Source organism: Cololabis saira, chromosome 5, assembly GCF_033807715.1.
Source record: "Cololabis saira isolate AMF1-May2022 chromosome 5, fColSai1.1, whole genome shotgun sequence".
NCBI classification, from domain to species: domain Eukaryota; kingdom Metazoa; phylum Chordata; class Actinopteri; order Beloniformes; family Belonidae; genus Cololabis; species Cololabis saira.
This window is the reverse complement of record NC_084591.1, coordinates 36,523,496-36,595,584: the sequence shown is the minus strand read 5'-3', so window position 1 is coordinate 36,595,584 and position 72,089 is coordinate 36,523,496. Positions and strand designations below refer to the sequence as shown.

Genomic DNA, 72,089 nt, shown 5'->3' with positions numbered 1-72,089 from the left:
TTGATCCGACGCCCGTCCGTGTTGGTGTTGGTGTTTGTTTGTTTACTGAGGAACGTTATGTTTGGTCGGACTCGTTACAGCCGCGATCCAACCGAGCCGACGACTCTTTTACTCTTTTAATTTGTTATCTCAGATAATTGGCCGGCCTCCGTGGTTCTGCCTCCGAGCAGGAAACCGGTGAAAAGTTAAACCATTAGCGATCTTTTCCCCACGTCTGTTGTGTGGAGCTGCTGCAGCCGCAACACTCCAACGGGTTACCAGCTTCTGCGGAGCTGCGCTCCACGCCCCGCCCATTTTCGTCTCGACTACGAATCGGGAAGGAGGGGGAAGTGACGTATGCCGTAAAGCAGTCAAAGCCGTAAAGATTTGTAGTTTTTTAGTGTGGCAGGGTTCCTACCATGCTCCTCAAAGTTACATAGTGCTAGTGAAGGTGATACAGACCCCTCAGACCATGACAGAGGTGTCATTAAACCTGTTGGAAGTTGATGTACCATCACAATGACTCTGGAAATATGATATTAAGGTGGAAAAGTTACATAGTGTCGCTTTAAATAAAATCAGATTTTCACTAAGTCTTCTGTAAATACACCTTAGATATATAACATTATGGGACATTACACTGATATTATTTATCTCACCAAAAATAAGGCATTAGCTTGTATGATGTAAAGGTATATTAACATTGTTAGTGACAACGCCCCACCTGCTCATTCTCATCTGTTATTAGGATGTTCAGTCAGAGGAAAGAATAAATCATAAATTTGACATATGTTTGATATTTACAACTAGGTTTTATGAAGACTCCAACCAAGGGGCTACATCAGGCCCTCCGGCTTGATGCAAACCTGATAGTGAACTGCAGTTCCTTGACTAACCACCAGGGGCTGCCTTTGAGAGCACATTATGAAGACTTTTCATGGATGACTGGCTATGGTTTATAGCCGTTATCAATTTAGACACTTAGCGATAAGCACTCTCTTGATAAGACGTAATAGTGTCGTAACGTTTTTAAAGAGAGTGGTTTTGCTGTGTTTTTAAATACATTAACAGACTGCTATGACCAGCTGCAGGTTGGCACGGGAAAGGTCCGATAACAGATCTTAACTAAGCAGCTAAGCAATCGGAGCCCCTCATGTCCTTGTTTAAGCTCTAAGACAAAAGAACCAAGGGTGGACGGGTTAATTTGATCAGAATGGGCAAAAAATCCTGTGGAAGAATGTAAATGACTGACAGAACAATTTCAATAGCATTTGAGGCCCAGATAAGTTTTATTTACATCCTGATCACATAAAATATTATAATTAAAACGGGGTGCTCTTTCTTTTCCTCATGAATGCAGTTTAATTAGTCTTTTGGTGTGCTAACTATAGCCTCATTATCATTTGCAGCATATTTTCAAATGTGCCGCGGATTGCACAGCAACAACACAGACAGACAGTCTTGTTATTTTTATTCTCACCGCTTCACAAAATCTTAAATCCTCCTTTTTTCTGGATTTAAGCCTGAGGCAAACAGAAGATTGAAATAGTCTGATAATACGTGTCAAATATCAAAATAACCACGGTTCAAAAGTGGATTTGAACTTTCAGACGCCTAGAAAAAGTTATTCTCATCACTCTTGATTGCCTTTCTGCTCACACAATGCATTGCTGTTTGTTTCCACCAAGCTGCTGATGAATTTGAGCGCAGATAGACGCATGGTTGAGGCTTTGTATTAGTGCAACATCTGATGGCGTGAGCGTAAAAGGATTAATGGCTATAGGGAAAACAAAGTAGCGTGAAGACTGAATGAAAAGTGAAAAGTTGACTTACAATAGCTCCATGTTTTTCCCCACAGACTCACTAAAGAAATGCCCAGTACGTCTGGAGTGCTGTCTGAACAAACAGAGATGAAACCATGGCATCACATGTGCTCTGATGTCGGTCACACCACTAACTGAATCTGTCATTCAACATTTCTTGCTCTCGGCTTTCTGAAAAAAAAAGAAAAATCCTTTCTACATTTTGAGACAATTACGCATCTGGTGAAAGAGTTGTAATTAGGAAAGAAAACCAACATGATTTCATTGAACGGATGAACCACGCACATGCAACGATAAAGGCAACCAGAAACATCCACAAACGTGGACGACGATACAAGGCTCAGACGTATGGACATAGCAATTTGTTATGTTGAACATTAAAACAAAAACAACAACTAAGGTTTACAGATGCAGACAGCATGGATGCACCTGTTGGCATCCCTGAAGCTGAGGTTGTGTGTTGATGGTTGCTATGGTTTCCTCTTGTTTTTGTTGTGCGACTGAGCACATACTTCCTCCCAAGACAGAAGAAACAATTAACGTAGGAGGCCCTTAAACGTGGCTCTGGATGCTTTGTGTTTACGCAGGTAAAAGAATATGGCAACATCTGGTCCAGGCCACCTACGAAAGCTGTTTCAGTGAACAGATCTCAGTGCCTACTCAAGTGCATCCTGAGTGTGATTACATCTGTGCTGAAGCCTGCCCGCTGGTGACTGCATCACTCAGGCGGGATGTTAACACTAGGAGGTGTAAACGGTGCATCGAGCCACTGTGCTGACAATATGCCACTTAAACCCTCTGCCGATAAGTGGGACTGGGATCGATAAGACTTGTAACACCAGTTTCCCCACTAGAGGCACTATGAATCTTTGTAGCAGTCATGTAATGAAACGAAGAAGAGGCCGTTAGAGTGGTTGACGGCGATGAGCTTTTTGATTGTGCACTGGAGCACCGCAGGCAATGGAACTGCGTCAACAAAAATTGCTATTTTAAGCCTCTGACAAGGCTCAAAAATGTCATTTCACTTAACTGATAGGAGGGGTAAGGTCCCTAGAGACAAACTCTAGGGCTTGTCTGAACTCTTTTCCATCTGTGTCTATCGAAGGTAGTTTTTGCTACACTGATACTCAATTTATAGACTTATAACAGCAGAGGGCTGATGGAATCGCATGTACAAACAGTCCTTTTTATACACTTTTTGAACACACACAGAGTTCAGTTTTCCTTGTTTTGATTGCATATATATATATATATATATATATATATATATATATATATATATATATATATATATATATATATATATATATATATATATACTTTTACCTCTGGGATGATCTTAGGGCAGAGTGGCTGTGGCCACAGGCGTAAATATCGGCGGTGCAACTGGTGCAGCTGCACTGGGGCCCAGACGCTGAGTTTTCAGCAAGAAAGTACACAAAAGAAAAATAGCATAGCATCATGTTTAGCTAGCCCAAACAAAAAAAGCAGCACATAAAAGAGAAAAGAAAAAAAGAGCCACGACGATGCTAAAGCAAAAATTACAAAGTTAGATGCATTTTTTACTGCAATTGAGGAAAAAGCCAGCGCCCCGCCGGAGGAGCTTACAATCTACCTCCATAAATGAAACGGCATTGACCCTTTTCCTGCCTTGCAGGGTGAGTGTGGCCAGTTACAACATTAGCCTAGATGGGGACAATAGCAGTTCTCTATAGCGGCTATGCATGTGTGTGTGCAGGAGGTGTGTGTTTTTGTTGGGGGCAAAAAAACATATTGCACCGGGGCCTATCACCATGATGTTAGACCACTGGCTGTGGCCCAGAACATGGAGGGGTTGTCCAACAGCCTGCTTTTTGCATAAGAAGTGAAATAAAGATTTCTCTTACTGGAGTAAGAGGGATAATTGTTGCAAATGTGCATGTAAGTTCATTTTTAATGCCATCGAGACTATAAACAGATTCACAAGGAGCGAAAACAAACTGCATTCATTGATTTCCCTTGCTGAAATTCAAATTACACCCGTAATGTGAAGCATATTGTGGATCAATCTGGCAAAGACTCGAATCAGTCAAAAGTACCAATATTTACTTATAAACTATTTACACAAATCAGCGGTTCAAACTAATTCTTTTAACTCAAACATATCCTGATCCTTTCCGTATGAAATAATGACATCTTTGCCATCATTTTAAACTAAATTCTGTCACAGAGTTAAGAGGCAGAGTTTGAGAAACTGATGGTGGTCAGGTTTAAAAGGACTGGTGGTCTAATCAACAATAGGCAGCCCGTGTGGATGCTCAATCACACCCCGGTTGTTTCCGAAAACCTCGGAGAGATATCACTTATAGACACATAATCAAATGATGATGAAGAGACTAATATGATCCCTGAGATTATAGTTTTCATTTCGATGAGCATAAGTGATGATCCGTTGCTCTGGTGGTCTCTCTTTGCAGGATTTGCAATGATCTGCAGTTTTCCCCTGTGCATGCATGGGTTTTACGTGGGGCATGCATGTTAGTCTGATTGGTGATTCTCTTATTATGTAAACTTAACTCTGGGTTCACACTGGCTGAAGTGACCTACAACACTGATCCCTTATCTGATTGTTTTTCCAGGTCTGTGGATGTAAACGTTTGTTAGTCAGAACTTCAGAATGAGATCCTGGATTAAATATACTGTGATATTCTTCCATATTTTTAAGGATTTGAAGTCCATCAATTACAAAAATTTAGAAAAAGAATGTACTTGATCAGTTTATTTTGGACAAGTGCTTTACATTTCTGCAATGATGCTTCAACATCCCGTTATTTCTTTGCAATCTGAGTTCCTGCAGGGGGAGCGTTGTGTTTCAAAGAAGGCATTCACAACTGGGCAACAAAAATCAATCTTCTCCTCCTTCATCTTTTCATATGTATCCACGAAAGCCTTCCCCAGCTATATATGAAGCTGAATTAATTTAGATTTTTACATTTCATGTACTTTTTTCTTTTCCTGTGTGCTGGCATGAATCTATCAACACGCGGCTTCCTCATAGGGACAAGAGGCAACATCAAATGATCTATGTTTATTACTTTCTCATTGCTGAACCATAATAAACCACATTCATTATAGGGATGGTGTAAGCTCAAGCTTCACCTTAACACCAATCAGATGGAAGGAGATGGTGACAGATTTCCACAAGGAGATGTCCCTGTCTACACCATCAATATCAGAGATTTGATAGTAAGAAGCATACAAAGACATTCTGTGGTACATGAATATTAAACCATATTGAAGGATTATGTTAGTCAAGCTTATTTTATTGCTGTCTCTATAACTACCTTCATCTAATTGTGCAAATTATTTATTAAGTTATGCCTGTGTGATGTGATCGCCAACATAATTAATAACATTTTTGTACAGAAATTAGCACGAAGAGCTAATTCTGTTTCAATGAGACGAAGGTGGAACAGGTTCAAAACGGGTGCAGGTTAGCGTGTTAGTGTTTTAGTGAAGTTAGAAGAAGTCTCCAATATAAAAGGTTAATCCTTCTCTGACAGCTTTTTGTAGCTTGTTTTTCCAACAGAATGAAAACAGACTGAGGTTACTTTCTCCGGCAAGATGGCAGCTGCAGCGCAGACCGCGCTGAACATTAGTGAATTAAGAAATGCCAGCCACGGCTAACCAATAGAGGTTAATAAATATTTTTCTTTGTAAGTCATTAAGGAAACAACATTACAATAGTTTCTAAAACTCAGAAGCTGATAACTTCTTTCATAGAGGACTGTATGTGTTCATATCTTAACACTGTACTGGCGATATCCACGTTTCCCATTGGCCGGGCTGGTGACATCACGACTTGGAGTCAGAAGCAGTCCTTTTCAAGGATGTGGACCGCCTCAAAGTTTAAGGTAGAATCTGAACAATCAATGCAATCATCACTTTAGTGCAGGTAGTAAAACTTACGCAATAAAGTCCGGCACTGGAGAGTCCGCGAGTCTTGTAAACAACCTTTATTTTGCATGGAAAAGCATTCCATGTCCAATTTAAGTTATCTAATTATTTCTTCAGCAAATAATTTAATTTATCTATATAAAATGTATAGCTAGCGTGGTTTTAAAGTCCAACAGTCTACGCTGCTAATGTTAACGTTTCAAAATATTGAGTGACTGACCTATGCAGAGGTGATAAAATTAAATCAATCTATCTCGCATCTTTGACTCTGCAACTGCAGATGTTGCAGTTTGAAGCTCAATAACCTTTTTTACAAATATTTTATTCATACATTTTGCAAACAGTGTAAATACAAATAAACACAAATGAACTCAAATGTGAATGAAATACCCACCCCCTCCCTCAAAGAGAAACAAAAATAGTATATTATCAGCTAAAGATGAAGCGATAAATGAAACATAAAGAAGTGTAAAGTTTGCTTGTGGATATTGAAAGAGTTCATGAAAATACATTTCTTGGTGTAATAATAGATGATAAAATAAACTGGAAATCCCACTCAAAACATGTGCAAAACAAACTATCAAGAAGCATCTCAGTAATCAATAAGGCAAAATATATTCTGGACCACTCCACATTCTCTATTGTTCACTGGTTTTACCATATTTAAATTACTGTGTGGAGGTTTGGGGCAATACTTATAAATGTACACTACAATCACTATCAATGCTGCAAGAACGAGCCATAATCATTCATAATGCCGGTTTACAAGGATCACACAAATTCACTCTTCTTAAAATCCAAAACATTAAAATGTACTTATCTGGTTCACTTTCAAACAGCACAAACTATGTACAAAGCAAAAAACAACATGCTTCCTGGAACTTTTCAAAAATTGTTTTTTAACAGAGATGGGGATTATAATTTGAGAGGGGAGAACAATTTAAAACATCTTTGTGTCCGCACAACACTAAAGACATTTACCATTTCCATTTGTGGAGTGAAGTTGTGGAACAGTTTGGGTGCGGAGCTCAAGCAATGTCCAAGCATGAGCCAGTTCAAACAGCGGTACAAAAAGATGGTTTTCACAGATACAGGGAGAGGATGAAGGGCTTTTACAATCACCAGGTGTTTCCACACATCATTTAGTCACTTGTTTACTTACATTATTTATTTTCTTTGATTGTAAATATGTACATATGTAATGTAAATATGTAACTATGTATATTCATGAGGTGTTGGTACACAATATATGCAGTAGTTGTGAATATGTGTTAAGACAGGATATTGAAATCAACTGAGGATTGTGATTACTGAGAAGGGAGAAGGGGTAGATTAAATAAGCACATGCTTCTTTCTACTCCTTTTCGGTCATTGGTAACATTGTTTTATTTTTTTTTTTGTTTTGACTATTTTGACTTGTGTGTTGTTTTTATGTTTTATCATGTTTGGAGTAAAGCTTACATTTATTCATTCATTCATTCATTCATGCTCAAGAGTCATACAAAGCTCTGCTATTAACAGAGCAATCAGCACCAGTCAAAACATGTACATGGCGAGTATTGTACCCATAATCCACACATCTAAATTCACAGGACACACAAGATTATCATCTCCACAAATCTCCACATTTGATCAAAGATCGCCGAAGTCGAACAAGCATTATGTCGAATCCTCTCTAGGTGCAATAAATGAGTGATTTCTATCAGCCAGCTCTTGAAAGACTGCACATTTAAATTATTCCACTGAGTCAAGATGTTTCTTTTTGCAACCATCATGCTTTGTTGTATTGTTTAGATAAAGAGAGTAGTTTAGTACAGGAATAGTGGAGTTCAGATATTTGTTATCATTGCCTTACTGGTTTCCATTTTGTTTCAGATATTTATAGTTTCAGCTGTAGTCCTGCAGTGGTATTTCCAATGAAGAAGACCTTTTCTCATTTGGTCTCTCCGTTGCGTGATGCTATGAACTTGTGGCTCCTTATTTCCTGTTGCACACGTGTCCAGAAAGCTCCAGTATTCTGGAAATCTCAAAATATATAAGAGAAGTCATCCACTGCCCCACAGTTCCTCCAACATAAATAAGACTCATGAGTATATTATGAAGTGATAGATGGGGTGTTAAAATACATCTTTATCAATACTGGATTGTAATACCATATATAGTTTTGACCCGACTCCTATTTTTTCCTTTTACACTCTGATGTGAACAATTTCTCCTCATATATTTCATCCCTCTCGCTGATTCTGGAGGTAGCGTCTCAACGCAACCGTAGTGCCTCATATTAGATACCGAGGATTGTTTGTGGCTTTAAGATAACAAATCCAAGTCGAGACTCCAATCTTTTGAAGACTAATCCAAGTCAAATCTCAGGATGCTAGTGTGCGCAGCTTAAGTACAAGTTGAGCCTTGGTTGTATATCTGAGTGGGTGTTCAGGGGCGCAGGAGCGCTGCAGGGGGTCCGTCTCTACAGCCTACACACCTCAGACTTCCTCTTCAAATACTCAATACCTCTGCTTTTGTGGAGCGTTTCACTGAAGGACGGGATGCTGAATGCAGAAGACTGATGGATCATTTTGTGGGAACAATCCCCTTATCATAGCTCCATCCTAGAAGAACATGCTGGGAGAGCTCCAGTGCCTCAAGTGTGGATCAAAGAAACTTAAGAGACTGATTACTTGCTCTTTGTTTTGGTTGGTTCTGTAGCCCCTGGAAGTGATTGTTTAATGTTAAAATATTTCACAAGATACAAAACTAAAATAAAATCACAGAACATCCTGTATACAACACAGTGATCAAAAGATGGAGTATCTTCAGTCAGAAACTTTTTCATGTTTGCTGAAACAGTCTCAATCTTGCCTGAAGCTTTAACCTTTACAATAATTCTGTAGTGTTTTTTTTTTGTTTTAACCCTGACTGAATTAGTCATTGTCACACTAATTTTCCTTCAGATGTGATTAAAGTATTAATTGAATTGAACTGATGCTGTACTTTGACACAGACTAAACTGTACATGATTAAAATGGCTCAGAATGTATACAAGCTTTGTGGCGGCATTCAAAGAAACAGACCGGCATCTCTAATTATTTGTAGTAAGCGTCGTTAAAATGCTTCACCGTAGGTTTGGGTTCAGTCAGTCAACAAACGCTGAGAGAGTTTATAAGTCAAGGTGTTTGGATGTCTGAAAGGAAAACATAACCGAGCAATAATTTTTGCAGGTCCACGTCCAGGCGTCGGATTTGTTAAATTTCAGTGATGTGATGTTTATTGCGGGGCTGATCTCATGCTGAGAGACGATAATGAGTTACCAACTGAGATGAAAAGGAATAAACAGGCTTTTGAAGAGTGCTGATCACCCTCAAGCTTTGGATTTTTTAAATTAGAAAATGTCTTGACTGGTTTTCTTTGTCACCAAGTCAGATTGTGCATTCAGACACAATCGTTTATTTTCATATATGCGTGCACATATATTGTTTTTACTCCACTTTTTAAGCCTCTATAACCTTTTGCTCACGTTTTCTCATTTTGTTTTCCCATAATATATTTACTTTTAACATTTGCAAAATCAGTGGATGTTCTGTCTGTTCTCAGAGGACCTTAGGTGGGCAAATGGCCATCAACAGCATATCAGCTCCAAACTCTTCAGTCAAGACAGACTGCCAAAGACTTCTTGAGCGAAGGTGAAGCGCCTTCTCGAACAAAGTCAGGGAAGTACAGTTGCCTTGACTCAAGCCTTTGAGAACTACTATGACCTGTATGACTGAGAGTCTACAACAATGACATGGCATCATCCTTTTTTTTGAGGTCATTCGCTTTACTTTTTGTACAACTGCCTTATAAACATCTATATAAATCTCTCTTGGATATTTTTTCTAGGGGCTTTAGAAACTCAAATCTTTATCTGACTGTCCAACTGGAATCAATGTAAGCTTTTCGATAGCTTATTCAGTAATTGTCATATTGACGGTGGAGAAATCCCAAGCGGCTGTGTCAATATTTATGCAGCCGAGCAAAAAAGCCTCACAGTTGAGTTGAAATAAAAAAAATGTAATCTTGTTGTATTTGCTCATGTTTCTCATGTCTTCGTTAAGGTAACTGACTAAAGTATTACTCATTTAAAAAAAAAAAAAAACATTTACTATAAAATCACCAAATGTATTTTAACAAGACTGGCCAAGTCGCTGAAATTCAATTACAAACTCATCTACGAAATCGCCTCTACATTTCTATCTGTGAAGACCTGAGCCGTGGCGGTGGCAGCCTTGTCATTGCTCCAAAATGAGCTAAATTACCATGTTAATGCTGATAGCCATGTAACATGGCTGGTATGCAAAAATGAAATCAGTTTTGTATGGGTTTAAACCAGTGAAATGTGTCCTATGTGGTGATTGAAATAAACCTTGACATTGCTGTTGGGAACACACAGATGTAATAGCAGCAGGTGGAAAATAATCTTATCAAGAAAAAAACTGTTAAACGGCTGCTTAAAATCAGCTCCTTGGGAAGTTAATAGGTATATTGGCTTATTTAATTAGCTAGTTCACCTCAGGGACTTTTATAGGATATGTGTGATTGGTAAAATGACTGCATTTTCTGCAGTCATTGCAAATAAAATATGAGTGGATTTTCTCATATGCTTTTTAAAAAACATTTTCCATATATTCCATAATTTTGTGAATTAAGTTTAGTGTTATTACATGTCTTCTTATGAGATCATGATGTTGGGATAGCTATGGGGTAGTGGGTAGAGCCAGTCGCCATCCAACCAGAATGTTGCTGGATTGATCTCCAGGACCATCTTGCATCAAACTGTAGCAAAAGTTGCTTTTTAGATCATCCTTTGTTAAGATCATCATCTACGTATCTTCAGGTGAAAGCTGGGAGTGTACCCGGTACAGGTCACCAGACCATAGCAAGGATTCTGTTATGACTTATACATGACCATCCAGGAGCCTCTTTTTTAAAACAGTTTCTCCAGAATTGTTAATAATGCCTTGGATCTAAAGGTTTTTACTGCAAAACCAAACTGACAACAGTCAATCACCGCCATTCCTTCTCTGCTGTACACCACTTTGGATCTCTTTCATTGATACTTGATGATAATGATAATTGAGTCTCCTGTCCCAATACCCTGGCTGCACCATGCACACCTCTACGAAGTGTGCTCTTGTTTGAAGTGCAATTAAGTGTTCGAGTGCGCAGGTTGCAAGTATGCAAAAATTGCAGAATTGGTAAAATGCAGTTTACGTCATCGACTTGAGTTGAGGCATTCCTGTGTCCAGTGAAGAGATGGTAGTTTTCAGACCTAAACTAACAAAGTAATTTCATCTGACACTTTTGGAAAAAAAAGTAGTAGTTAATGAGTTGATCCACACACACGTTAAAATAAATGTATATTGGTTATCAGTAATTTATATAAAGTCAGCTGTATAATTTTAATTTGAAATGTAAATGTAGAGTGGGTAACTGGTACCTGGTAAGTTTTATGTTTTTATACTTTAGTTTTTATACATTCTAAATGAATTGTACAAGTGAACATTTTAAATGTGATGTCATATGAATGATGTTTTAAAAAGTTATGAAGTTGTTAGCATAGAATGTCCGTAAATACCACTGCACAAATTACGGTAATGTTTCATCAGATATTTATGCTTCTTCCCAAGTAACATAGCAAACCTTGATTGTATTTACACATATGGGGCGTGAATAAAGTGAATAAAGACTGCTCCGGAGAAATGGGACACCCTACAAATTCACACCCATCATTGGGAATACACAAATGAGGGGCACAAGGGTGAAAGTGCAAGTATTGGGCCAGGTTTCTCTGATTGGTTGTTTGCCTGTCCAATGGTATCTGGATACCAATGGTATCTTTTATATTTTTAGCCGGGGGACTGCCAATGGAAACTAGCTCTGTAGCTAAAATTGGGTGCATTTGCATTTTTAATTCTAAATGTATATGAATGTACACTGTCCCTTCCCAAATAAACTGAATTGAATTGAATTGGATACATTTTCCTCTGCGTTTGTTGGTACTGTTAGGAAGGCTGGTCAGGCGAACAGTGCTGAAGTTCTTCCACTTTCATATCAATGTATTGCTTGGGCCAAATCTGTTAGCAATTCAGAGCAGCAGCTGGGGTCTATATCCCAGAAAATCTGAGGCCTTCAGAAGCTGTTGACCAAGGAGGAAACACAAGAGATGTAAAACATGGTGGCAGCATGTTTTATTTAACATCATGGATAAAGTGTCATATGATAATAGAAAGGTGACTGCAAGCCGATAAGCATGTCTACACAGTAAACTGTTGCATAATAGATGTAAGTTTGTTTTACTATTAGTTATGGCAAGTATTTAAAACTGACTATTTGGACTTTGGACTACTTGTTTTCTTTTTAGACAATAAAGCATAAAACCTCTTTTTTAATGTTTGAAACAGCTACTATGTTAGTCTTGATAACAGGTCTCTCAAAATATATTTCCGTATGACAAAAAAATGACAATCGATTTAAATTCAAAATGTGTCTATTGATTTGCTCTCATGCAATTGGAAATGTGACCTTTTGCATGCAGTACTGAATGAAAACCTGCCATGTGTGTGCTTGGCTTTGGTGTAGTCAGTAAAGTTAAATAAAATAAGATAAGATTTTGACTGCTTGCAGCTGGGTAATTCCTTATTGTTCAGCAGCTTCTGAAGCCCACCTATCTGGTTTGTTGTGATGTTGACACAAGCTGGTGGGCTGACACCGTATAAGACCCAAATCCTCTGTATTTCTGTAAAATTACCCCAGTGCTGTCGCAGTGAGCTCAAATGTTCATCTTTTATTTATTGGAAAAGGATTCAGCTCCAGGATCTGCTATTTTTCAGCAAAGCAGTCTGTGGAATTATGTGTTTTATACATTGCATTTCTTCAACAATAAGCCTTCAGATATTTATTCTTTCATTTTCATTTTCCTTCCAGTTTTTCATTGTTTTTGCATCATCTAAATACAACCAACGAGCAATAATACTGCTGAAATTAGCTTCCCACTGGCACTGATTGCTCAGACACACGTTATCTTAATTACTTGATTGCTTGAGGCGCTGATTTCAAGCAGGGTTGGACCAGTGTTCTTGCTCTACAGCATTTCCCCTTCTTGATCCTGTCAAGTATGGTCTTTCAACGCAATGGCAACGTTTTCTGCACCAGATGTGCAGCGAAACTTCTGATTTGCCCTTTGCGTCTTTCTAATTATATTTCATTTTAAATTGTTTTAACCTGTGCAAGGTTATGACACAAATGTGACAGAAAGACTGCTTTATTGGCCACTTGTATGAAATGTGTGAATTATCTTTGTCTCAAAAATGAGAAGGCTGCTCTTGATGACAGGTATCTATAGCAGAGTATGAAAAGTAATTTCATTTATCATGTGTGTCCCTGATGAATGTCAGCACCTTGCCTAGTCTTATCTATAAAATTTTGGTCATGCAAATAATGCAGAGCTTGAAAAGCATTGCATGTCTTTTCTCATCAAAACTCAAATAATTTAATTGGAACCGCAAAAACCATATACCGTACTTGGCCAAAACTATCACACATACTAGCATTTTCTGCAGCATCACATATGCATCAAACTATTAATCCACAACCAAAAAACACTTTAGATAATAAGATAATTGCTGTACATATCCCCATCAAGGTATATGAGCAGAGTTTTGGGAGCCATGTTATATACAATGTTGACCGTTTTGTTGCAATTGATTTTTTTTTTTCCAGGAATTGTGCCACAAGGCGTGCTTCCAGATCAACTATTTCCCACAGTGTTCTCCTTGGCACCCTATCATACATCGAAATAAGTGACAAATGTCTCAACTGGTCCCAATTACACCTGTCTGGCTGCACTCAGCTCATACAGATCAAAGGTTTCACATCATACTCTTTTCCAGTTAATCACAGGTGTTCCTCAAGGTTCTGACTTCATCTTGGTCATATCTTCTGTAAATCCAACATCAAATTCCACCGTTAATTTGATGTCACTCAGCTCTGTCCACCAAATCCCCCTCATCCCTTCCACCAACCTCTCTCACAGACTGACTTGTGGAAGTTCAAATCCATTTCCCCAAAACACTTGCTGATAACCACACACCTCCCTATTTTTCAACGCCTTTCTGGCTATAAGTCTTGTGAAGTTGATGTAAAATTGTCATGTGCTTTCTGTGCCAAGGTGTTTTTTTGCACTTTCTCACTGTGTACTTATACACAGTGTGAAGATGCCTTTTTTTTCCCTCCTCCCCCCCCCACCCCCAATGTCACCCTTTCTCTGCTTTGTTCCGGTTTCGGGTCGCTGCTCGTTGTGGTCGACCGTCCGGCAGCTGAGCGGATTTACTGTCTTGTATTGCTGCTCTGTTGTCCTGAATTGCCCCTCGGGGATGAATAAAGTTTCTTGAATCTGAATCTGAATCTGAAATCTCACCTGTAAATCACGTTGTTGTTAAATTGTGCTATACAAATTAAGCCTTGCCTTGCCTTACACATCAACGGACCATCTTGGAGTCTCAGGTCGTCATCCTCCGTCCAGCTATATCTACTCATTTGGTCACCGTGATCCTTTAGCTGCTCAGCCCAGCATCTCATAGAACATAGAATCATCTCAGGAAGGTATAGAATTTTGATTCTCATATTTTAAAACCCTACTGATGACACATCTTCTTAAAATAGTTTATTCTTTGTAGTTCAATGTCTATTTTACTGTTTCAGTGTTTAAGTATGTTGCATTGTCCTATTTCATTGTCGTTGTATCCTTTCTTATATTATGACCTTAGGTACCTTAAGGCACACACACCTAGTTGTTTCTGTGATTCTGCAGAAACAACTACATGATACAGCAGATTGTAAGAGACAAATGTAGTGTCTTTTAGACCATTTGTCTCACAAGTGAAGACAAGTGGTTTAAAATCCAATACCACTATTTCGAGTACCATTATACCATTAACCATCTGATGCACAACTTGTACACACCTCTTTTATCCATGATGAATGGACCCAGTCTCAAGGTAATGTTACAGGTACCAGCTGGCACCTTATAAACAGCTTATTCCTGAAAAACAGGAGAAATAAACGAGACACGGCAACTCCACGTCTGTCCACTTGTCTCGCTCAGCAGAAAGAGGGAGACTGTATTTATTAAAGCAATGCAATAACCCCTCTTGTTTTACATGGCCAATACTTTCATCATCACCATTTGTTTTCTGACAAAAAACAACTTCAAAATGATCCTGACTTCTCACATATCAACATTCAGCATCTACACTGTTTTTAACTGCTGGTTCAGGTACCACAAATAAAATAGCATTTCTTTCAGTCTCTTAACTGAGTTATAAATTGGACAGATTAAATAAATCAAATGAAATAACCACTGTTACACTTATCAGTTTTATAACCATACAAATAAAATGTAGCTCCAGCTACCATTTAACTGTGGCTCTTAATAGCTTTATCTTTCAAATTATGTCTTTTTACCCTTTTGCCAAGAGATGTTACAAATCGTAAACCACGGTTGTTAACTTATTTTACTTTTTCACCAACCTGAAAAACAGGAGAAATAAATGACACACGGCAACTCCACGTCTGTCCACTAGTCTCGCTCAGCAGAAAGAGGGAGACTTGTCGTAATGACGGACCGAAAGCCAAGTGAGGCGCTGCACTGCCCCCTGCTGGCTACAAACATGAATTACGCCCGATGTGGAAACTACAATAATCTTATTGTAGCTATGGTGAAAACAGGCTGGTTACACATTGAAATAAAATTAAAACAAGAAAATATCAAATTCACATACTCCTCATAAATGTGATCACACTTTAGTGGGCATCACAGTGATGTAAACAAATATGTACAATTATCTTTCACAATTGTGATCAAGTATTTTCTGCTGAGCTCCGAAATATTGCCCGGGTGACTTTCAAACAACCAAACTTCAGTTTCCAGCCAAATGCTGTAGTAAATGCATGTGTATGGTTTTTCCCCATGTGTTTAAACTCGTAGAAATATAAGTTTCAAGTTTCAAAGTTTTATTGTCAGATGCTGTATGTTCAACATACAGCACAATGAAATTACAGTCCTCTCTGATCCACGGTGCAAAATATAAGTAATAAAAGCTGTGCTTGTTCATAAAATAAAAATGGGAAAATAAAAATGACGATTTGTGCTAAACAAAAACATGACATTTATTAAATACCTGGAACAGTAAAATTAACAAATACATTTATTTTAAAGATACACCATAGAAGCATATAAATTATTCTAAATAACTTAGAAAATGGATATGGGTTGTATTTGACCCATCAGACGGGCAGTGATAAAAAACAGATTTTTATTCACAAAGTAAAAAAGGAAAAAATAAGGATTCAAGCGGTTTTCACATAGAGGGGCCACAGCGGCAGCTGCCGCCGGCTTTCCCATTCATTGTGTATGTGCTCCAAGGGCCAAGTTTGGGCGGCGGCAAAGGGCGCAGTAGGGCGCATGCCGCTGAGCTGCTGCCGGGTTGCCGCGGCGGCAAGGTATGGCAAGCCATAGGGGCCATAAATCGAGCTTGATTTATGCCCCCATATGGCTTGCCATAGAAAGGGCGTAAGACGGCGCAAGACGGCGCAAGACGGCGCAAGACGGCGCAAGACGGCGCAAGATGGCGCAAGACGGCGCAAGACGGCGCAAGACGGCACAAGACGGCGCAAAGCGGCTTTCACATAGGACGCGGTTTGCACCGATGGGGGAGCAGAGCAGCGCGCGCCTGCGCGCATTGCGTACATATTTGTTGCAAGTTGCTTGGCGACCGAGAAAAAGTTTTTCCGGTCTAGCGCCTGTTTTCCCACTCGTTTGGACGTAGTAGTAGCTACAGTTCGGTTTGCAAAATGCATCTGTCTGTCCCTGCTTCAAAGAAAAGCCCTGGCTTGCTCTTTTAACCAGTGATTCTTAACCATAGGGCGCGGCCCACACTTGGGCCGCGAGCGCCATCTAGTGGGCCGCAAAAAAAATTCCTGTTTAGTACGTGTGGGCCGCGAGGGCCACGGGGGCCGCGGGACTGCATAGCAACTCCCGACCAAATGAGGAGAAGACACTCAGCTCGCTTTACGTGTAATAGTAAGAGAAATGGTGTGTATTTACAGAGAAAATCCTTCATTTTGCACAGAGTAGGTTTAGATCCGCCAGGATCAGGGATCGATTACTTGGGTCTGCGCCCAGATAGAGCGAGCGCAGCGTGATCATTTTCACACGTCCCCGCGGCCAGGGAGGTCGGCTGAGGCTGCCGCTCGGGCGGCGGCTCCGTCGTTATTGCTGAAGGATTGTACATGTAGATGCGTGGGCTGTCGTGTCTGCTGGGCTGGACTGTTCGGGCTTTCTCAAAAGCATCGGAAAGACTCGGCTGCTCCGCAGCCAGAGAGCTGCGGGCTCCTGCCCGTCTCAGCTGATCAGGCTCAGATGAAACCTGACGCGCTGAGTCCTCTGACAACTGATTAATGTAATATCTTAAATAAAGTACGATCAAACTAAGTTTTGTCCCCGCTCTATTTTTAAATATGCACACTTGTATGCTTGTGTGTGTGTGTTCAGGCGGTGCTCCGTGTGTGTTGACGGGGCCTTTCCACACGGCGCCTTTCCACACGGCGCACTGTGTGTGTGTTTTAAATACAGAAATGACACACAAAACTGAGGGTGCTTATGGTCGTCAAAATACGGTAATTAGCTTGACTGTATATACAGAGATGAGAAGCGTAACAGGTGGAAAGGAAAGTTCAACCCGGAATGGACCGATTCATCCTGTTCAGTCTTCCCACTGGGACAAAACCAGTGTCTCATACGTTCAGAGACCGTGGCGTTCAAAGTACGAAAGTGAAACGCCACTGAAACAAAACACAAAGTTTTTCCTCAAACATATCCACTCAAGTCTGAACTGAAGTCACAGAAAATAGGCTGACCATCTTAAAACATCTTGCCCATGTTTGGGTCCATATACAGCTGTGAAGCAGCTTTCTCCATAGTGAACATAATTAAAACTAAATATCGTTCCAGGCTCACCAATGTTTATATTAATTTATTATAAAAAATGTGTTGAGACAATTAACAAAGAAAAGGGGAAATTCAAACTGCTAGTAGAGAAATAAAATAAGATAGCATTTAAAAAATAAAATAAAATCTATTTTATTTTTAAGAGAAAAAAATATGTGTAATTCAAGTTACATGTTAAGTGGCAAATATGTACTTTTTTTAATATAACAGTCAGATGCAGATGTTGATACAACTATGAGGCTACTTGAATATATACATATATTATTATTATTATTATTATATTATTATACATACATATATGTATGTATATATATATATATATATATATATATATATATATATATATATATATATATATATATATATATATATATATATATAATGATGTTCTGGACCTTCGCTTGAGTAAATTTTCTCTAAATGGACCTCTTAAAGTTTTAGTTGAATACCCCTGCTATAAAGTGTTAATATTTAATGGGCCCCGGGCCACTCTGTACTGAAAGAATTGGGCCCCAAGGTCAGAAAGGTTAAAAACCCCTGCTTTTAACAATAAAATGTTAATTTAAAATAAAATATAGCATTTCCATGCCTCATATCAGGATCAATTGAATCATTTATCAATATATGGTTATGAAAAGACCACATGTCAATACTTTTGCAAACTGAAGCACTACATGTCCACTCAGTATAAAAATCTAACATGAGCTAAAAAACAACAACATAGTTCAGAAAGGTTTTTTAATCAAATATGTTTTTAACTATTTACAGTGGATGACTTGAAGAAAAAAATGGAAGAACTTGAGGGACAGATATATAAAGGAGAGGAAGGGAGGCCAGGCGTCCAGTTGCAGTGATGAAGCCTGAAGTTGGTTGATCCTGCTGAGGCTCCAACTCTCCCAACAGGCTGTCGAACTGCTCCCTGTTCAGCCTGAAGTAGACCTGGCCATCATGGAGCTGTAACTCCCGAACGAGCCTGTATTCCCCCAAATCCTGTCTTCTCATGAGGATTTTATGGACCCTCCTTGCTGCTGCTGCTCGTCTCCTCCTCCTCAGAAGAAGAACCAAAGGGCTTTTCTTTGAAGCAGGGACAGATGCATTTTCCAAACCGAGCTGTGGCTACTGTACGTCCAAACGAGTTTGGAAAACGTTGCCAGACCGGAAAAACTTTTTTTCGGTCGCCAAGCAACTTGCAACAAATATGCGCCTTGCTCTGCGCCGAGTCTGCACCCACTTGCGCCGACTCTGCGCCGAGTCTGCGCCCACCTCGGCAGTGTGCACGGCGCAAACCGCGTTCTATGTGAAAGTAGCGTCATGGTGTGTTACAACCAAAAACGTAATAATGGCCAATAACGTAATAACTGCCAATAACGTAATAATTTTGGCCATTTCAAATGTAATAAGGCCAATAGTGTAATAATGTGCCAATAATGTAATAAAACTTTTGAGCCAATAACGTAATAACTTTTTGCCGATAATGTAATAAGGCATTACATTATTGGCTGGTTATTACATTATTGGCCTGGTATTAAAAAATATTACATTATCGGCAAAAAGTTATTACATTATTGACTCAATAGTTTTATTACATTATTGGCACATTATTACACTATTGGCTTTATTACATTTGAAATGGCCAAAATTATTACATTATTGGCAGTTATTACGTTATTGGCCGTTATTACGTTTTTGGTTGTAACATGGTGAATAAAAACAAGTAATTTGCCCAGGGCTGTCACTTAGGTAGGAGCACTGGGTGATAAAATGGGGAAAAAATCGGGATAAAAAAAAAAAAACAAGTAATTTGAGGAATACCTGGAATGATGATGTTAATCTACTTCAAAGATATAAAAAATAAATACTCAGTCGGGTCACTTTCAATGCATGTTGTGCCTTAAAGGGTTAATCTGAGGTGTGTTTTCTTTAATTGTTTTGTGATAGCAGTCTCTGGTGTCAAAGGGCTAGCTCTCATCACGTTAGCTACTCAGCACTATCAGCGATGTCTAAACTTCAAATCAGGACTTAACAGAAGATAATCATTCAATCATTCATATCTTAAAGATATTATCGTACTATATATAATCGTACAGGCCGCCATGACAGACTGGGTAAGCCTGTTAGAGTCCAGGGGCGAAGACAGCTCAGTCGTGCACTTTGTTAAAATTCTCTCTTGTGAAATGGCCCATGTGCCCCTCCCATTCACAGCCATTCCCAGCAGTACAGAATGTACCGAAGCAATCACAAGAGGGTGTGGGTATGCTTTTTCTTTTTAAGGACTTCCACTGGAGCATCTAAGATTCACTATTCAAAACAACCAAGATGGCTGCAAAATTGCTCTTTCTTTAAGATGTCCTTTTGTTAGCAACATATGAATGAATATAAGGTAACATTATTTAGAATCATGGGTTAACTTGATAAAAAAGTGAAAACTGAAATAGCCATGCTTGTTTGTCCCATGCTTTGATCAATTTTAGATAAACCCGGAGTTGCACTACATCAATTTCTATATTCTATACATTTCAATAAAAAGCCTAAAAGATGTGTATTTGTGTCCAGCCATGTGTGAAATATAACCCTCAAGTCTCCTCTAATCCAAACATGGTCACTTCTAGCTCAGAAAAGACCAAGTCGCACACAAATACTGAGGTCAAGGCTTAAAAACAGCAGGTCACAAACCAATTGGAAATGTCACAGAACTGAGAGCGGTTAAAGCCTTTCAGCCACATGCCGGGGATGAACGGTGTTCAAAATTGATACCTCTCAGCTTACCTCCTCCTCTCACTCGCGGGCTCTGTGGAGAACAAGGCTCGCCTTACCAGTTTATGGACTTTTCCATCCTTTACAGATCTTGTGACCCAGCAGTTGCTTGCATTTCTGATTTGATGCTGCCACCCTACTATTTTTCCACAACAATTCACTGAGAAATTACACTCCATTTTATTTTTTACATCTAGTTGTGTGTGAATGATGACAAGAATGTTAAGAAGTACTCACACCCAAATCATAACTTTCCTGGGGGTCGCAGTTGTTTTACTTCACTGCACACCTGCATATCTAATCACTATAGAGCTTCATAGAGTAAAAACATTTATCATCGAAATAGTGCTTACTGTTGGCGAATGTGCAGTTTACGTGATATTTTGAGACATTTTCTGACTTAATTTCACTAATAAATCAAGCAAGCATCTAAAGGGGATCAAAGCAAACTTTCTTCAAATTTAGCGAGTGCACATAAAAAATCTAGGCGCAAGGAGAAGACATCAAACTAGAGAGCAGGACGTTTGTAGGTGCAACAGTAAGGCAGAACTTATTTGCTCACAAGTAGGTGACAAGCAATGCATTTACTTGAATCAGGAGCATTCACATTCTTGAATGTTTCTATAAATCTATGTGTGTTGCTTCTCAAACATATTGAATATATTTTCAGAAAATTAGTTCTCTAATTAGTCTATTTACTGTTTGCAACTATTTAAATCTGGGTACAGTGACCGAAACAATCAAAGTCAAATTCCCTGTCTGGCATGTTCATACTTGGCCAATAAAACTTATTCTATTCTATTCTATTCTATTCTATTCTATTCTATTCTATTCTATTCTATTCTATTCTATTCTATTCTATTCTTATAGAGCTTATTACTTAAGCATACTATCATACCGAGCAGTATTTAAAATAGTCAGAAGGGATTGGGCTATCATCATATGACTTTTTAACATCTTGTGTTGCTTTGAGGAATTGTCAGTTCAGGTTTTAGGGACCTTTTTTTAACACCTTCTAACAGGTCAGAGCTTAGACTGCGAGTCCCAAGAGACATGCAAGGATTTGACCCCCCTGAACCTTTCAAAATCTTCTCAGTTCAGTGCTTCTTACTCCCACAACGTTTACTCTCAAAAACTATAATTTATGCATAAAATATAGACAAATGTATTGCCTTTCACACAACAGCCATACCAGACGGCTATGATTTGCAGAATTTGAACTGTCACAGGAGATCCTTCAGTTCTGTTCTTGCTAAAAAAAAAAAAAAAAAAGTGACAACAGATCACACAAAACACCTTTAAAAAAAAAGTGTTTTCCTTTTTTTGCTCTTTCCAAACTTTTAACAGCAGTAAAAAAAAATCTAATGAATTTCTTTGTCTGTACTTTGCCATTCTAACGGTGGAGAAACTTTGTTGAACGGTGTCTGTTAAAGCGAGGTTTCCTGTGGAACTGAGAAGCAGATAAGAATGCATTCTTGTATCCCCTGTAGAGGCAGAAACCATAGCCACAACAACCATAATAAGAACAGCTCTTACAGACATTGCTCATTAAGGGTTGTATGAGCATATACTGACACTGCTACGACATGAACAGAAACCCAGCTTGCTGCTACTCTTGTTATCGGCCTTAAACTATGAATACCACATTCCAATGTCCCCATAATCACAACCAGCTCAGCTCACATCCAGGGGCCCGTTTCACAAAGCAGGTTTAGTGAGAACTCTGAGTCTGTTAACCCTGAAATGAGGGAAACTCTGAGTTTTCCGTTTCACAAAGGGAGGTAACTCAAACCAGAGAAAGAGAGGTAACTCTAGCCTGTTTCACAAAGAGAGGTAACTTAAGCTCTGGGTCAGTTACCGTAGTAACAGACGCTCTGAACCTAACCTGGTCGGGACCAGGTTTATTTCAGCGAACCTGGAGTTTCTCTCCGTCTCCTCCCTCAGTGGCGTCAATTCAGCCAATGGGTCTTTACGCAATACACATCCGTTTTCTGCACCACGGACAGCAAGCGGCAGAGTTAGAGAGCAGAAAAGGCGTATCTGACAAACGCAACGTATTTTATTCACGTCAGTGCAACAATATCACAGGGACATCCCAGTTTAACTTCAACAGTTAAAGTCCAAATGCAGAAAGGAGAGGGAGAGTAAAAAAAAGTCAAATATTTCCCTTAAACAGATGTATAAGAGGATTTATATCTTACTTTGAGATGAACTTGCATAATTAATCCATCAGTGGCTAACAGCCTCGTTAATATATTCTGGACCCATCACTTGCCTTCTTTCTTTTTTTTTATTGCGTGGTTGTCTGCTTCATTTTAATTTTTGTAAGTTAGTAACACTGCAGAGCGCACTTTTTTTTAACTTTATTTAAAACTTTATTTAAAAGTTCCAATTCAGTCAGAACATTGACCGTGGACAGTCAGGCATCAAGGAATTAAATAAACAAATACAGTATGAGACATAAAGTGGATGAAGTGCATAAGTCATTACATAAGTAACATAAATATAATAAAATAAATCAATTTAAATAAAAAGAAAGAAAATGGCAGGACATATATTATATCTGCAGAGCGCACTAAAAACGAGATTGATAGCGACCACTGTCGTCAGGGACGCTGGGACATTTCAAGATATGAGGGGTGTATACAAGTGTTGGGATAGATAATACCTACTGAAATCCATCATGTTGTTCTGATATGCATTTGTAGTTATTTTATATGTATGAAGTAATAGAATACATTAATACAAATAGATACAGAGTAATTCCATAAATGTATTTAAAAAAAAAACATTACATTTTCCCCTGAAGCCGAGGTGTGGCAGCTGCCGTACCCAATTGACGGCCCTGATCTAATTGACAATAAAATTTCATTTTTTTTTTTCAAAATATGCTCTCATACTCGCCATATGCACTATTAACACTTCTAACTCCAGTGGCGTGAAGTATGTGGATCTTCAGATGCAAACTAACGTTTCCTCAAAGGGATTTTGTAAATTGAAAAGATAAATAAAGTTAAAAAGAAAAAAAAGAAAATGTATGTCGCTCTTTTGTGTCGCCGGTTGCCATGGTGAATCCTTGTATCAGCGATCTACTGATGCTGGCTTTTTATTTCCCTCACGCTCGCGCTTAACTCCCGGTGAAACTACTTAGAGTTGAGTAAATTACCTCAAATCCGCTGTTCTGGAACCGAAAACTCAGAGTTTCCGATCTCAGAGTAGATCAACTAAGAGTTCAGGATTAGACTCAGTGTTTGTTGAACCTGCTTTGTGAAACGGACCCCAGAAATCTGAGCCCAATGTCCACTTGGCCTTAACCTTATGTGTAAACTTTGTCCTATGAGTCCTTACCTTGTAAGTTAACTTACAAGGTAATTACCTTGTAAGTTACCTTGTGATTCTGCATAAATTGATGCATGTCACCTGTTTTCCGATGTCTTCCACAAATAGAATCACCAACTGCAATTTATATATTCTTTCCTACCTAAAAGATCATTTAATCCACGTTTGAGAACAATTGGAAGTTGAATCGGAAGCTAACTTTGCCGTCTCTTTGCTGGACCATTGAGACCGGGGGTCCGTTTCACAAAGCAGGTTTAGTGAAAACTCTGTTAACACTGTAATGAGGGAAACTCTGAGTTTTCCGTTTCACAAAGGGAGGTAACTCAAACCAGAGAAAGAGAGGTAACTCTAGCCTGTTTCACAAAGAGAGGTAACTTAAGCTCTCGGTCGGTTACCGTAGTAACAGACGCTCTGAACCTAACCTGCTCGCTAGCAGGTTTATTTCAGCGAACCTGGAGTTTCTCTCTGTCTCCTCCCTCAGTGGCGTCAATTCCGCCAATGGGCCTTTACGCAATACGCATCTGTTTTCTGCACCACGGACAGCAAGCGGCAGAGTTAGAGAGCAGAAAAAGCGTATCTGACAAACGCAATTTAAAGGGGACCTATTATGTGCCTTCTTTCTTTTTTTTTTAAATTGCGTGGTTGTCTGCTTCCTTTTCATTTTTGTAAGTTAGTAACACTGCAGAGCGCACTAAAAACGAGATTGATACCAACCGACCACTGTCGTCAGGGACGCTGGGACATCACATTTCAAGATATGAGGGGGGTACAAGTGTTGGGAAAGATAATACCTAGTGAAATCCATCATGTTGTTCTGATATGCATTTGTAGTTATTTTATATGTATTAAGTAATAGGATTAATCAATAAAAATAGACACAGAGTAATTCCATAAATGTATTTAAAAGAAAAACATTTACATTTTCCCCTGAAGCCGAGGTGTGGCAGCTGCCGTACCCAATTGACGGCCCTGATCTAAATGACAATAAAATTTCATTCAATACAATTCCACCACTGTTTTCATCTGTAATATTATAAGACAGTGTGCTTAAATGTTAAATGAATGCTGCATTCAAACTTACACATTGACTGCAGCAACTTTCTCCCACGCCAATTGTCTGTCCTTTGCCGCTGCAGTTGTGGTTTTTTTTTTCCGAAATCTGCTCTCATACTCGCCATACGCACGTATTAACACTTCTAACTCCAGTGGCGTGAAGTATGTGGATCTTCAGATGCAAACTAATGTTTCCTCAAAGGGATTTTGTAAATTGAAATGTTAAATAAAGTTTAAAAAAAAAAAGAAAAAGTATGTGGATCTTTTGTTGTCGCCGGTTGCCATGGTGACTCGTCGAATCGGGGCTCAATGCTGGCTTTTTATAGTTGTGGCGCACGTGCTTAACTCCAGGTGAAACTACTTAGAGTTGAGTAAATTAACTCAAATCCGCTGTTCCCAAAACTCAGAGTTTCCGATCTCAGAGTAGATCAACTAAGAGTTCAGGATTAGACTCAGAGTTTGTTGAACCTGTTTTGTGAAACGGACCCCTGGCATGTTTGATGAAGAAAACAGTCCACAGGCTCCCTCTCACAACCATGAAAGAAGTTTAAGCTACAATACTTCCTGCATACCTACAACACATACACATTGTTTGTTGCATCGCATTTTACATAGTTGAAGGTAGAGATGACACAGTATCCCGTATTTTGGTATACCGCGGTGGTGTAACGCCACGGTGGTGACACCGTGAGATTTCCAAGCTCACTGTGAAGGTAATGCATTAATTATTTTAATATAATGCGGCGTTGCCGGCGCAACTCTGATCAGTGAATGGGGGTAGGACTAAATAAGTTTACACTTCTTCCTACTCCTTTTTTGGCACATGTAAATCAAAATAGCAAGTTTTAAAGGATGAAATTCTTTGTTTTGTTGTTTTCTTAAACTTCTCATGAAGTGTTGTTTCTTTTTTTTTTTACATGTACAAAAATAAAATAAATCAAATAAAAAAAAAAAAAACTCCACATGAAAAATAATATTATATATATTATATTATTATATTATATATATAAGTCCAAGCAGGTAAAATTAATCATTATAAATCCCACGGTAGCCGGGCTACGATGTTTCATTCAAAGAGCATGGTTATTGTTGTTGTACATTGCTCTCATTCTCCGTGGAACGGTGGTGACTTGTTGTGAAGAAAGAAGGTGAGAGAAAGATGGACTATAATAGATAGATGCACGTAGAGATGCATAATAGAGGTAGTATGATAAACATAATATATCTTTACATAAGTCCTCTATTATAGCATATTCACACTCCTGTCTACCATTGTTGGCACCCATGAAGTTTAAGTATATTGTGGAATATCTACTGAAGGAAATGTATCAAGTGAAAGAACATTTTATTACAGATAGCTTGTGTTTGTGTTTCAAAAACAGCAAATGATAGAGAACATTTAAAATGATAAATATTATTAGGAAAACATAGAAAAACATAATGCTTGCTGTGTCCACGGTATTGGCACCCTTTGCTGCAAATCAGTATGGAAACCCATAAAACTAGAATTCTTTCCACAGGGCTGTATGAAGTTGTGCAGATGTGTTTTCTTGTGCTTTAAGTAATAACTGTAAAATAATCGGTCACTTAAACAATAAAAAGATTAAACCACAATAAAGGAAGGCCCAGCCAGTCTTGTTGAAAGTGGAGTAATTCTGTCATTTGTAAATCTAAAAACCAAAAAAAAAGTCATGTGACAGGTGTGAGATGTTTGTATGATGATGCAGAGATCATCACCTAGCAATTAAACTGAAAATTTAATGTTTAATGATGGAATCAAACATTTTCTTTTTTGATCTTTATGAGATCACAGGCTTGTGGGCGGGGCTAAAGCCAGCCTATAAATACCCCCCACATTGGTTACCAGTCTCACACACAAAGAGGAAGAGGACAGTTCACTCAAGCTCTGGACGCTGAATAAGCTGTGCACAACAAAAAAAATGTAAGAAAAAATATAAGATGGCAACCGTTCAAAGTTTGACATATCTCCGCACAGACGCTGGAGCTGAAGATGTGTTCAAGAAGGCCATGACCTTATGGGAGGAAAATCACATCCAACTCCCTGTTGCTCCCAGGCAGAAACAAAAAAGACTAGATGGTTTTGTGGTGGAGTCAGCCTGTGGGTCAACCTCCAATCCGACCACCTCTGATGATTTCAGACGTCAGCTTTTTTATCCGTGCCTGGACAGGATGATACAGGAGCTCACCCATCGATTTTCAGATGTGGGAGAAGAGCTTATGTTAGGCATTCAAGCCTGCGACCCAACCACAGAGACCTTTCTCTCTGAAGATGCTCTCAAAAGCCTTGCTACCCATTATAAGGTTCAACTGAACCTAAAAACTGAGCTAAAAACTTCATCAAGAGAAGGATGGAGAAAGAGAATGTTCCTGATAAAGCCACTGTGTTCAAATTACTTAATGGAGACATGTTTCCCAGCCGGAAGACAATCCTCCTAATGGCCTTGACATTTCCAGTAAGCAGCTGCAGCTGCAGCTCCTTCAGTGCCTTGCGCCGTCTTCACACATGGTTAAGGAGGACCATGGGCCAAGACAGGCTCAATGACCTAGCCATCATCTCCATTGAAAAGGACAACCTGGATGCCATAACCCGTGACAACAGACAGATTTGCTCAATTGAAACCACGTCGGCCATTTAAAATCATCAGTCGACCTGGTATGCATGTTTTTGGACTGTGGGAGGAAACCGGAGTACCCGGAGGGAACCCACGCAATTTCTGTTTTTATTTTTTATTTTTTATCATTATATGGGTGTTTGGTCACTCAGCTGACATTTGGACACATCATGGAAAGTCAAGCCCCCCATGGACGGATAGAAAGTGCACCCAGGACATTTTCTGTCTATGGCATGGAGACGGCTGATGGGAAAGGTACATTTCTGGGAACGATGGAGTATGATTGAGGTGGTAGTGGATTTCAGTTCTTCCAACTGAATAATGCAGATAACACTGTTTCCGTTACGTGAAGATCCAGATTGAAGACAACTGGGGAAACTCTGACTTCACCTGCATTTACTCGTTGAGGATTCATGGAGACCAACTGAAACCCCCTTGAGAACGTCACCAAATTGTGAGAACTGTAGTTCCATTTTTCAATCAATCAAACTTTATTTATAAAGCACTTCATACAAAAATGTAACACAAAGTGCTTTACATATTTAAAAGTTATACAATTTAAAAAGTAAAAACAGGGCACAAACCCCTCATGCAGACCTCACTCCCCTGCATGCACATAACAAACACATCATATAAGGCTGTTTACAGAGGGACCAAAATAGTACACGAAAGGAAATTAAATGCTATTAATTAAAAGCAAGACTAAAAAGGTGGGTCTTGGGCCTTTTTTAAAGTCAACATTCTATGCGGCCCTCAGGTACACCAGCAGGTTATTCCACAGTCAATAAATAGGAAGAAGCAGGATTTCACACATACAGGCCATTTAGAATCATCAATTGACCTAGTATGCATGTTTTTGGACTGTGGGACGAAACCGGAGTAACCGGAGAAAACCCACACAAGCAAAGGGAGAACATGCAAACTCCACACAGAAAGACTCCCACCGGCCTGTCAGACACTGCTTTTGAATTATTGTTCAACAAAATTATAATAAATAAATAAACAAACTAATGAAACCATCCTTGACAAATGAGTTTGTACCCTCAGCTTTATTTACTCAACCTTTTGAGGCAATTACTGCAACCAGCTGTCTGAGGACACCAGCAACATGCTTTTAAAGGCATTTTTTCAAAGGCCTTTAAAAAAAAAAATCCATCCTTCACCAATATCTTCTAACAATTAATAATACTTCAGCTAAATAAAATGATATGATGAACATACCCCTCCCTGACATGCACCTGGCAGGCCCTCGTCACGTGACCCCCCCCCTCCTCATCACGTGACCCCCCCCCCTCCTCATCACGTGACCTGCCCCGCACTTTGCAGGTCTGCAGGAGATTGACACTTCAACTGGGGATATATTTCACTTATCTAGTATGGTTTGCAGCAGTAGCATTATGTGCACATTACTTGTGTGTGTTGTTGTTGTTGTAAGGCAATAACAATGCTTTGCAACTGCGCAACATGTTCTGTATATTGTTGTTAGTAATTAGTCGCCATTAGCCGCTAGCTGACCGAGAGAGGGATAGAAATGCAGCTGCTTGTCTCTCGTCTTTTTGCCCAGCGTTTTAGAGATCATTTCATTTTAATTTAAAGTAATTTAAATTAAGTTGCAAGCCCCCACTTGGTTGCGTGTATGTGTGCGGGTGCGCGGGCGCATGTTTTATGTGCATCAGATTTTTATTTTATTCATCAGGATATTTAATTGTGCAGAAATGCCTGTAAGGAGAGGAGGTTGAGAGAGAGGGAAAATGAGCAGAGTGAGGTGCTAAAGGCCGTGGATCCATCACCAGCTGGATAACAAAGAGCACAGCAGGAAGCACATTTAATTATGTTGATTCAGATCTGTAATGTTTTTCTGTCATTACTTTAGTTATTATTAGTGGGTATCCAGAGTTATTATAGTTTTGTATTTTTCCATTAGTTTCAGAATTAGTTTTAGTTTGTTATTGTAATACGTGGTTCGTGGATAAGGTTTAAGAAGTTCAGAGCAGGTAATACAATACAACACACAACAGTGTTTTGTATTGTAATGTAACAAAGTAACAAATGTAACAAAGTTATTGTCGGAAAGTGTTAAAGTTGTATTCCATGTGTCCCTTTTTAAATTTCAGCACCTGCCCCTCCAAAGGTCTCTGCACGTCCCTGACCAGCAATGCTATTATTTGCAAGCACAAGACCTCCAAATGGTATAAGGCCATCTCCAAAGACCGTGGTATTCCTGTTTCAATGGTGTGTAATGTTATTTAGAAGTTTTCCAGGCATGGAACTGTCAAGAGCCTCACTGGATGTGGCGGGAAGAGAAAAATTGATGACAGAAGTCTTAGGGCCCGATTTACTAAGATCCTAAATAAAGAGTACTAAATTGCGTGTGCACTGAAAAAGTTTGCGCGTGCTGTTGTTGTGTGTTTTGCGGGTGATCAACTAAGATTGCGTGCGCAATTGATAACAGGTGCAAACAGCAGTATTTAAATGAGGTGTTGCGCGTCTTACGGTTTGCGGCGCAAACTTTGCGCCATGGAGAGTCTGGATGGAATGCAGGATATAGTCGCAAGCACAAAATGAAATTTGACGAGTTGGAGTTAGAGATATTAGTGGAAGAGGCAAATTGTTGTGCCGTATTCAGCACCCCTGCCGTGAAGAGCACCCCCTCGTATCAGAGACGTTCTATAAACCGAGACAGCCCACTAAGGTTCGAGTTCCTGTATCTGTGTCACGTGACTGCCACGCCCCTTTAGGAGACCAGAAGTAGGTCCTGAGTCTATTGAGTCCTATGGGAAAGTGAACGTGAGCACAGATTATTACCAATTCCTTCGCCCCATAGTAACCAAAGTAAATATGGGACCCATTTTTCAAAAGCCACAAACCTTCTGAACATTCTGACACCAAAATGGCAATTTTCAGACCGACAGATTAGGAGAAAATTAACTTTGTTTGAGACCTGTCTCTGGCTGAGCAACACACTCTCGCGAGATTTGGCTCTGAGCAACACACTCTCGCGAGATTTGGCTCTCATCGTTTTCCCATCGGATAAAATAAAGTTTAAAAATAAAATAAAACTTGCTTCTTTGCTTAATAATACTGTTATTGTTATTATTTAAGTCTTTTTGGAAGAAAGTTGTACTGTATCTAGTGTTTTATGTTCCAAAACGATGTGGGGAGCAGGGGCGGCCACGCCCACTTAGGAGACAGGAAGTGAGGTCAGAGGGGAGACCACGCCCACTTAGGAGACCGGCAGTGTATACCATTCCATACCATTGCCAGTAACGGCAATGCGCTATCTTGTGTATAGAAGATCTTTGCTCGTATATTCAATGATAAGTAGACCAAGAAAAAAAACAACACACTGACACTTCAATATATTTATATATTCACACTCACACAAACACATACTTAGGAGTTTATATTATATATATTTACAAATATTATGGAAGACAACACAGTAAGCAGGCTATTAATTAATGACATCAATAACCATTTACCCGATTTTTTTTATGTGTGACTGTGATTGTGGGAAAGTATGACTATTGTGGAATCCATGAGCGCATTTAAACATGAATCATTAACACAAAACTGGACGCTAAACAGAACATGACACGGAATGAGAATGGCCGGGTTTCCCAGATCCAACCTCTCTTAAGGATTTAAGAGAGGTTCAAAGAAGGTTTGAACTAAGAGAGAATCCTAAGATACGGGTGTTTCCCAGATGACTTCTTAACACCGTCCTTTAGTTTCGCTCTTTCAGACGCTCTTTGGAGCAGCTGTACGGTTCTGAAACCAAATGAATCGATGCCAGGCAAATCGATCACCGATCACTATCAGCGCATTTTCACACGCAGCACTGCTGCGTAACGCACTAATTCACTGCTGCCTGTGCGTTATAATAAAAAATTAAGATGATAAATATAATTCAATGACCCTTTTTCATCCAAACGGTGTGTTACTCCGTTATTTCTGGCTACAGTGAGGCTTTTTTCCCCACACACGGAGACCGGGAGTAAACGGGGTGGGCGTGTGTGTGCGTTCAAAAACATGAGCCAAGAGAAGGCGAGTTTCGCAAATCGCAACGTGGAATTACAGCAAACCCTGGTTTTTCGCAGGGGTTATGTTCCAAAAAGAACCCGTGATAAGTGAAATTCTTTTTACAATTATAGAGGGCTTCAGATTGCAGAGATCATCCCCGCCTCGCACGTATTCCTCCTCTTCTGAATGATGCTGCATCCCGACTCGCGCTGTATACAGCGCGAGTCGGCAGGTGGGTTTTTTCAAGAGAAGAAAATAGTTATGGGTCGTTGTCTTCGCTCTTTTTTCTTCTGGGCAAAAAGATTCTTTAATATAAACCGACACCATTGATTATATTTGAGACTGTATGAACGATTCATCAAAGGATCTAGTTCTTCAGCTGCTGCTTCCCTGTCATCACATAGGGGCTCGGGCTCGGGCACGGCGCAGGTGGATCGGTGTCCCGGCTGCCTGACAGCCCGGTCCGACAGCACGTCCAGGGGACTGAAGTGCTGACGCACGAATGCGTTCATATAGACAGTTCTGCTTCCCGCACGGCGACGCGGTTGATTTGCAGCGAGAACATGCTGTATAGCAGCCAAATTATCAAATAAATGATATTCATGATGATCGTTTTATTTGTGCGCATAAAGCATATACAGGAACACACTTGTTATTCCTTATTTTTCTTTTTTTCCCCCTTTGCTGTCACCAATAAATGCTAAACAATATAAATCTAAAGTATAAAATAAATCAAAATTTGTGCGGGGTGCATTGTTTTAATATCTCATTGCTTGGTGTGATATTGATTTGCCTGACGCGGCTGGATCTGTGAGTCTTTGTTCACTAAGATGGTTGGAAAGACTGGGTCAGCAGCATCTTTCATTTCCTTCTTAATGAAAGAGATACTTAAGCTAAGAGCGACTCTGGGAAACGCGATTTTCTTTCACAGGCTCCTTAAGAAGGTTTGAAAGAAGTCTTTCGCTGTTAAGAACTACTTAATTGATCTGGGAAACCCGGCCAATATCATTTTTGTCAGACGAGGGGGTGCTTTTCACGACAGGGGTGCTGAATACGGCACAACACCGGGGTATGACAACTGCAGAAAAGGCGCACAATAAGAAACACTTTTTTCTCCATGAAAACACGTGATTTATTTATTATCACAAATAAAAAAATGAATGTGCCTCCTGTGGCAACCTTTTGCTGAATAATACTCGATTTAACATTCAAATAAAATATTTCTCCTTTTACATGTGGAGATTAGCACCTTCCTTTCGAACGTATTAAATACAGACGCAATCACAATCCCCGCAATTACTTTCAGGCTTGGTAAATCTCATTGCGCGTGGTAAATGGACCAATTTGCATCTTCCTCTCCCAGTATTTAGCGATTTCTGGCGGGTACGCCCCATATTGATTATTCATCATGGCAAAAGTACTAAATGAACAGCGTGTGCTATTTTGCGCATTTGAGAGGCGCAGTCCTCTTTGCACGCTGTTAGTAGATCAGCTGGCACTTTGGTTTGCGGGTGCTGTCAAGTTTGCACACGTTTTTACACATGCAAACCTTTAGTAAATCGGGCCCTTTGAACGTTGGTGTGAATGGTGGAAAAAAAAAAAAAAAAACAAGAGCACAAAGAGCAGTCTGGTGGAATTGTTTCACCAAGTACCATACACCACACATTAAAAGCAGGGCTTTATCAATCCAATTGAAAATCTTTTGGGGGCAATGTTCAAGAGCAGAAGATATTGCAAAGGAAGTGTGGGAGAAAATACCACCTGAGAAGTTCCAGGAGCTTATAGATTGGTTTGCAGGCTGCTGTCACTGCCAAAGGCTATGTAACCAAATATTAAGGAGGGTTGCCAATATTAGTGCACATGCTGGTTTTCTGTTTTTCCTTTTGGAATAACAATATCTATGTTGAAATAACAATTATCTTTGTTAGATTACTTTGGACCTCTAATTAAAAAATCCTGCTGAGATAAATGTGGTACATTTCCATTTATTTCTGAAGGTATTCACTCATATGCAAAACATGAAGGGGTGCCAATAATTGTGTGTGTGTGTGTGTGTGTGTATATATAATATATATATATATATATATATATATATATATATATATATATATATATATATATATATATATATATATATATATATGAATAAATAAAACAGAGAGAGACTTTAGTGACTGACTGCATATAAATAATTACATTAGGCTACCACTTAAGCATAAACCAAATATAAGTTGTATTACTTTACATAAAGCATTTACATTAATTTGATACTGATACTTGTCTGTTTTGTTTGGCATTTCATGGCTTCTAGTACCAAAAGTAAAATACTGTCACAGTGAAATACTGCGGTATACTGTACTAACAACGTCACCGTACTGTAAAATCCCATACCATTACATCCTTAGTTGAAGGAAATATTAGAAGAAAGTGGCAACATGTAAGTAGCTGCGAGATGATTGGATTTAGAAAGAAAACATTTTACACCTTCAATTAAAACTCTACAGCTTCATAAGAAGGCAAAGCCCATCCAATTATTTTAGTATTTCATTGAGTCAGTCTGTTCAACTAATGTGCTATTCTTAGTTGATCGAAAGTATATTATATTAGCTGATAAAGATCAATTAATATATTTTAATAATTCTGATATTTTAGACATAATGGACTCCACTTCTTATAGATGCTTATCAGGAATATAATGGAAAAACACAAAAGGGTCAGACTGCTTTCATTGCCTGTCTTGAAATTTAAAATGAAAAATGTGAAGCTATTTTTGCATCAATGTGGGGCAAAGAAAATGACTGACAGTATTCAGCTTCTTGCACTGAAACATATTATTTATCTTGCATAATTTCTGCTTTTTGCTCTCGAATTTCTGTATAAAAACAAGACACTGTGGATCTCACAGACCTGAAATAAAAGGGAAAACAACTTACACATTACACATTACACAGGTACAGATTTCAAATTGATAAAACCCAGGTACTGATATGTAGCTATGACCCACCATCTAAGATTAGAAACATATATATGGAACTGAGAGACAGTTCAATAAGTGATGTGGAGTCATGCTGCCAGAGGATTTTTCTGTAATTAATGATGTCAAGTATGGCCCATTAATCACAGGCATAAAACCACTTATAGAAAGACAGAATATTATTCCCCTTTTTAAACTTAAGTGTCAGTCAGGGTGAACATTCCTCCAAAAATGTGTTAGCTTCTCCCGAGCCTGTCAAAATACCACCTACACAATTTATAGAAGGCGACAGATTGATGTCAAGATGCTAATGGGAGGTGGGATAGGCCAGGATCAAATATAAAACTCTGCAATTACAGAAATAGAAAAAAAGTATATGAGCGTTTTCCACCTGCAGAAATATTACTTTGCAGCTAAACTAAGACTAAAGATAGCAAAGAATGGAAAACCAATGGTAGCCCTAATAGCAGATAGAAAACTACAGTACAAACCCAGCCAACCCGATTGCCTTCACTTTTCCTGGCGTGGTGAATTTTTTTATCCCCTTTTTTTGTGAGTGAAACGATTTTTTAACTATTTGACTCGAACCTGAATTGAATTAGATGCATATTTTGGATGCCATGAACACATGGAAAACAAATTATTATCCAGCAATTCACTTTAATATAAAATAACAAAATGAACTGAATAAAATAAGTATCTTTCTTAAACAGAAACCTGTCCTGCTTAACTTAAAATTGTATAAATTCATATAAAACAATAGAAAGAAAGCAGAACATGTAATAGTGCATATTTTTAGTGCAATAACAAAAGTGCAAACAGAAAGTCTGTAGAAAACTTGTAAACATATTTGTGCCTCAAAGGCCATGACTGTAGGCTACAGTTGCAGTAAAACAGAAAAAAAATACTTATGAACTCAACAGCTCAATGCCATTTTCCATTGGCATTTTATGACTATTTTTTGACTCTTACAGTAATACGGGACAAAGTGCGTCCCTTTTCAACTCAATACAGGACGATTACTTTAGTTTATAAATACTGGACGATTCCGTTTTTCAAGGGACGGTTGGCAACGCTAGACATCCACCTCCAACCTATGTTTCTGATTCATTTTCGACTCGCAGTCACAGAGATGTTAGATTCGGCCTCTCGGACCCTACATTTCTGAATTAAAACTACAACTGTACTCAAAGTCGAGCTGCTTGGATCCTTACTTTTAACGTGCTTGTCGAGATTGTTCTTGAGTTAAAGTACTTTTTAAAATGTATTTATATGTTTCTACGTTTTGGGTGTGAGGGGTCTGCAGAGATGCTACCTGAGCGGTCCAAGACCAGGAAACGGACAGGTAGCATCTCTGCAGACCCCTCACACCCAGGACACAGTCTGGTTGAACTCCTCCCCTCTGGACGGCGCTACAGAGCTCTGTACGCTAAAACCTCCAGACTCTGAGACAGTTTCTTCCCCCAAGCTGTTGCTCTGATGAACTGTCATCACTCATAGAGTCTCAGAGGAGTGGCGTAGCCTGGGGTGTGCCAGGGTGTGCCGTTGCCACCCACAGAGACAGCTGGCACACCCAAAAATTTGATGCATTTTTCTTGTTTTTGTATTACTAACATGTTGTATTCTAAATCTAGGCCATTAGTACTGTATGTAATCATGATGTTCAAAATAATTCAAAATAAAAAAATCTTATTTTCGCAAATAAAAACTTGCGTCAGGCGATGTGTCGCAGCACCTGCAACCGACCCTGAACTGACTGTGTTTAGGCAACTCATCAAACGGAAGGTGGATGGCGGACATGAGTTCCTGTCCTTTATTGAAGTCTTAGACTCCTGCAACAAAGATGTTTTCCCCAAGATTAACTGTTTCCTTCGTATTCTGATAGCATTGCCTGTTACAAGTTGCTCTGTGGAGGCTTTTTTCAGTTGTCAACTGGATCAAAGCCATCACCAGAGGGACAATGCTCACAGAGACTGAGGAGCCTCTCGTTGCTCATGTTTGAAAAAGAGCTCGCGGAGAAACTGGACTCTGATGAAATAATAAATGCATTCAAGGCCAAGCCACGCCGTCTTGCCCTTTACATTGAGATGGTTGTCTTTATGGTTGTCTTTTACTCTGCTGCTTTGTTTTGCAATATACAGTAAAACCATCAGGCCAACCTGTTACATAATCATTTGTGATGAATGTTAAGCCAGATAGTCGTGTTCAGCTATGTGTTCAGTTATTGCTCTGAGCGCATAAAGTGTGTTTATTTTATTACTTATTATTATATTATATATATTATTATACTTATTATATATTATTGATTTTATTTGAGAGCATGTCATATGTACTCTCAAACATGGATATGTTTTTTATTACTGATGAGAGCACACACAACGTGTGGATATGTTTTGTGCTGTAAATAATGTTGGATATACATGCTTTTGAATGTTTGTGGAGGTGTAACGTCCAGTTTTGTTGAAAATAAATTTGGCACACCCAGTCTTTGCTGGTGCACACCCAATGTCTCTTCTGGCTACGATACTGTCTCAGAGTAATCAATCACTGTGCAATAATAATAATAATAACAATAATAACAGTAATTATAATAACACAATCATATGCTGTAACAATGCATCTTCCAATAATCATATCTACCTCATTCTGCTGCAGCTTTCACTTTTTAAAAATTGTATATATGTTAATAAGAGCTGTCATTTGTCTATTATCTATTTACCTATTTACCGTAGAGTGAGCGAAAATAACCGAATCAAATTCCATCATGTCTTGTCTGACCTGACAAATAAACGTGATTCTGATTCTGATTACAGTAGCCATGGCAACTGACAACTAGAACGTCTTGGTCCGTCTGCAAAGTGTGTCCGGCCTCCGGTCCGTGGCTAAAGCCGTCCGTACTGAAACATGTGTCATTGATTAGCTAATCTTTCAGTCAAACGGACCGGACACTTCGGAGAAGTTTTCAAAATTCAAAATGTCAGCGTTATGTGAACAGTAAATGCTAGCGCTGTCTTTACCTACGACGAAACACCACATGTCATATTAGCGACGGCAGCAGGGGAACCAGCAGCTGATCCTCCTCCCGGTGACAGTGAAGCAACACCTGACTGGAACAGCCTGTTCTCTCAGAGATCATGGACGCGCTGGTTCAGTTCACGAACCAAAGCCAAGGGAAGGACCGCATATTCAGGTAGGTTTGTAAACCCGGACTCTTTGGTTCGTGTTAAGTGGAGTTAGAAAGTGATGGTGGTGTTTTGGGGGTTTCAGGGCGACCCAGTATGCGTGTGCGCTGTCGGTGTATCTGCTGCGGAGCAGCGACCGGAGAGACGTCGCTGCCAAACTCAAGAGTCTGGAGAACAGCATGAGCACGGGGCGGAAATGTGAGTGTATATATAACTTATTTCTGTGGACAGTTAATACTAATACCTGTTTAACATTTTAGACTGGTGTCTTGTGTGTGATCCAGAGACCAGACCAAAGTTGAACTTCACCCCCAATAAATCCACTTTAGGCTTTAAATCTGAGGTCACTAACCCTGGTCCTCAAGTTTTTTTTTGTTTTTTTTTTTCAATTATATTTTTATTTGTTTTTAGCATTTTAAAAAGAAATACAGGACAAAAAAAACAAAGCAAAATCAAAAAAAGAATAAAAGAAGAAGTGGTTACTCAAGGCTGCTGTGTCACCAACAGAGTTGTGTAAACTTGATGACATGTTGATGACGACCAGTGATTAGAATCAGGTGTGTTGAAGACAGGGAAACATCTAAAACATGCAGTAGACTAGCCCTGGAGTCCCGGCTTGTGTGTACCCCTGCATATACAGGACTGTCTCAGAAAATTAGAATATTGTGATTTTCTATAATGCAATTACAAAAACAAAAATGTCATACATTCTGGATTCATTACAAATCAACTGAAATATTGCAAGCCTTTTATTATTTTAATATTGCTGATCATGGTTTACAGCTTAAGAAAACTCAAATATCCTATCTCAAAAAATTAGAATATTCTGGGAATCTTAATCTTAAACTGTAAGCCATGATCAGCAATATTAAAATAATAAAAGGCTTGCAATATTTCAGTTGATTTGTAATAAATCCAGAATGTATGACATTTTTGTTTTTTTTAAATTGCATTACAGAAAATGAAGAACTTTATCACAATATCCTAATTTTCTGAGACAGTCCTGTATGTCTCTTTTGTACACAGAATCCAGGCATGGCCAGCCATGCTGGATGAATGTCAGAGGTCCATAAGCGGTTGCCATATTCTCAGAAAAACATACCCCTTATTTTTTAGAGTGTACGTGCGTTGTTCCAAACGTAAAGTGTCATTCAAAGTTTGTTTAAACAGGTTAATATCCAGCATGTTTTAAATGCTACCGTGCTTCAGCACACCGTGATACAAGGAGCTGTGTCATCAACAGAAGTGTCTTTGATGACAAGCTGGTGACGACCGTTAATTTGAATCAGGTGTGTTGAATCAGGGAAACATCTAAAACATGCTGGATAGGTCCAGGGTTGGTGACCTCTGCTTTAAATGATTAAAACTAACCTAATGACCTGACTTGACGGTAGTATTTCTTAGCTGTTACACATTTCCCCTTCACAGCAACTCATTATCTAAACCTGGTCACAATGTTATTCTTCTGTATCTTATCAACAAGAACAGATCGAGTACGTGACCTTCTACTTTGTTACCTTTTAAAATGGGAAAATAAGAACAGTCTGATCTGCCAAGCTGTGACACATCCCATCATTTTGTTCTGTGAAGTTAGTTTTAAATGTATATTCTTTATCTCTAAATATGTACTGGATATTTTGAAGGGAGAAAAAAGTTTTTCTCTTCAATAATTCACACAAGTTAAAACATGTGACTAAATTTAGTTCCCAAAGCAAAATATGCTGAATAGTGAATAGACAAAGTTATCTCTGTAGTGAATGCTTGAAATAAATCTATCCTTCGTATGAACTTCAGGTAATCAATGTTGAAGACAAATTATGTCATTCCTGGTTTTGTCCTTCCATTTTCCTGGCAACTGATGACCCATTATCTGAAAACAAAGTCCCAAAACTCATTAATTCATTAATCAATAAGGCTCTTTTTAAAGTAAAATTCAAGGGAAAAAAAAACCCATCATCCTTTGTATATAGGCCTCAAATACATATTTGCAGGGTTTTTGTACCTATTTATACCATTAGCTAGGACGATATATTTTTGAGGGTGCAGACATTTATATTTCAGATATCAAAGCGGACACATCTTGTAAAACCACTTTATCTTACTAAATGCGCAGTTATGAATGAAAAAAACCCATCACTGCTGGACACTGCTGGCATAATGGATAGATTTTTGACGGGCAGTTGTTCGTGGTTTTAAACACATTTTGCACAGAGAGACACTTTTTGAAAAATGTATTAATAGTAATGTTGAATATTGTTACACAGTAAAAAAAGAAAAGCCTGTTACACTGAACATAATTACACTAACAGCAAATAAAAATGATAAACACGATAAATAAAAACAGTTACACTTGAAATAATAACTCTGTAAATGTGGTTTGTCGTTAACAGAAGAACCGCCGAGGCGGTCTCAGACGATCAGGGGTCCTAGTATATGAATAATTTCAAGATCTACATGTCTTGTCAGTCCATCGCTTCTCCTAAATACAACCAGCAACCAGCGGCTGCTGCAGCGGAGCCCCTGTAATAAAAAGATGTATAGCTATTATTAAAAACTAGAACACTAAGTAAGCAACTACGAACATAACACTATAAACCCAATAAATCTAGACCGAATCAAGAGAAACAGGTTTATTAGTGCACGCACGTGTGTTGTTTTATAAGCAGAAAAAGTTATGGAACCTCTTCTCCAGGGTTTAACCAGGATTAACGAGGCTGACATGAGCTTTCTTGTAATATGCTGCCCCGCTGTGGTCAGACGTGGTATTGCGACGTAATGGCTTTCAGTTTTTACTCTTAGAGCATGCAGTGATTTTTATATATATATATATATATATATATATATATATATAATGTGTGTGTGTATTATGTCTTGATATGTCTTGATCCTGATAGATTTAGACCTACTCCTACGATGAAATGGTGGATACTTCTTTCTAGTTCTTATTTTTTACACCGTTGTCCCTTTTCCTGGTCTCTCAGGACAAAGACGTTGTCGTACGTAACGCGTTTAGACAGCTTTTGAGATTACATTTCATCCCTCCATGTACATCATGCAAAATCTCCTCAGCGAGAGGGCTCAGATGAGGCTGCCTCTGACTGTTTCAACTGCAGCTTTTCCTTTTTCACCACTCTACTGTTTCACCATGACCTGCTGACGCCTGCGCAAACTGTGGCTGTAACACTGATGACCTTTCGACCGGCCTTGAGATATCTTAGATAACCTCTGGGCTAAATGTTTTTGAAACTTGTTGAACTTTGATACTTTGCAGCGCTGCTATGACTAAGACATTTACGTGGACTAAAAGGCGACAAACTTGACTTGGAATCGGACGTGGTTTTGGTGTGAAACGGAGCCAACTGAAGAAGACCCTGTCGTTGCAGCGCGGCTTTATAAAGGCCAAGCTTGGCCCACAGAGGACCACGCTTGTTCACGTAGCCCCTAATCATCACTCGTCTATGTCGGACCGGCAGCCGCAGGGTCTCACAGTATATTGAAAGAACTTTATGGAGGAATGTTTACCTACATTTACATGCCTTTTGACAGAGGTGTCAAAAGTATTCACATTCATTATTCAGGTAGAAGTATAGATACTAGAGTTTAAAAATACTCCTGTAGAAGTTGAAGTATCAACTCAAGTTTTTTACTCAAGTAAAAGTATAAAAGTACTGGTTTCAAAACTACTTAAAGTATAAAAGTAAAAGTAATGTGAGGGGGGAAAAAAGCCATTAAGGAAAAAAAGCCATTGAAAATGAATGCATCTTAGTATAATGCAAATATATTAAAGAACCATATATGTGTACTATTGAGCATTAACATGTGTTTCAGAGAGCAGGAGATATGATGACTAGTTGCCTATAAATATTGTAATGGTGCAAAAAGTCAAACTTCAGAGGCATGTTATCATTTATCCTAACATTTATTGGAATGTACATCCAAGTTTAGTTGCAGGAATCTGAGGGAACGGATGTAAGAACAAAACTGGACAAGAACATCTGAAACAACCACAACCAAATTCCCTCTATCCGGATGGAGCAATTTAACTGGGTAGTTTTTTTTTTTTAAAGGCCGAAATAAAATAGAGTAACGAGGCTGTTTTTAAAATGTAAGGAGTAAAAAGTACAGATAATTGCGTGAAAATGTAAGGAGTAAAAGTAAAAAGTCGTCTGAAAAATAATTACTCCAGTGAAGTATAGATAACCAAAATATCTACTCAAGTAAGGTAACGAAGTATTTGTACTTCGTTACTTGACACCTCTGCCTTTTGAACACATTCAGGAATCTGGGAATTGCAGGTGAAATGAAAGTCAAGTACATGAAGAGCTTCTTTACTGTAAAGTGTTAACGGTTGATGGCTGCTGCTCCAAAATGACCCGACACTTCATATTAAATTGATTCCTGCTCTAATTCCCTTTTGTTTTTTTTTCCTCCTCTATTGTCAGTGCTCAGGCTGGGGAACACTGTGAATGCCATTGATGCTGCCAAGCGAACCGTGCGGCTCTCGGACAGAGTGCTGTGCCTGTGCCTCACCCTGGCCAACGCCAACCGCGCCCTCTACTTTATCTGCGATAACCTACTTTGGGCCAGAAGCGTCGGCCTTATCCGCCACGTCGACAAGGAGCGCTTGAACTTGAACGCCTCACGCTTCTACTTCTACTCCTTAGTGATGAATCTGACCAGAGATCTCTATGCGGTTCTCCAGCTGATGATGCAGAAGGGTAGAGATGCACACTTGAAGGAGAAAATGGACCGGCATCTCAACGAGAGCCCCGAAGTGGCCGAAGTCATCGTTCCTCAGCTGGACGCCTTTGTTTTCCTGCTTATAGAATCCCTGAAATCCCACCCTGCCGTTGCCTTGGACACCGTGAAAAACATCTGCGATCTCTTCATTCCGCTCGACAAGTTGGGCTTTTACAAATCAAACGCAGGAGTGACTGGATTTTGCGGGCTGATGTCATCCCTGATCAGCATCCTGACGCTCGCGCGGCCCGGTTTAAGGCTCAAACCGTGATAACAGGTGGAGCTCAACCTCGGGTTGATCTTAGTGTTCAAAATCTTCTAGAAGGATGAAACTATTCTGTAGCAGAATATTCATCTGGTGTATAACAAGGGGAACAAATCAAAATAACTAACAGTTTCTGATTTTTCACATCCAAGAATAGAGCTTTTTGCATTCTGGTCTGTAGTTTTATAACTAATATTAATAATGTTTCTACTGTTCAAATACGGGTTCTTTGGTGCTTCTGCAAAAGTTTAGTGTCAGTGTGGGTCTGCTGCGTCAGAAAGAGCAACACTGCCCTCTTGAGGACACGAGGCTGAATTGAAGAGCTTTATTTTCAATTTCACTGAGACAGTAAATACACTTAGTTTTGAAAGCTTTCCTCAAGAGGATGACTAGGTACACCATCCGCCATCAGAAAAATTGCAAAAATATATATTCCATTTCCCTTTTTCACGACACTTTTGAGATTGGCTGTGAAAATAATGAACAAACTATGCAAAGTTGAATCCCGTCAAAGAATAAACATACAAAGCAATAAATACATTTTTGTTCCAAGTAGATCAAATATGTAGTAGACGCAAAGTTTCGATTTCACATTTCCCAACTGGTGTGTTTTTTTCCAGTATTAACAAACTGATAAAGCACAGAAAAACGTGGACATGGTTGGATGGTCTGGACACTGAAAGTTGAAACAAAAACATCCCCTTCCCTAAATTAGAAAAAAAAACAAAAACATTTTAACAGCACAATCTTTTAATTAGCGTCCAATTAAAAACGTATAAGGCCAATTTTTCAAAACTGGAAAAAAAAAATACTCTAATTAAATAAATCAGTGCCAATACAGTTTGTGCATTTTTTACAAGGCATCATCAAAAAGAGAGACGCAAGACACACAAAGCACTTTTAAAAGTGGCAACAGTGTTAAACTACAGGTTTGTAAATACTGCTGTGCCGAGTTTTGCTTGTCCCAGTAAACCGACGACGGTTACACCATGAATAACTGCTTTCTTAATGAAAAGGCACCTTCAGTAGTAAGCTCCTGCTACGTTTAAAAATAATATTAATAAAAAAAGAACCAAGACGCGAGGGTTAGCACTTTAAAAGCCCCTTTCATAAGAGTGGGGGGTTCCCAAAAAAGCATTTACACGGTACATAAACGGCACATTTATCTGATTTATCCGACATTTTTCCCCAGGAAGTGTCACCTTTGATGTTTGTTTAGTGGTAAATGGGAAGCCCTCGACTTTAAATACTTGTTTTACTTACTAAAAAAGGACTGGCTTAAATAATAGATTACAACTGTTTTAAAACTAATAAATTATTTTGGATATCTAAAAAAGTCACGTGTTCTCATCTCTTTTGTTTTATGAAGACACGGCCGAACCATTTGGTATTTCCCAGTAGTACCAAAACGGATCACGAGAGTTTCCATCTAGTCGGACTGATCGTCGTCAGGTTGGATGCAGCACATCTTTGAGACCGGTGGTCCTGAGAAGATGTCCAGCAAGCCGAATGATGGAAAGGGTTCCTGCAGGCGTACCGAAGCTTCGGGGTATCATCCAGTTTTGGTATTATGTGATGATACCTGGTCAACACTTCCTGGGCTCACAGTTACTGTAGTCAGTGCTCATAAATGTTTCTTCCTCGGACATGTTCATATGTGCTGAGACGGAACAATCGCTGCTCGTCTCAAATCCTTCAAACATACCATAGTACTGAGTATTTAAAAAAAAAAAAAAAAAGTTCACTTGATTGCAAAAGAGCTGCTAAATAAGAGACACGGAGGAATCGTGCAGAGCCAAGTACGCAGGTTTCAAATGGACTGCTGCGAGGATTATACCTTGTTGATAGTGGCGCTTGGTGCAGTTGGACTGAGTGAAATCCCTGTACAGTTTCTGATTATCTGACGGACGACTAATGAACGTAGAACAGAAAATAATCGACAAACAAGGCAAAAACAACAACGACGACGCAGACAAGACGACTGCCGCACAACGATTACCTGGCAAACAAACCTTCCTTCAAACTAAAAGACATTTAATGATCATTGAACACCTTGAGCTGTGCAGGTTTAGCCAGGAGGACCAGGGATGCTGGGGTCGTGGAAATGTCGGACAGAAAACAACAGCTTGGTTCCCTAACTCAAGGTGATAGTACCAATGCACTGATGTAAAAGAGGTCTCACTCAAGTGTACGTCAGGGCTGTGGCGGAATTACACGCTGTGGTTGATCAGATGAAGAACGTGAGTTTCAAGTCGTCCGGCAGCCTTGCGAGGTCGGCCTGGCCACCCGCACCGGTTCTTTTCCTCTTTGATACAAAGAGCGAGCCTGTCCCTTCTGGACTCGACTTCCAGGAAGAACCGTCGACGGGTTCGGGTTAGGTCAGCTGGCGAGGCAGAGCAACACCCAGACTGCTATCACGGAAAAAGTGAGCAGCGGAGCAGAAACATCAGTGAACGACAGCTGATGTGGTACGTTCTGCGTTGGTGGGTAAGGTGGTGAATGGGCAGAAACAGCGGCCTGAGCCGCGTGGCGGCGGCGGCCTACCGTCCTGCCATCTCCCGCGGGGCTTCGGATACGCTCGCTCTAGCGGGATAAAGCAACTAAACCCCAAGCTGAACATCCAGACTTTCGACGCCTCAGTTTAATTACCAAAATAAAAGCAACTCGCAATCATTCACATGCAGCGTAAACACAGTACGATTACCCCGAGAGGTAAACTAATAACCACATGAGAAGGGGGGGGGGGTTGTAATGGTTTGTGGTCATCTGATAAAAAGAAGAAGAAAAAAAAAAAGGCAGTTCATGGTACTGTAGGCTACATCTGGGTGAAAGTGACGCTAAGTGTGCATAAGCACCATCTTGGAACCGGCGTGCTCGTACTGTGGAGAGTCGTTTTGTGGCGTTCCAACATTTCTCAGAAATGAAACAGGACATTAGCAGACAGCTGCATGAAATTCCTTACAATCAGAGCTCGCGGACACCGGCTCCAACTGCTGATTGTTGTAGCACATCATGAATTGACTCTTTAGAGATCCGTAACCGATGCCGGTCTTGGTTCTGCACAAATGTGGGTTTGGGCGGATGGCTGATCTGGCGTTTGATCATCTCGGATCTCATTTATAAGACCTGAAAAACACGTCGTCAATGTCCAGAAGCGATCTTATTGTAAGAAACCAATAACTGATGTGGGTTGTTTTTTTTCATAATTTCATCACCAAAACGGAAAAAAAAAAAAGAGCGAATAAGTTTCTTTGTATTTAAATATAAAAGACTTTAGTAGCATTTGTTTAACCCTAAGATTGATTGTACCATCACTTCAATACTTCAAAATCAATACTTTTAAGTTTCCATAAGATAAAAAGATACAATAAAAACGATGCGATTAGACGTTTGCTGCATCGTTTTTACAACAGAACAGAATCCAGCGAGTACGGCCCGAATCGGAGCTGAAAACCGTTTTTAAAGGGTAACGTTTGATCACGAGTAGGTGGTCTCGGCCCACTTTTGAAGGAAAAAGAAAAAGAAAATAAAAAAAGCCTTGCTTCCTGGCTTCCATTAACACTCTGAAGAGTAAAGTGAATAGTGTTGTAGCGACTTCTGGACCCGGCTGGGCAGTCTTTGGGTCTGGTCTGGAGTCTTTTGGTCCCGTCTTGTTGCACCCCGTTCAGGGTCGAGGCCGGGTACTAGCAGCGTCCCTGCGCTCGGTCATAATCTGCAATCAGGCCTTTGATATGTGACAGTTTCTTATGAAGGTACTCGCATCTCTTCTTCTCTTCCCGGTACCCAGGAAATTTCTGCAGAAGAAGAAAAGAGGAGGCTGTTAGCGAGCTTTCAGTAACACGGATCAGAATCAACAGAGGGTCCCACGTCCTTCTTTGACTCGGTGTAAACGCCTCATGAACTGTCTTATTGAAATGATTCCCACATTTTTCTGAGACGGCGCCGATCTTCGGCATGTGGTCGTGACAGGAAACGGTATCAACACAGCTCTAGATGCCAGAAAACTACAGGAACGGTTTAACATGGACGTGCCAAATGTCTTACTGAAGGATACCAAATCTATCTCCTGCTGATGCTGAGAAGTCACATGACTGCGATACCAGATGTGTATGAGTAGAGGAAGCGACAGACGCTCGTCTGATAGTCATAGCTGTATAATTGTTTAACATATCCGTGGATTTGGGAGCGATGACGCACGTAAGACCGATGAGCGGAGCAGAATTGATCCGTAAACGCATCACGCACCCGTGCTAACGCGCCTGGATCATTAAAACGGATAGTCAGTGAATGCAACACGTTTCTCTTTCCCTCCATCTAACTCAGATGTGTTTGTTTGAGAGGTTTTTGCAAGCGGATAATGCTAGACTCTTACTTTCTTATACTTTTGATACTTCTGCAGGATTTGGTCCTCCATGAGCTGAAAAATACAAAAGCAAAGTGTGTTAGTGTACCCTTTTGCTGTTTTACCACTTCTGCTTTTTCTTTTTTTTTTTTTTTTTCAAAGTAGATGTAGTCGCCTCCCAGCACAGACAGTACCTTGTACTCTTGTGTTCCCGGGGAGAGAGTGTTGATCTTTGAGCCCAACTGAACAAACATTTCTGTGATAGCCCCAATCCGGTCATGAAGAGCTCTATATTCATCATACTCGGCACAGAAGTCGTCATTATACTGCTGACGTTGTTCCAGTGCTGTTATGGGGCTGTATGCACTGAAATAGAAAACATTAACCTTTTAAACGTTTTATGAAAAAAAAAAAAAAAAAGTAAAAGGTGAGCCTCAGGGGGGATGCCATTTCCTAAACCCTCCAGTAGATGGCACTGCCCATCGGCCCACTGAGAAGCTTGACACGTCATTGACTTAGCATCATAATGTGTTCGCCAGATGTAGAAACGTCAGACATAAGATCATTTGTTTTAAGGGAAATTCTCATTGAAGCCTTGTGACAGCTTATTTGGACACGTCTCTTACTTCCCTTTGTTTATCTGAATGATTTCAAGCTGAAGCCCATCCTTTAAGGACACCACTTTTTTTTCCCCTCTAGACTAAAAAAAAATGTCATCTCAATAACAAAAGCCATCAATAATAAATGACCTGGATCACTAATGTGGAATGAATGGGATTTGCATGTGACATTTATGACATACATTTGTAGATCTTACATTAAATAGTCGGGAAGTTCCTCTGCTGAGGTACGATTAACAGGTGTTTTCCCTCCCTCATGGTCTGTTGACAGGGGAAAAAACACACACACGTATTTAAGAAAAGGTTAATGTGGTCTGCCAATGCAAATGTGATAATGCACCCGTCGTATCGAGGCCGACTGAGTGATTTAACGGCGTCTCTGATAAGAGGGCTGATCTGAGGCAGGCAGTGACGGCAGCGGCGCGGAGCAGGCTGCGCCGCTGCCCGCTGACGCGCTCGACCGTAGGTCACACAGCTGTTCCCCGGTAAATCATCAACAACCCGGACGGTAATAGAGTCAGAGTCCTGCTCGCTCACATGAAATCACACAGATGACTGTGCTGGGCTTTCCTGAAACACGTTTAACTGAACCTTGGGTTAATGCAGACTATTTACTAAAAAAAAAATGTAAAAAAAAAACGCCCTTTGGATACACCTTTTCCTGACAACACGTTAGACAGGTTTAAATGTAAGATAATCCTTTAGAAAAAAAGAAAAAAAGGAACAGCTTTTGATGATTAAGAGACATTTACCTTTGAGGTTTTCTTGGTTATGCTTCATGTCTGGACTAGTCTCTATCCAGTCTGGTTTTAAGCGCTCTCGTTCCTTGTCTTTGTGTTTTTTGGACCTCTTCTTTTTATGCTGGCCGTTGCTGAACTGCTGGTCGGTGCAAACAGAGGTGTCATTGTGCGAGGCTTTGGGACTGGGTGCAATCTGAGCTGGATCTGTCCTCTCCGGCTTGGGAATGGCAGATGACGCGAGTTTGTGCGGCGAGTACGGACCGTCGGGACTCCCTGGATGATTATTGTTGGTTTTGTCGAACTCGATCTTGACTCGCGCGCTTGAGTTTCCGTGACTGGAGGAGCCACGGGCCCCGTTGGTGCTGCCGTTTGCGTGGCAGGGCGACTGGAGGGGCAGGCACTGGTCCGCCAGCCGCTGTTTTTTAGGAGTCTGAATGTTGGACGGGTCCAGAGCCAGCGGACGTTTCTAGAGGGAAGAAGAGACAGCTTCGTGAAATAGTCCGTGACAAGTTAATTCGACCACATCCTGCTAGATAGTTTAGCAGACAACGTGAGGGCATTTTATCAACCTTTGTATCTCACTGGGGGAAAAGAGCCCAAGTATGTACATTTCCCATGATGGGGAACCGTTTTCTTTAATTCCAGTAAGAGCTATATTTACTCTCGAGCTATTTATGCAGTCACACAAAGGAATAACAGAGCTGCCAAAGTATCTGCTAAGGAAGAGGTGCCACATCTACCGTCTCACAGAAGAAAGGGGAAAACACAAATCATTCAAGGTGAAGAATTACCACGGATGGATTCTTGGCAGGACTGAGTCGCGAGGGAGAGTCCCCGGGAGATTTGTGGAATGAGTGGTTGGACTGGGGACTCTTCAGCTGGCTACTGTGGAGCGGCTGAAGCTTCCTGAGGAAAGATTGAGAACACAGCACCTTCAGATGGACAGTGGATGCAAGGTAAAAACGGCCTGAAAACCCAACAGGAGGAGCGAGCAACGCCGTGCCCCGGGGCACACGTCGGCAGATTTACGAGCAAGTGGCTGAGCTATTACTGCTGAAGAGAGAGAGAAAAAAAAAAGTGGAAGCTTTTCCACAGAAGAAATAATCAATGAAATTACACAGCTGTCAATCTTGGTGAAGTAGTCTCCAGGAGGCGACCAGAGACTTGAACACAGTCCAGTGGGCAGAACAATAGCAGCAGATTTGACCTCCGCGAGGCCAAACCCTCGTTTCTGGTAATCTGCTTCCTACAGCTCCTTCCTCAAACAGATGCATTAAAAAACAAACAGTCCCTGCAGCGAGTTCTCGCAACTCCTTTAATCACGTGTACAATGCCGGTGAAGCTCGTATCGTCGCATGACTTAGACGGTTCCAATAACAATTACAAGCATTTACAGCATTTTGACAAATGCAACAGGTAGTCAGCGGGACTCGCACCTTTTTCTTTCTTTCCTAAAAATGGTTGTGATGCACACGGTCTGCAAGCTTACTGGCTGGCGCAGGGATCGCATGAGCAGAGGAAGGTCTCTCCGGAAAGATCAGCCTTGAAACTCTTGCCATTTGGCAACAGGGCGCAGCAAATATTTCCCCTTACTTTAATGTGTCTATTAAGAGACTCATCACTGCGCAGAAGTAGTCATGTAGAAGCTGCCCCTTTCAAAGTGTTCACAGCAGACTTCCACATTAATCCACTGGCCTTTTGTATCGGCATCAGTCCTGTCACATGGCATCCATCCTTTAGTCTTCACTGCATTACCAAGCCAAAGAGGGCTCTGAAAGTCTGAAGTAACTTGAAAGGTAATTGAAAGTTTGAGAAATACGTGTGATTGCTTTCTCGGTAGGAGTTTTTAGACAAAGATGGACGCCGCTCTTGTATCTGGGATGAATAAAGAGCCGAAGCAGGAAGGTTAGTAGCTTAGAGCAGTCTCATACGAGCATCTCTGACACCTGGCCTCTAATGGATAAAAGGAAATTATATAAAACATGGGAATCTGTCAGCTTTTTAGGTGGCAGGTGGCTGTTTTATCTCTAGACTTAACTGATCAGCGTCTTTGTGCTCAGTTAATAAACCGAGTCGTGGCAACTGTTACGTTTTTGTCAAGAGGCGCAGACGGAGAGGGAGTCAATCTTCTGATGTCACTCACAGCACGCACGAAAGAAAACATACCCTTAAGCGTTTCTTCAGGTCCTGAAAACAAAAAGGCTCTTTTCTGTGTGTTTTGGCCGTCTCAGTTCTCACCTGATCAGGAGCCTGTGGATGAGCTGCTTCTCCTCCTCCACGTATCCGGCCCAGTCTCTGTGGACGTGCCTGTAGAGCTCATCTTTCAGAGAGTAGCTGTGGTCTTTAGGGTTCAGTTTACCGACCTGAAAAATACAAATAAATGAACATCAGGTTGAAACGTACGCTGCAACAGGAGCGGCGCCCTTTTACTAAAGTCGTCTGGACTCGTGCCGTTTCACCGCTTCCTGATCCCACCGATGCCGCCCCAAACCAACCAACCAGCTTTCAGCCGGCGGCGTCATTCCACCCCTCTCTTGTCAAAACGCAATCTTCTCATCCAGAGATAATTAAAGCACAGCTCTAATTACAGCTGCCAGCAGTCCTTACTTGATGACTGCACTGGGACGCTCACAAATTGTGAGCACTGGAAAAATGCCTGAAATAAGCTCAACGAATAAGAAGAGTTTTTTTGGCCATAAAGCACCCGGTTGATCAGTAAAATGGATATCAACCTGGGGCCGGATTCACAAAACATTCTTAAGAAAAAAAATCTTCTTAAGTGTCATATTTTTCTTAAGTTCAGTCTTAAGAAGAAAAAATAGATGAATTCATATTCTCCAAAAAAGTTCTTAAGTATTTTCTCAACTTTCTTCTTAAGAAAAAACTTAAGAATAAATGGTATTCTTGAAATAAAAGTTCTCAAATTTGTTCTTGACTTTTTTCTTAACTTTAAGACAACCTTGACCTGTCTTAAAATTTCTTCTGTGAAAAGGTAAAACTCTAATATCACCTTTTTCAACACATTTTAGACAAGTTTAGCCTAGTAGGTCATAGTTTGAGGATATACTTTGTAATTAATTACACAAAGAGCCTGTTAACTGTTTGTTAGCATGTTAGTTAGCGTGGTAGTTCATTATTATTGATTTTCCCCAATAGTATTTTTTTTTGCACATAAATCTCATCCACCATAACCTCAAGCTCCTGCCTTGAAAAGTTCCTGCATCTCTTTTTCTCCTTCTCCATGTTTAGTGAGTGACTGACGGTTAAGACACAAACTACCTGTATATATATAGTTTGTTGGTGCGTGCAATGCAATGACATATTTGAAGTTCTTAAGTAGGAAAAATAAGAAATTCGTAAGAAATGACAGTTCTTAAGACGGTTCTTAAGAAAATATTGAGGAATTGCACTTAGCTTTCTTATGAACTTCTTAATTTTAGATCTTAAGACATTTCTTAAGATCGTTCTTAAGAACATATTGGTGAATCCGGCCCCTGGTGTCTAACAGCAGCCTCTCAGCCTTTAGCAGCTGTCGGGGAGCTATAGGAAAGCGTTGGGTTCATGGCTTGTTTGCACAAAACTGGAGCCGGGTCTTACCTCATCCAGTACTGAGCTCAGGTCAGCCTTGTCCTTTAGACTGGCCCGCTCCCTCTCCAGCAACAGCAGCACCTCGGGTTTCCTGTAGGGCTTTAAGGCCAGGAGATGAATGATGCGCTCCCTCAGGGCCCGGTGTGCCACCGGGCTGGGGAGCAGGCTCCTCTTGTTGCTGGGGGAGTGCTTGCTGCCGCTGTCCGAGAGCGACACCTGACCCTGCTTCCTCTGGACCTTCACACACTTGCCTAAAAATCAAAAACAGAGTTTCAACTTGTGGGGAAATAAATGACTTTGATTAGAGATGATGAGTGAAGAAGCTATTGCAGCAGTAATCTAAATCTGTTTGGAAAAGGCCGCAGGGCGACGCAAGCGATACGATAACAGGATCCACATACGTTGACAGAATACAGGAGTCCTAATCCAGTCCCTGGGGCAGTTATACAAATCGCAGCCTTATTTCGAAAGGCAGGCCTCCACATGAGGCACCAACACAACACATTTCATCCAGATTGTATCCCTTTATTGTACAGGAGGACAACTGATAAGGCTGAATTTGCAATCAAATCATAAAAAACAGTTTATACGCATGAATAAAGCGAGCACGGGGCGGTTTTCCTGCAGTTCCCATGCAGTGGCGGCGCTGCTGCACACACGGGGAGGACAGATAGTGGGTTAGTCTTCTACGTAGACAAAAGCAACCGAGACAGAGGGCCCTCTCCTCGCGGACAGGCAGCGCCTATAGATATCTGCAGGCTGTAATCTCATTACAACCGTAAGCCACACTTTGGAGGTTGTTACAGGCTAAAGACTAACTGCCTTCACAGAGGTAACTCGGTAAAAAGTGGACTGGGATTAAAACGCTTGCGCTTCCTGCAGTGAGATTCAATAAGAGTGCTTGTTTTGAGTACATGCGTCGACGCTGCGCCTTCCAGCTACGTCATGAGGATTTAAAACGCATTTCTTTCTCGCACTAAAACAACCTGCGCTGCAACATTTCAGACGAGCAACAACTGGGGCCTTTATAGCCCGGTAATAAACTAAAACAGCCTGAGGGGACGGTTAAGCGTCTCCAGGCAGCCTTTGTGATACTCTTCAGTCTGATTTACAAGTGTCATGGTGTTCGGGACGTATTTATGAGCTATGACCAAACATTAAAAAAGTCACTTCTGTTTGCAGCACTTTCATTTTCAAAAGGCAGCTTTCAGATATTTTACTCTTAAACTTCTTATATATTCTGCAGGTTTGCACAAATCTTTTAAATGTCCACTTGTTGCGTCATATTTTTTTTTCCTCCCACAGAAGGAAACTAAACACTAAAACTCACAATAATATTTAAATGTTGGACATTTTCTTTGATGAGTAAAATATCAATATACAACTTTAACTGTGAGCTGTGATTTATTTTTAGTTCACGAGGAGACATTGGAGTAAAACGGGAAATCCTGTAACTACATGTCCCTAACCGTGAAGTCTTCCGTCTTTTCCAACTTTTACTGGGTGAATAAATCTGTAAAAACCACAGAGGGACTATTTCTGTAACGGAGCGTGGCACGTAATGGCGAGAAACTGGCTTCTGCAGCCGCCGTGGCGTTTGTCTAAATGGCATGTTCCCTTTCGTAAATAAAACCCACAGAAGCATTTACTCACGAGACCTCCAAATGTCATCAGACAGCGTGAACAGATCATTTGTAAAAAGATCCAGAACGGTCATTTTAATATGCGCTGGGTCTAAAACCGCGGCGGAGGCCTACGGGTAAAGACATGGGACCGGGGAAAAACTGAGATCCCACATGTGCCGGGGCATATTTCTGGTAAACTCAATCACGGCGGCGGGAAGGCTGGCGCGGTGCCTGAGCAAACTGGTTTAAGCGAAGACAACGCGCAAGAAACCGAGGCACTGTTCTCACGTGAATAACTGCAACCCAGCTCTGTGATCGGTTACGCGATACCAATGCCGGCGAGACAAAAGCTCTGCTGAAGTGTTCCCGAGCCTCGAGGGCTGGAGGAGACGGCAGAAGCTCACTTGGTCCTGGTTTAATCTCGATTGCCGTGCGGCTCCAGATGTCCTTCTCCACCTGCGACATGCGCTCCCGTGTCGTCTGGTAGGAGTCGTCTGTGGCACAAACTGTGATCTTGTCCTGAATGCTGCCCTGGCCCTCCAGGTGATCCCTGCCCTCCCTGAGTAGAAGAGAGAGAGACTTCTCAGAGGCTGAGCTTTGTTTACATTTGTCATCTTCAACATTATTAACAGTTATTGTCATCATCCAATACGATCTGCTACTTGCTTGAGCACGCTCTGTGGTTCTGCACACCCACATGAAACATAACTCTTAACAAGGAATGCAACGTTATAGCGGCTAAAAGACTATCGGCACAAATAAGGCCGCCCCCCCCTTGAGCTCACGCAGCCACAAACACTACCTCTCTGTTCACGACCGCTGATGGCAGCAGGGGGGGAGACGGACTTCAGGCATTATTGCAGCCGAGCATAGCCTGACAGTGTGATGTAGAAGAGGCGCGCCCGTGTCTGGAGAGGCCCCGCGGTCTCAGTCTGACACCCAATTTACTACACATTCCCCTGGGTGGTGGAGAGGGGAAAGAGTTGTGCGTGCTGCTTACCCTGAGACATACTGGTGAATGCAGTCAAAGCTGGACTGAGGCTTGTCTTTGCTGTCACTGGACAGGTAGAAGGAGAAGACTCTGAAAGCGTCCGGAGCCTCGGGGGTCGGTACCGGGATCTTTACGTACTGTCGAAGACAAAGACGTAAAAGAGGTAAATATGAGGACATTAGAACTAACATACAACAACATATATATACATACATACACAGAGAGTATATTATATATATATATATATATATATATATATATATATATATATATATATATATATATATATATATATATATATATATATATATATTTATTTGGCAATGTTCCAAGAAACTGTAAAAAGCACAAGACAGCACACAAGTAGAAAAGGACCGAACAAGCACAACTTTTTTTCCCTCTTTTTGCTATTTCCAACAAACCACAACCCCTCTGGACCAGCATCTTTCAGACGAATGAGAAGATATTTAGGACAAGTGCCGCGATGAGCAGAAGCCAAAAACGACACATCAACACCTGGCGACTGGGAAGAGCGGCAGCGGCAGGAGTTTGTTCGGGTTTGTTTCGCGGCCGCAGTAACTTGGCACCTTTCCACCACCGCAGTCAGACACACACACACACACACACACAACCAAACTCTGGCCAACTTCAAAGAACTGAAGCAGCTTCGTCAAGAACAAAGGGCCTGAATCCTCCAACAGCCATGTGAGATGCTGATAACATCACGCAGAAAACGACTGCTTCAAGTTACTGCTGAAAAGGTTCATTCAACGAGGGCTGCTCAATCTTTCACACCCCTCAGTTCTTCTTATAGTGAGGCTTTATATGCCTGATCATTTCAATAAAACTTCAGGACTAAAGCGGGTCTTCTGCCCTTTTCAAAAATATTTGTAGAAAGTAAAAGTAAAACTAAGCTCTAAGTGGGTACAAACTCCACAGCAGTATTTAACTTTTAGTGGTTTATGGCCTTCTCTGTCACGCTCAAGTGTATCTGCTTTTTTGGGTGGAGAGTTATGTAATAAGCGTGTTTTATATCGCCTAGTACAGTGGTTCTCAAATGGGGGTACGCGTACCCCTGGGGGTATGTGAAGGCACTACAGGGGGTACGTGAGATTTTAAAATATACATATATTTAAAAAGCAGCATCCATGCAAAAATCCTTTAAAAATAATATTTCATAAATAATTGAGGAAAATATAAGTCTAAATTCATAAAATTAATTTTATCTTCAACTTATTATCCTAAAACCGCAGAGTTTCCCCCACACCAGGATGGTTCCACCTAACCTGTCAATCACCTGGCTTCACCTGTCAATCACTTGGACCAACGATGGAGTCCTGGTTGAAGCGTAGCAGCAATATTTTTATGTTTAATAAATCAGTTACTGATGGCACAGTGCTCTGTTTTAGGTCTTTTTTTTACAACCAAAAGTGCTTTGCGCTGGTTAGGGGGTACCCGGCTGAAAAAATATTTCACAGGGGGTAAATCACTGAAAAAAGGTTGAGGACCACTGGCCTAGTATTAAAAAAAATGACAAACCGTTTCATTATTTTAAACTTGTAAGCAAACATGACCTGAATCATCTCATTTAGGCGACAGGGCGCCTGGTGGTTCGAAGAAAGGTGACCTGCCGTCTGTCGGGAGAGGCAACAACAAAACAAGAGCGTGGCTTCTTCACCTGGACGACGAACTCTTCACCTCCTCCATCAGTGGCTGCCTGTCACCCCCCTGCCCAACAAACAAGCCAGCAGGGCTACGTCTATCTCCATTAGTAAGGCGTTACATAAAACGACCTGGAAACCTACTTGCACTGAATAGATAGTTCAAGGAAGTCATTAACCTACAGGTAATACGTCCTTAACAGCACATCCGGTCGGGGCTGCGCTCCATGAAAATGGGGAGTTTTGTACTTTTGTAAATAGAGTGCCCTAGATTCAGACCAAGCCAGTTTCTGAATGTCATTTTTGTTAAATAGATCTCTCACTTTTACACGTGAAGCACAGAGGTTGAAGTGTGCAACTGTTTTTTTAACGCCACCTCTTTAACCGGGGCCTGTGATTGATTACGAGCCGTGTGGCTGAGAGCGCAGCGCCCCCGGCAGATGTGACAGGCAGGACTTTAGCCGTCACAAATGCCCAGTCATGCAGCAAAGCCATAAGCCTTTTTTGTGTGTGTGTGTGTGTGTGAGTGGGGGGGGGGGCAATCGCAGAGCCAATCAACAGCTCTTCTCCTGCCCCCCCACCTCAACCTAATGCCATCCACCCTACCCCCATCCGCCTCCAGCGCTCCCTCATGTGCACAAGTCCGCCCATGTCAACGCGGACCGCAGCGCGGCCACAAGAACGGGGACACTTGAGACGCAGCTGACGGTTGATTCTGACCTATTTACGCCCGACTGTTAACATGATGCGGTAGAGGAGGGTCCGGCGTACGTCTGCTGTGAGGTTTACGCTAATTAGTGACGATCAATCAGGGAAGCATCAACTGAGCCGCGTCGCAGGGGCGGGGGCTGTTACTCTGACAGTAAAGAAGAAGAATAAGTTTGTTAAAACATTTTAAAAAGGCGTGTTGTTTAATCTGTTGTTCACATAAGACGGAACGAAGGTTTGTGTTGAGGCGAGAGCCACATTTACACTCGGCATTGCAACTGTGCCACCATGTCGCCTCTTTTCACATGAATGCAACATTAGGAGCCCCCCTCCAGCCGTTCATTAGACTTGCCTGTCACCCCTATCTATGCCACCGTGCACACTTCATATTCTAATTCTAATCAATGTCACCCGGGTCAGACTGCTCAGAGGTCGGGCACCCCCCCCCACACACACACTTTATTCACAGCTTCCTTCTCCAGCTTTCATACCCATATGTTATTTAACCCGTTAGTCCCCAGGCCCGACTCCTCAAGTAGAGCCTCTCCGGCTAATATGAGGACCTGAAGTGCAGCCCTGAAGGTGCTGCAGAGTAACAGTCAGGCACATGACGCTCCGCTGCAGAGGGATAGTTGGATCCAGGGGGGGGCCCGTTCGCTTTACAGAAAGCCTCGAAATGAAGGAGATAGAGGAGTTAGCGCACCATGAAACAAAAGCCTCTGGAGTGCAGAAATTAACATGTTGGAAGTGTAAGTGAAAGAAAAACCGAGTCAAACTGATTTGTAATTGTAATAAAAAGGTTAAATGGGAATCAGTTCTCGCCACTGGAAAAGTAGTGTTTGTTTTTTTTATTTGCTTCTGGTGTTGACGTGCTCCAAGATGATTTCAAAGACCAACGTGGACGTGGATTGTCACCAGCAGGGCTGTGGAATTCTGGGAACTCCCAAGGTTAGAAACTTTCCATGGGAACTAACAGGAATGTGTGGGAAATAACAAATAACCTGGGAATTTTTGAGCCTATAACACACAACTTTTCATGTCATGAACGGGGCGTGTCCTCCGACTTAAGCCGCGTCTTTGTCGTCCTTTTTTCCCCATTGAATTACTTGGATTTGAACAATAAAAGTCGTAAAATATAAGGCGTTAAAAGTCTATGCTTTAATCTGGCCGTCAGGATTAGGATTTAAATTGCCCTTTTTTCTTTTTAAAAATGTTTGTCTGACGTGACAGTAATGGTTTACCTTTGCTCTTGGGAGATAACGCACCCCCGATCGTGTTACCAGGTCAGCGCGTGCTATTTTTACTGAGCGCTACCTGCCAGCAGCAGGTAGCGCTCAGTCAGCACCTGCAGCATCTGCAGTCAGAGCTTCGCCGTGTGCAACTGTCTACAGGACGCTTCGCTCTCCCACCACCCACCCTGACGGGATCGACTCTCACTTCTGATGCGTTTGATCAAGACTCATCTTGTTCAAACAGGTTTGTTGTCCTGGAGCTGCTGTCAGTCAAGCAAAAAGGTGTAGATTTACAGAGAGACGCTGAGTCATGGACATCTCCACTCAGAGGCTTTGGCCTGATCCCCTAAGGCTCGTGTGTGTGTGTGTGTGTGTGTGTGTGTGTGTGTGTGTGTGTGTGTGTGTTTGAGAGAGATGCCCTTTTGTCTCTTTTAAGCATAAGGAGCCTCACTCCGAGGTCACATGCAGGGTTGAGGTTAAACGTCTCGCTAACGGCTAAGATTTAACATCAGCTGAGGGGCTGTTATCGGTCACTCTTTTGGAGTTGTCCCATACAGATGTCAATGAAGGAACAAAAAGAAACGCTTAAGAAGAAAAGACAAACGGAGCTTCAGGTTCAGCTAATAATTCAGAGAAAGCAGCAGGTAACAGGATCCAGTCCAGTAATCACATTTCAAGTACCGGCGGGTTGCATTCAAGTATTTTAATCGCACTTAAAAAGTGAAAAAAAAAAAAGAAAAACCATCTGCAAGATATCAGTTGTATTAAAATTATTTTTTTCTGATTCTTCTGTTAAAAAAAAAACAAAAACAACTATAAATAAGTAAACAAAATCATTTATTTAATTACAACTGTTGAGTCAATAAATCTGTTGATTTGGTCTTGAAGCGAGAGCTGTGTGCAGTTATGCTTCTGGTTATTATGGCACAAGTTAACGACGGCCACAGAGCAACCAAAAGGCAACCCCCCCCACCCCCCACCCCCTCCCAAGGAGTGCTCAGGCTAATACAATAACCTCCTCTGTGGCTGCAGCCCAGCTACATCTGCTAATCCAGGCCCAGTGTGTTTGGAGATGTCAAATACTTTCAAGCTGCTTTAAGGTGTGAACCGGACCGGAACCTGGAAGGGGGCTCGCCGGCTGGGCGAGGACAAAGAGCTCCATAGGTGGTGCCTCTGTAAAACTTCATCTGTAACTCTTCCAGACAGTTTTTTTTTTGTTTGTTTTTCACAGCTCATCTTTAATGAGGGTGAAACAGAGTTATTAACCCTTGCCGTTTTGAAGGAAGGAGGAAAAAGCAGTGTATTAATGAGAGCTACTTTTGGCTGGTCCTGTGTTTTCATGAAGTCCAAGCCAAACATCTGCAGGGAAAGATGAGAGGATAGTTTCTGTCTCCTTCTGCCTCTTTCTTAGTCTTTGCTTTGCAGACGAAGGCAAGAAGGGAAGCTCTGGTATTTGGCATGGCAGCCCTGAGATGGGAGCGGGCGCCTGGATATGTGATTTACTCTGAAGTCTTTGCCTCCTGCCCCTGTCTGTACTGACACTAGTTACCATTGTCTCCTCATCTGAGCCTACTCAGCCATAGCTGCTCTGTGAGCTGCCCGTCTTTTGTTCTAGCTTCTTCCCCCACAAAGCTGAGTGCAATGGCCTGTCAGGCTGCCTGGATTATTCATGAACAGCAGGGACGTGTGGCTGTGTGTTGTTGCGTGGTAAAGGGAGGGATTGAGGGGGGGGTGGTGGTTTAGTGTGTGCACGGAGGGGATGGGGGTGGCGGTGACTCCCAGTAGAGCCCGTGCATGAAGGATGGCCCTAAATAGTCTACCTCTAGGAATGTGGAGAGGGGGATGGATCCTGACTGGAGCAAGTGTCATATGATTAATTTTCTTAGTTAGGTAGATGCGTTACTCTCAAATTACGCCTTGGAGTCTTGGGATATTGGGATACCCCCCCACCCCCCCAGACCTAAGGGAAAGAAAGAAAAAAAAACCCCAGCCATCTTCCAGTGACACGTGCAGCCAAGCAAGTGCACTGATGTTGACGGCGTCGGCAAGAAATTAATTATGTGAAATCAATTATTCCCATTCGCCGTCTTCGTGCTTCGGACATCACGATCTGCGACTCTGCTGTGATGCGGCCATTAAAAACGCACACAACACATGTTTTAGACCTATTAGAGTTGGCTTTCAGTGAGCTTAGATGGAGATGATGGCATTGCTGGAGGATCTGCTCGTTGAGGGGGGTTGGTAGATACAGGAAAAGGAAAAGCAGGGGGGGGGGGGGGGGGGGGTTGGGACTGACGGGAGTTGGGGATGGGCAACTGTCGCGCCACCCCCAAGGTATTGCCTGTTATGCCAGGCAGAATCAGTCTTATTCCAGGAAGCTGTGGCTAATCCGTCATCCTCAACAAACGCTGTCCCCCCAACCCTTACATCCCCCTGTCCCCGTCCCCTCCTCCCAAGTGCCTTCTTCTTCATACAGTGATGGATGGAGACGGCACGGAAAACCCAGCAATTATATTGTAAAGAAGAGTTAGGTCACGGTTTTCTTTCATTTCAGTGTGTAAAATGAAAGAAAATATTCACTTTTTAATGAGATGAGTTGAACGTTGCGGTCTTCTGCTAATGCGTTCACCCTCTTATCCTTGACGGTAAAAGCGTTGGAGAGTCAGGACATTCCCCTTTACTGCTGGTTACAGTTAGAGACCTCAGATGGCCCACCGACCGCTCTGTGTTTCGCCCTGCCCAGACTTCGCTCTGCTTCGAAGAATTGAAAAGTTCAGCCAAATGACATTCGATATGCCCCAACTGCTATCCGGGGCAGATTATAATGGAGTCAAAGTTTCACCATTCTACCAAAACACGTGTCATCCTGCTCATTTTACAGATGACCAGAGCACGGTGCCAGAAGCAGCCTTAAGTGTAGCCAAACGACAACAAGAAAAGCCTTTTAGATTTCCCCGACAGCCAGCTTCAACTCGTCAACGCTCCTCTCCTGAAATCTGTGAACGTCTTTGTGGTTTGGATTCAACTGGACTATATAGGTATATGAATAATGCATGCATCAAAATTAACGGAACCAAGTTGATATATGATTTGGACTAAATTCTGCAATATTTAACTCAAAATGTATGTGCAAGGTGCTTTGAGGTGACTGTCGTGAATACAAGTGAAGTGAATTGCAAATTTAGACATGTGAATATAAGCCTTTTTTGTCATTTGGCATCATCATATTCAGATCCCTACTGGAGTTAAATAAGATTTAAGCTACCCCCGTCGCCAACATGTGTATTGTTGTTTGTCACCAAGCAATTCAAAAATAGACTCTAAAACAATGGACGAAGCATTCGGTCACGTGACCCATTGGTGAATGCTGAAGCCCGTTCTGCGTTATACGGGGCGCAGCCATGTTGCTGGAGAAGCTGATAGGGATACAAACGGGTGGGGGCTTGGCTAGGCGCGGTAGCATGAAGATAACGAATGAGGAAGTCCTAACGGCTAGCTATTGGCTGAACTGCAAATCAATTATATTATAAATGCATTTAATGCTTTATATAAACTCTCCAGACGTGGTAAAAAAAAAAACAAATAAATCACCCCTCTCAGAACTGTCATGGATGTGAAATCAAACTTTTGATACCAAAAAGGTTGTTTGAACCAGGCTGTAAATATGTTTCTTTCTGCTTTAAAGTTGGACATTTAACATGGCAGCCGGCCTCTACTGGTCAGTCAAGGAACTGCAGTGACTCCTCCTCCCATGTGAGACTGGAGCCGCGTGCATATGAAGCTTCTCCAAGTTTTAAATTGGCTTAAAAATGACGAAGAATTAGCAGCAGGAAATACAACGAAGGACGTCAGCAGACAATTATATTTGTTGAGGTCCACGTTGACTGAACATATAGTTGCATTTCTGGGTGCACGCTAGGCTACGGCACTTACGGCACGGCAATTATCCACTTAGAAGGATAATTCATCTAGTTTAGTGAAAACAAAATTACAAAAGTAAATGAAGCACATAACACAACATGAAGATGCTAAAGGTTTTAGTGCATTAAGTATTACATTAAATTTTCCCACTTTTTGTAGCATCTGTTACAGCGAAAGTCTCAAATTCAATACAAATATAAAAGTGTTGGCATCATCACCAATAAACACTGCTGGATGTTTCAGTATCAGCTTTTATAGATCCCACTCAAAACAGCAGGTAAAAATCCTGTTTTAGCAGCATTTATAAATGCTGGTCAACATTTGGACCACAGCAGCTTTCATAAAGGCAGAAAGGCGTTTGTAAGACACTGGTTCTGAAGAAAAACACAGTTGAGTACAGCGGTCCAACACTGGGTGATGTAATGAATAAATGAATGGTGCTAGATTTCCTCTAATTATTCGCTTTACAAATGAATCCACATGGGAGAATCTCTTCATTCACACAATCTCTCCTGCTTGTGTAGTAAACTGTAACTGTCAAGCCAACGCATTTAAGATATGCTTCTTTTTTTCAAAATAAAGGCTCTATCAGCAGCAGATCTGAAGTATGAATGACTTATTTAAATGCTCCCTGGATTTGGCACAGGGGAGAGTAGGCTCTCAAACTGTAAACCCGAATGCAAATGGGCCACGAGTCACTGGGTCCGCACGCTTCAGGCGTCAACTTCCCGCTGAACTCAGAAAATAAATAATGAATGTTAGTTTTTAATCCTCACACTGACGGGGAATCTGCTCCAGTTGTTTGCTTTTTTCAAAAACACTGAATGTACAAGTGTATGAAAACAATATAAAAGTTAATTATGTGTTTATGAAAAAGATGAATCATTTTAAGTCTTTTTATATTCACGGGCTGCTCGTCCTCGAATCAGTGTGCGCTTATTATTACAAATCAGCTGATGGCAACAGGTTCTTCCTCACAAACAAGTGTTTCCCGGCGAGTCTGCTCCGCGGCTCCTTCCGTCGCTCAGCGGCACCGCCGACCTCGACCCCCTCTGTACTTACAAACATGACATAAACGCACAACAAAGACACATCTGTCCCGCCTTGAATGCCTGAAATCAGACACGGTGGGCCGGGGTGAAAGTGGCCGACCGTGTCTGATATCAGGCGAAGACCCCTCAGTCCCCCACGTCTCGTATTCTTTACAGTATATATTTATATCATCACGTTTGCCCTCCATATTGTGCCAATGATCTCTGCTACTTAACATCTCTGTTGTAACCGTAAACTACTTTTAAATCACTGGCGGACTCACAATTGTGCCCCCTCACAAGAACAAAGGAGCCAACTAATCAAAAGTCCTCCTTAACTACAGCATCTCATGAGACGTGTTCCTAAAATACGCCGTGTGATCTTGAAATGCCGAAGCCAGATGCATCTGCAGCAACGCGGCGGGCCTCGGGCGAGCAGAAAACACGCAGGGACGCTGGCCTCGCTCGACACATCTGGATGAATAAAGTGGCGTGTGCCCTTTCAGGAACATGTGGGACAGCTCTCCCTCTCGCTGCCATGCCACTGGGAGAGGACGGCTCTCAGACCGCATTCCTGTTATTGTTATTCTAATTAGCTTCCAGAGGAAAAAAAAGGGGGAAGAAAAAAAAGAAGAAAAGTGATGTGTGCATGCACACGTACACAGTTGCACAGTGGAAAAAAAAAAGCGTATTTTCGGTGCGAGCGCGAGGCAGAGCGGGGGTAGAGTCGGAGCAGCCATGTGTGAGATGGAGGCCCCGATGCCTCCCAAGGATTCAGCCAAAGCATGAGGTGAAACGGCACAATAATCAAGGGGGCAGGTGGGGGGGGGCCCAGGGGAAGCTGCGCCTTCACACACAGTCGTCATCAGAATATCTTTAAAAGCACCTCGACACCCCCCCCCCTCCCATCCCACACTGCTGCCTTTATGTGACAGCTGTGCACATAAAAACAGACAGGGCCGTAAACAAAAACAAGTAGTCTGGCCGCCGCAATTCAACTTTTATGAACCATGAAGGAAATTAAACCGATATAACACCTGACACAGCGCAACATACGCCATTTAAACGTAATGTCCGTGTTTACCAGCACAATATTAGGATCATAAAACATTTATTCAATGCTGGAGTACAATCTTGGACCCGGGGGGCAAAAAACTTCTCTGTGTCATTTACGACGGGTTATTTCAGCAAGTTCTACTTATGAATAGGTAAAGCCATCAGGAAATATGAGTAAATATGAGAAGTACGAGCTTTTAAATAACAAGCAGCGTCTCATCTCAGCAGGCGATTTAGATTTCCCCTCCAATAAACCCCGAACAGCATGGATCTGCTCGATGAGACCGAGGCACAAGGTCCTTTTCTTACTAAATGGATATAGATCATGCCAACAAGCAGGCGGTGTTACCAGAGCGCCAAAGGAAAATAAGCACTAGGATGTGAAATTCCAGGCCATGGGAACCCAGACTGCTCTGAAAGTATTTTTAATCCCCTGTGATTTCAAAGTAATCCAGAATCTTATTTCTTTTTTCCCTCTACGCTTGAAACCCATTTGGGTTCAAATTCCTCCAGTGTAGAGGAGTTTAAAGGCTGTTTAACCCACCTAAATGAGAAAAAGTGAAGGTTTGCTTTAATTTGTCTTTAATACCAAACCTCCGGGTGCTTGTGTCCCTCATTGCGTGATTACAAGTTTTGCGAGCACGGTTTACAATAGCGGGGCTAAATGCTGCAGGGGCAGAGAGAAAAAAGCTGAAAACCTCAGCGTGCTATTTCTTGATAGGACCGCTGTCTCTCCCCCGCCCCACCGCCCCAGAGCCGACACCACTGAGCCCTGGAGTGGCGCCAAGACAGTGATTTGAAGAATTCCTCTGGTTTTTGTGGCCCTGCGAGTGCCCCCTTACAGGAAATGTGACATGAGCCGGCAAGGGCGGTGATCAAAAAGAAGCAGTTGTGGTTTTTGTGATCCAGCTCCACTGTTGGCAGCCGTCAAGTGGTCACATGACCTATTGAACTCCAAGAAGAAAGTCTTGCAAGGGCGTCTTTATCAGGTACCAACATCTGTTACGTCAAAACTCCTCAACCTTGACACAGATACTGTTGTACGGCAGCATCCTCTCTCTGCTAATGGCTTAATCTGACCCCCCCCCCCCCAACCCCCAACCCCCCTGGCCAGCGGCGGCTGTAGTTATCTCATTAAATGCCCAATCGTCCAGCTTCAGGACGACAGTTGGATGGGGAGGAAGGAGCCAAAGCTTGAAAATGCAATTTTTAAAAATGTAATATGAAAGCCAAGATATTATCACCAAATCCTATTCAGTGATTAAAGCGCACTTAAAACTGCCCTCATTTAATGTCGTATAAGCAGGTTAATCTGCCGCTCGTTTCACACGTGTCTCATTACACGTTTTACATATTTGTCTTTTTAAAGCTTTCGTGCATTTCATGCATTAAAATAAATTCCAGTGCTAGCGTGCCATTCTTGTGTTTGAGATCTTTCATGTCTACACAGAGACAACAAGCACGGAGACACGGGGGGCTCCCCGGGGTTTGCCAACTCCCCCTACCTCCTCCCCCCTCCGCAGAACAAAGCCTCCCCAGTAGTGAGCATGACCCAGTAAGCCGGCGAGCAGCCGGAGGCGGTGAGCGCACCCCGTCTCTGGGCTTCCAGGGCCCGTGCGAGCACACAGGGCCTTGTATTTGTATACAGAGCAAAGTCACTTTCGTCAATGCAATCGGCTCTTGCGGGGATTAGAGCAGCTCCTTATAGACGGAGCCGATTGTGTGGTTAAAATGTAGTAACCTACCAGGGGCAGCAGAGGCGGAGAGGCTGTAATACTGACCCGGTTAATCTGGCCGGACAGAGGCGGCTTTCTTTGCAGCCGCTCTGAAGGAATGCCCTCTCGCTTTCAGTGCTAAGGTGGGGTGTGTTCATGCCATGTACCTGCCGCAGAGATGCATTCAGTAAAGGATATCTGGCACAAAGGAGCGTTACAGAGGAAAATTAATGAAGCCGTTCCCCCGGGCCGTGAGCTGCCGTTGCATTAATAGCAGCCATATTTTCTTTGTGGATCACCGAAAATGAAGCAGTCCATGGTAACGAAAGCCCACGCTCCCATCAACACTTGCATCCCCCCACTGACGTCCAACAAGACGTCCAGAGGAAGTCCGTGTAAAATCAGACTGTATTAGTGCTCGACTTCTGAGAGATTAGGGAGAATATGCAAAATATCTTACCCCCTGGCTCCCCTTGAAGCATATCGCTGGCTGATTTGAGAGCGATGTCTGAGGAGAGAAAGAGAGAGAGAAAGGGAGGGAGAAAGAAGAAATTTGATTCACAAATCCAGTAAACAGCTCATATGTTATAAGTGCAAAGATACCGCCACTATTCAGGCCCTCTCGCCGGTTTCTCCCCACAATAAAAGCAGTGGGGCTCGACGAAACGAGGGCTGGTGAACTTTGATCATTAAAACACCATAACTAGCAATCATAAGTACGTTTATAGGTCAAGGGTTTCAGGGGGCTCCGATGCAAAGAGGAGAGTATACAGTTATTCAGACATTTTTGCTCGTGCCATCTTTACGTGCGGACGAGCAATTTCAGCTGATCTACTATCTAAAGGACTTAAGTGAAGATGAGTCCTCCAGGCTGCAGGGCTGGACGCCAAAACCCTGTGATTATGCTATGAACTATGTGAACAATGTGATTATCATGAAAGGTAATATACACGTCTGTCTGTGATTGACAGCTGTGGTTTATTATTAATAGTTTAGGGGAAACACCTTCCCCACTGAGGAGTGCTGTGATTTCCTTAATCAGCCTTTAATATTAAAATGTGTAATGTTTCTAACAGATTTTAAAAGTTGCTCAGCTCACTTCACTCAATATAAATATTTCAGTGAAGACGATACATCAAGACTATCGGACTGATTCATCATTTTGTGTTGCAATGGCGATCTACCCGCAGGTTTGCCATTTTCACAAACACTGGTGTTGTTGTGCACGGCCCGGACTTTCCACAGCTGCTGTTCACACAAACACTTCACAGCAGTAGATTTCAGCTGGAGATGCACTACAGCTGGAGATGCCAGAGAGGGATACGGGGCAACGACTGACAGCTGGGGCGGGACACGGTGGAAAAATACGGCGGGGAAACTTTTGTTTCCCTTAAACCGCATTCAGAGTGGCGGGCAACGCTCCCGCAAGACCATTTTTTGTGTTGTTATCAGCACCGCATGTATCTGATTGAATCAACAACAGAAGAGGCTGAGCAGGAAACAAGTATAGAGAAAAGAGATTACGTTCCTTCACTGTGAATGTTGCCGGAGACTAGCTGCTATGTTTCTACAGGGCCTCATCCACGGACTTTCTGGGTCCGCCCCCCGGAGAAAATGGCGCGACGTTTGCATTTACGCATGTTGGACCACTTGCAATGATTTTATGTGTGGTTTATCAATAAGTTGTGAAAAAATACAAATAAAATTTTTTAAATCGGGATTTATTTTTAATCTCCATCAGCTGGATCATCGGAAGCACAATCCTTGTTTTTCCTCCGTCGAAGCGAGAGCATAGGCCGGGGTATGTGATCCTCGTTGCTCACGTGCCGAAAACTGCCGCGGCAAAATCCACAAATCACGGACGGTCACATGAAGAACTTGGTCAAAACTGGCATAGATCAGCATCACTTGAAAGTAAAAAAGTTAGTCTCGACTTTGATGGATGGCGCGCCCATTGACCCGAGGCAAATAGTTGAAAATAAGTGAAGCATCAACTGTTTGGATGAGCAACCGATATAACACCCCCCTCCAAAATAGCTTGTTCTTTTAAACAGCATAAAATTACATTTAATTTTTAGCAATTTTAGCAAATTTGGCTCCCCCCACAAAAAAGTGGAGATTAGGCCACTTTTTTGAGTATTCGTGAAAAAAAAAAGAATCAAATTATTGCATTACTATGACTAAGTTTGGTATTAAAATGCATGTAAACATCTTCGATCGGCTAAACTCAAACCAGACCTTTCATATTCTGGTGGAAGTTGTGCTAATCTCTGCGTGTAACGGAACAAGGTCAACCAGGAAAACCCAATGCTAACCGGCCGAAAGCGGACACGAGTGTGTCATTCGGGGTCGTTTTGGGAATTTTCAACTTTTCAAGCTTCAATCCTAGTTGGCCAATCAGATTAGAGCTGTACAGTCAGTGCCAGACGCTGAAATCGTACAGGGGTTGGGCCTGTTTTAAAGCACACAGCTCACTTCAGTAGCAAGCAGGAGGAAATTTGACTTATTGTTTATGGTTCGGTAAAGGCACGTCAGCCGAGCGTTGCCGTGGTGATGCAGTGAGCCCCCTCATTACAACTGTGCCAGAGATGCACATCAGAGTAAGGCACGGCTTAACGTGCACATTCACCACCCATTCAACACTCAGGCACAGGCCAAACTTTAGTCCTCTCTGCCACCACGACCGACATGGGAGTCCAACGTTACGGAGACCGCGAGAGGTCGATGACACTTCCTAAAAGTAATCAAATATTCCCTCAAGTGAAATTGAAGCTTATATTTTGACATGTAAAAATATCTTTGGTACTGCTCTTAAATGCTACCTGGTTGGTGTTCATTTGATTTTAAATACTAACATTACATTGAGAAACTAATTGTCAGATATATGTTTTAGTTGTAAAATCTATTTTATGCAAGCTTGATAGTAGTAGTAGTAGTAGTGTTTATTTCGAATATGAATCATATAAAAAAAAAAGAAAATAAGACAATCGTCTTAACATGAGACATAACAAAGTACATATTCGAAAGGGAGTGAGAAGAAGTAAAACTTATAAACTCTCACCCCCTCTCCTTAAATATGACTAGCTAACACATGCGAACATAACATTATGCAAACATAATAAAAAAATAAAAATAAATAAAAATAAAAAAACAAAAACAATCAAAACAAGACAATAAAAACATTGTAGCAACATAAGCTACTGACTAGTGTAAGAAAATAAGGATAAAAATAGATAAATAAAAAATTAACACTGTATCATTGCACCCAAGCATTTTGCTCATCCCTGTACCTCTGAAAAATAATATCTTTGTATTTTATTTTAAACGGTTTAATATTTGGACATTGCTTTAATTCCATTGAAAACTTGTTCCATAGCCTCAACCCGCTGACTGAAACACAAAAACCTTTCCTGTTTGTGCGTATTAATGTGACATTAAAATTACTTTTGCCCCTTAAACCATATCTTCCCTCATGAATACTAAATAATTTCTGTATATTTGTTGGTAACAGATCATTTTTTGCTTTGAACATTATTTGCGCTGTTTGATAGCCCACAATATCCACAAATTTGATATAGTTTCATGTATAAAACAAGTTTTGTTCGATGTTTCACAGGCCCCTATTTTTACCACCTAGATGGGCAGAAAACTCTCCAGTTGAAGCTCCTGAGGGCAAAATCTCCCCTGGCCACAGTGGGAGTCCAGCGGTCTCAACCGGTATTTTCTGGGGTGGTCTTTTGACTTGGAAAACTTGAGCTGTGGCCTGGAGGAAGCTGTCAAGGCTGGGAGAGCTCCGGAGTTCACCCTCTGCTTCAGGGGCCAATGGGCTCCGGAGATGGGCGGGCTTCCAGGCGCGTAAAGGCCGATTTATGGTTCCGCGTTACATCGACGGAGAGCCTACGGCGTATGGTACGCGGCGACGCACACGGCTACGCCGTAACCCTACGGCGTAGGCTCTGCGTCGATTTAACGCAGAACCATAATTCAGGCTTAAAGGGCACAAAACAACAATACACCAGAGCCCGGCGGCGACTTGCAGAGCCCTGCCACCGAAGAAAACCTTTTACTACACAGCTGGACCGCCGAGCCCCGGTCCAGTCCCCTTTTAGCCTGGCTCGGGACTGTGGCGCTCACGCAAATAGACTTATTTGTTTTGACAGCCGGAAAAAAAAAAAGAAAAAAAAAGAGACTCCAGTAAATGAGCCTCCTCCTCCCTTCAGTCATAACTGTGGCACTAACTGTCTTATCAATCATTGCTTTGGAAAAAGAAAAAAGAAAGAAAGAAAGACAGAAAAGGGGGAAAAAACAATGTGGACGGACTAAATTATCCCAGTCTAATTTAATGGAGCATAAAGACAATAAAAACGATTCTGAGTCAAATAATTTGCTTTGAAGCGTCTTCATTAATCTGGTCCCCAGAGCATTTAGCTACATGGCTTTTTACAGACATTAAATTACAGTATTATCTAAACGTGCCTGTCTTTTCAATGATTTTCACGTGTGCGCAAATAAAGAAAGAAACAAACGCGGCGTTTAAAGCACAAGACACAAATAACAAGCTGCTTGGGGGGATTTTTGTAAATAACAAGACGTTTTTAAAATCCAGAACTTCTTTTTTTTTTTAAATCAAGTGTTAATGATTCACGGACGGATGATTAATTGAAACCTATTAAATTAATGAGAGTATTTTCCCCCTCTCCCATCAAAATAAAACCAGCCCAGACTGTGACAGAGAAAACTACACAGGGCTGCATTTAACACAAACCAGCGCTTTTCTCGACGGCTTTTCATTACCAAGTGTCCAAACTTCGCCGTTTTTACCCCCAATGTGAACCCTTTCACTTATCCCCCCCTTTAAAAGCAGTTCCCGGAGTTGGGAGACGATAAAGAAACAAGAAAATATACACTTGGGCAGGAGAAAGGCGATGGGGCTGAAGTTGGAGCGGAGGATTCGCCTTACCTTGACGTTCTGGTAGGCTTCCAGGGTCCGGATGGCGGTGTCAGTGAGTTTGACGTGATAAAGACTTTGACTCGGGCTGTTTTTGTGGATTTTGTCGCAGGAGAGCCCGTAGCGACGCTCCTCTCTCAGCGCTGCCATTTCTACAACTGAAGCCCGCTGGCGACATTCTGCCCGTGACGTCACCGAGGAAACGACGCGGGGGGGCGGGGCCAAGGCCGGCCTGAGTACACTGGGAGTGTGAGGCTGATTTATGGTTCCGCGTTACCACAACGCAGAGCCTACGCCGTAGGGGGCGCGTCGCCGCGTACCCTACGGCGTAGGCCAGGGGTATTCAACTATATTCGGACGGGGGCCACATCTGCAAAAGGACTGTATGGAGAGGGCCGCACAATTAGAAAATTTGGGGGTTTTCAAAAGGTATTTTTCACTCAAAGACGAAGACTTATGTATATATAATACATTTGTATTATACATTTGAATATATCTAGTTTACATATGAATTATGTATTAATTGTCTCCAGATTTAGTCATTGTGAATGTTAAATATAATATTCAAATAAATTATTATTTTATTATTATTTTAAATGCAAGATCATTTTGAAACCATGCATTGTGCAAACTTAATGAAGTTGATATTGACCTACTTTTAATAAAACACGCCATAATGACAAAGCACCACTTTCCACCAAGATTTCCTTATTTGGATATTATATTAAGCATTGGGCACAAGCATTTCAGTCCATAGTAGCCAGTTTGATGTTATAAATAAACAACTAAAATATTAACCATAAGCTCATTTATTTACGACACATCTGTGCATTATATCAGCAAAACAAAACAATCACATGAAATTATAGGAGGCTTAGAAGTTCCATCTGAAATGCAAAGTCCTCACTTATTCAAATGAAAAAAATGTCAGGCCAATCCTAGAAGCCTAATGATGTCAACAAGTCCTCTGTACAACGGAGGTTAATAATAATGTGACAAACATTAACACTGTGCAACACTGGCAAAAAATCTGAAATTAAAAAAAAGAAAAAAAAAAATATATATATATATTTTTTTTTTTTTTCCAACAAACAACCCCTTTTTTGAAATATGACCAGGGGCCACATAAAAGCTCCTGGCGGGCCGCATGTGGCCCGCGGGCCGCCAATT

At 41.3% G+C, this 72,089-nt stretch overlaps 2 protein-coding genes and 1 long non-coding RNA gene across 3 annotated transcripts; 2 read left to right on the top strand and 1 right to left on the bottom strand.

The window, feature by feature from the left end:
- Positions 1-37,458: 37,458 nt before the first annotated feature.
- On the top strand, positions 37,459-44,062 carry pex11a (peroxisomal biogenesis factor 11 alpha). The gene is made up of 3 exons (XM_061721882.1): positions 37,459-37,744; positions 37,822-37,934; positions 42,179-44,062. The coding sequence occupies exons 1-3, from the start codon at positions 37,689-37,691 to the stop codon at positions 42,745-42,747; spliced, it is 738 nt and encodes a 245-aa protein (XP_061577866.1). The 5' UTR covers positions 37,459-37,688; the 3' UTR covers positions 42,748-44,062.
- Positions 43,523-71,093, bottom strand: LOC133444255 (RNA polymerase II elongation factor ELL). Its single transcript, XM_061721881.1, has 12 exons — positions 70,932-71,093; positions 66,432-66,479; positions 54,657-54,784; positions 54,061-54,215; positions 52,041-52,282; positions 50,682-50,806; positions 49,235-49,349; positions 48,456-48,909; positions 47,901-47,964; positions 47,278-47,449; positions 47,114-47,158; positions 43,523-46,535 (listed from the first exon to the last, which is right to left on the bottom strand). The coding sequence occupies exons 1-12, from the start codon at positions 71,067-71,069 to the stop codon at positions 46,425-46,427; spliced, it is 1,797 nt and encodes a 598-aa protein (XP_061577865.1). The 5' UTR covers positions 71,070-71,093; the 3' UTR covers positions 43,523-46,424.
- On the top strand, positions 54,674-56,414 carry LOC133444257 (uncharacterized). The gene is made up of 3 exons (XR_009782711.1): positions 54,674-54,810; positions 55,089-55,204; positions 56,240-56,414. It is a non-coding gene; the product is annotated as an uncharacterized LOC133444257 (long non-coding RNA).
- Positions 71,094-72,089: the final 996 nt, after the last annotated feature.

Bases quoted from the DNA above. Each gene is read 5' to 3' on its own strand.
- LOC133444255 (XM_061721881.1), bottom strand. From the start codon at position 71,069: ATGGCAGCGCTGAGAGAGGAGCGTCGCTACGGGCTCTCCTGCGACAAA. The intron at 54,785-66,431 runs GTAAGATATTTT...TGTCTTCGACAG, and splicing joins GCTTCAAGGGGAGCCAGGGG to TACGTAAAGATCCCGGTACC. The intron at 47,965-48,455 runs GTAAATGTCTCT...CCCTGTCAACAG, and splicing joins TAACCAAGAAAACCTCAAAG to ACCATGAGGGAGGGAAAACA.
- pex11a (XM_061721882.1), top strand. From the start codon at position 37,689: ATGGACGCGCTGGTTCAGTTCACGAACCAAAGCCAAGGGAAGGACCGC. The intron at 37,745-37,821 runs GTAGGTTTGTAA...TGGGGGTTTCAG, and splicing joins GGGAAGGACCGCATATTCAG to GGCGACCCAGTATGCGTGTG. The intron at 37,935-42,178 runs GTGAGTGTATAT...CTCTATTGTCAG, and splicing joins CATGAGCACGGGGCGGAAAT to TGCTCAGGCTGGGGAACACT.